The sequence below is a fragment of the Oncorhynchus nerka genome, unplaced genomic scaffold, assembly GCF_034236695.1.
Source record: "Oncorhynchus nerka isolate Pitt River unplaced genomic scaffold, Oner_Uvic_2.0 unplaced_scaffold_1311, whole genome shotgun sequence".
Lineage (NCBI taxonomy): Eukaryota > Metazoa > Chordata > Actinopteri > Salmoniformes > Salmonidae > Oncorhynchus > Oncorhynchus nerka.
Window position 1 is genome coordinate 2,011 of NW_027040032.1, and position 72,089 is coordinate 74,099.

At 44.7% G+C, this 72,089-nt stretch overlaps 2 protein-coding genes and 1 pseudogene across 4 annotated transcripts; 1 reads left to right on the plus strand and 2 right to left on the minus strand.

Moving 5' to 3' along the window:
- Positions 1–826: 826 nt before the first annotated feature.
- LOC135568945 (histone-lysine N-methyltransferase KMT5B-like) lies at positions 827–20,550 on the minus strand. Of its 3 annotated transcripts, none has more exons than XM_065015721.1 (7): positions 19,929–20,550; positions 7,460–7,704; positions 5,171–5,318; positions 2,670–2,835; positions 2,369–2,475; positions 1,612–1,778; positions 827–1,190 (listed from the first exon to the last, which is right to left on the minus strand). In XM_065015721.1, the coding sequence occupies exons 2-7, from the start codon at positions 7,614–7,616 to the stop codon at positions 973–975; spliced, it is 963 nt and encodes a 320-aa protein (XP_064871793.1). In that variant the 5' UTR covers positions 7,617–7,704; positions 19,929–20,550; the 3' UTR covers positions 827–972. The 3 variants fall into 3 exon arrangements, with proteins under 3 accessions (XP_064871793.1, XP_064871791.1, XP_064871792.1); XM_065015719.1 differs by lacking the exon at positions 19,929–20,550 and adding an exon at positions 19,531–19,913; XM_065015720.1 differs by lacking the exon at positions 19,929–20,550 and adding an exon at positions 19,438–19,521.
- A 1,781-nt stretch (positions 20,551–22,331) lies between these two features.
- Positions 22,332–26,630, minus strand: LOC115126561 (heat shock factor-binding protein 1-like). The gene is made up of 4 exons (XM_029656187.2): positions 26,486–26,630; positions 25,900–25,966; positions 25,271–25,395; positions 22,332–22,749 (listed from the first exon to the last, which is right to left on the minus strand). Exons 1-3 carry the CDS (start codon positions 26,531–26,533, stop codon positions 25,274–25,276), a joined length of 237 nt encoding a protein of 78 aa, XP_029512047.1. The 5' UTR covers positions 26,534–26,630; the 3' UTR covers positions 22,332–22,749; positions 25,271–25,273.
- Positions 26,631–71,251: 44,621 nt separating this feature from the next.
- Positions 71,252–72,089, plus strand: part of LOC135568946 (potassium voltage-gated channel subfamily G member 4-like) — a 14,206-nt pseudogene continuing 13,368 nt past the window's right edge.

The window sequence follows — 72,089 nt, forward strand, 5'->3', positions numbered from 1 at the left end:
GGGGGCTTCGTCACTCTCACCAAGGGTAGCAGCCTATTGTATTGAGCCATGGGGGCTTCATCACTCTCACCAAGGGTAGCAGCCTATTGTATTGAGCCCTGGGCTTCGTCACTCTCACCAAGGGTAGCAGCCTATTGTATTGAGCCATGGGCTTAGTCACTCTCACCAAGGGTAGCAGCCTATTGTATTGAGCCATGGGGGCTTCATCACCTCTCACCAAGGGTAGCAGCCTATTGTATTGAGCCCTGGGGGCTTCATCACCTCTCACCAAGGGTAGCAGCCTATAGTATTGAGCCCTGGGCTTCGTCACTCTCACCAAGGGTAGCAGCCTATTGTATTGAGCCCTGGGCTTCGTCACTCTCACCAAGGGTAGCAGCCTATTGTATTGAGCCCTGGGCTTCATCACTCTCACCAAGGGTAGCAGCCTATTGTATTGAGCCCTGGGCTTCGTCACTCTCACCAAGGGTAGCAGCCTATTGTATTGAGCCCTGGGCTTCGTCACTCTCACCAAGGGTAGCAGTATTGAGCCCTGGGCTTCGTCACTCTCACCAAGGGTAGCAGCCTATTGTATTGAGCCCTGGGCTTCATCACTCTCACCAAGGGTAGCAGCCTATTGTATTGAGCCCTGGGCTTCATCACTCTCACCAAGGGTAGCAGCCTATTGTATTGAGCCCTGGGCTTCGTCACACTCACCAAGGGTAGCAGCCTATTGTATTGAGCCCTGGGCTTCGTCACTCTCACCAAGGGTAGCAGCCTATTGCATTGAGCCCTGGGCTTTGTCACTCTCACCAAGGGTAGCAGCCTATTGTATTGAGCCCTGGGCTTCGTCACTCTCACCAAGGGTAGCATTGTATTGAGCCCTGGGCTTCGTCACTCTCACCAAGGGTAGCAGCCTATTGTATTGAGCCCTGGGCTTCGTCACTCTCACCAAGGGTAGCAGCCTATTGTATTGAGCCCTGGGCTTCGTCACTCTCACCAAGGGTAGCAGCCTATTGTATTGAGCCCTGGGGGCTTCGTCACTCTCACCAAGGGTAGCAGCCTATTGTATTGAGCCCTGGGCTTCGTCACACTCACCAAGGGTAGCAGCCTATTGTATTGAGCCCTGGGCTTTGTCACTCTCACCAAGGGTAGCAGCCTATTGTATTGAGCCCTGGGCTTCGTCACACTCACCTTGCAATTTGGCCGGCAATCTGAAAAAACAAAGCAACACAGAAGATTAGGATCCTAGTTTCCTCACAGAGAGAGACTGCAGCATAACTTTAATGGTTCTTCTGGAACACTTGACAAAGGGTCACGCCCCAAACGGCACCCTAGGACTTATTTAGTGAACTACTTTAGACCAGGGTCCGATATTAAACACCTATTATCTGTTTCCGTGTTGGAGACGGACCCAAACATCCATTGTAACTGTCCAGAATAAATCAGTCCATTGTTACTATCCAGAATACATCTATCGGTAAACTCTATTTGGGAGTGCTGGCTGTGTTTTTTTTAATGTAAGTTGTTTTACTTGTTATATTTTGATTCATTTAAAAATGTGGTGTAATTTCTACAGGTAAGTGAATGGTATTTCCAATGACAACCTGTATTGTGTTGGCAGTGGAGACGTACCGTGGTTGATGAAGGCTGCAGGCCCCAGCCACAGCTGAGCACAGTTCTTGCGTGTCGAGTACATGACACTGAAGTCATTCTCCCCGTGACGCAGCAGCATGTTCTCCTCGCTCTCAGACAGCTCGGCGATGCAGCCCACCAAGTACTCAATCTTATCGTTCCTTTTCCTGAAGTACAAGAGAAAGAAAGAGAGAAATAAAGGAAGAGAAAGAAAGGAAGAAAGAAAGAAAAGAGAGAAAGAAAGAAAGAAAGAAAGAAAGAAAGAACGAAAGAGAAATATAGAGAGAGAAATAAAGAGAGAGAAAGAAAGAAAGAGAGAAATAAAGAAAGAGAGAAATAAAGAAATAAAGAGAGAGAAAGAAAGAAAGAAAGAGAGAAATAAAGAAAGAGAGAAATAAAGAAAGAAAGAGAGATAAAGAAATAAAGAAAGAGAGAAAGAAAGAAAGGTCGATCCAAATAAGGGACGTGATCAATACGACACAGAAAATCAAGGACTAAAGAGCATAGTGATTTTAGTGGTTTGAAAGAAGATCGGTCCATTTCAACGACGATGATGTCAGAACAGCAGGAAGTGTGACGGTCGGTCCATTTCAACGACGATGATGTCAGAACAGCAGGAAGTGTGACGGTCGGTCCATTTCAACGACGATGATGTCAGAACAGCAGGAAGTGTGACGGTCGGTCCATTTCAACGACGATGATGTCAGAACAGCAGGAAGTGTGAAGAAGAAGAAGAAGAAAACCCAGCGTTCCTCACCATTCCTTTGTGGCCGCGATCTTGGCTCCGTTCTGCTCCGAGTAGCGGTTACACGGGAGAATCTCAAACCCACTGTCAGCCGCAAACATCCGCAGATACACAAACACCTGGAACAAAATGGAAAACAAAACAAACAAGTTACAAGGAAAAGAAGGGACTGGATCTTGTGGATAACCAACCTAATAAAAGATATGTTGTTAGATCAGTTGATTGGTGCAGACTCTACTTCACTTATTATTATTTGTTGAACCTTTGACCTGGCATAGGTGTCATTTGTGACTCTGTGGTGTTGTAATCTCACGTGCTGTTTGAAGAGCTTCTCCTGGGCTTTAGACTTGTGTAGGAAGTGGTGTCTGGACCAGTCTCCAGAGGTGAGTGCTCTGAAAGCCTTCTCCAGGTTGTCGTGCTTCTTGAACCGCTCGATAATGTCCTTCAGCTCTTCCTGTCTTCCCTTGATTGGTCGAAACCTGTCACGACATCACAGGTGTCGTGCGATAACAACAGAACATTCCGGTTTCCAAATACCATTCATATTATCTAGCAAAAAGTTCTAGAAGGAAGACTATAAAGTGAATAAGAGACAATTAAGAGACAAAGAGACAATTAAGAGACAAATAAGAGACAATTGTATTTCACATACAAAATCATTTCCTGATCATTCTATAGTGCTCATTGTGAGTAACTGCAATTGATTCGATTTCTATACTGCTTTTCCAGAAAGTAGCACTCTGACAGAGATGAGAGAGGAGGTCTAGACCTGGCTCAGTGATGAGAGAGGAGGAAAGAGGAGGTCTAGACCTGGCTCAGTGATGAGAGAGGAGGAAAGAAGAGGTCCAGACCTGGCACAGTGATGAGAGAGGAGGAAAGAGGAGGTCTAGACCTGGCTCAGTGATGAGAGAGGAGGTCTAAACCTGGCTCAGTGATGAGAGAGGAGGAAAGAGGAGGTCTAGACCTGGCTCAGTGATGAGAGAGGAGGTCTAAACCTGGCTCAGTGATGAGAGAGGAGGAAAGAGGTCTAGACCTGGCTCAGTGATGAGAGCGGAGGAAAGAGGTCTAGGCCTGGGTCCATATTCGCAAAGTGTTCCCGAGTGCTGATCTAGGATCAGTTTGGCCTTTTAAATCCTATTGAATAAGAGGGGGAACCTGATCCTAGACCAGCACTCCTACTTTGAGATGCTTTGTAAATACAGTTCGGGATATAGACAGGTTGCCTGGCAACACCACACAAATGATGCAGAGATCTTCTGGGGACTTTTTAAAACGCACATTCCACATTCTACACATTAAAAATGTAATGATGTCGACACCATCTGGAATCTGTGATACGACCCACCGCGAGGCCCACCGCGCTGTCGGGGAGACGAGGCCCGCCGCGCAGTCGGGGAGACGAGGCCCGCCGCGCAGTCGAGGCCCGCCGCGCAGTCGGGGAGACGAGGCCCGCCGCGCAGTCGGGGAGACGAGGCCCGCCGCGCAGTCGGGGAGACGAGGCCCGCCGCTGTCGGGAGACAGGCCCGTCGCGCTGTCGGGAGGAGGCCCGCCGCGCTGTCGGGAGACGAGGCCCGCCGCTGTCGGGAGACGAGGCCCGCCGCGCTGTCGGGAGACGAGGCCCGCCGCGCTGTCGGGAGACGAGGCCCGCCGCGCTGTCGGGAGACGAGGCCCGCCCGCTGTCGGGAGACGAGGCCCGCCCGCTGTCGGGAGACGAGGCCCGCCGCGCTGTCGGGGAGCTGCTGCGGAGAGACGAGGCCCACCGCGCAGTTGGGAGACGAGGAGGAGCATGCGGTGGCTGGATACTAACCTGTCACTCTGATCTTAAAGGGACAGTGTGAGATTTTGGGAAACTTACCCAGATGAACTCATGGACAACAATGTTTATGTCTCTGCGTGCAGCTGGAAGGAAGTGGAAGGCTGTTTCAGGAGCCGTGGCTAACTAGTGTTAGCACAATGACTAGAACTCCATAGACATCCAGTCATTGAGCTAACGCTAGCTAGCAACCTTCAAACTGCACACAGACATAAAAATGATATCCATGAGTTTAATTGCCAAAATCTCACACTCTTTAAAATCAGTCTAGAGTTTAGCAGGGGAAGCCCAGGTATTGGATGAGGATGAGGGTCAGAGTCAGGTTTAAGGTTAGGTTTAAGGCCCCAGACTGACCTGGTGTTCATCTTGTGTGTCTGGAAGCCCAGATAAGGGTCGAGGATGAGGGTCAGAGTCAGGTTTAAGGTTAGGGTTAAGGCCCCAGACTGACCTGGTGTTCATCTTGTGTGTCTGCAAGCCCAGATAAGGGTCGAGGATGAGGGTCAGAGTCAGGTTTAAGGTTAGGGTTAAGGCCCCAGACTGACCTGGTGTTCATCTTGTGTGTCTGGAAGCCCAGGTATTGGATGAGGATGAGGGTCAGAGTCAGGTTTAAGGTTAGGGTTAAGGCCCCAGACTGACCTGGTGTTCATCTTGTGTGTCTGGAAGCCCAGGTATTGGATGAGGATGAGGGTCAGAGTCAGGTTTAAGGTTAGGATTAAGGCCCCAGACTGACCTGGTGTTCATCTTGTGTGTCTGGAAGCCCAGATAAGGGTTGAGGATGAGGGTCAGGTTTAAGGTTAGGGTTAAGGCCCCAGACAGACCTGGTGTTCATCTTGTGTGTCTGGAAGCCCAGGTATTGGATGAGGATGAGAGTCAGGTTTAAGGTTAGGGTTAAGGCCCCAGACTGACCTGGTGTTCATCTTGTGTGTCTGGAAGCCCAGATAAGGGTCGAGGGATGAGGGTGAGAGTCAGGTTTAAGGTTAGGGTTAAGGCCCCAGACTGACCTGGTGTTCATCTTGTGTGTCTGGAAGCCCAGATAAGGGTCAAGGATGAGGCTGGTGGTGAGGTCATCGTGCTCACACAGCTCCTTGGCGGTCATCCCAGAGGACGGGATACAGCGTCGCTCCGCCTCCAGGCTGGCCGCACTGAACCCTGGGAAAAACATGAGAGCAAATGAGTACGGTGAAGTTACCCCTAAGACCAGCGGTTCCCAACCTTTCCCATTCCGGGGAACACACAAATCAATATTTAAAAGCTCGAGGACACCATACTCGGAACCATTTTAACATGTCTTGGCGGTCATATTATGATGAACTATTTGCATTGTGAAGAGTAATGTAATATTGATTAATAATACGATTAAAACTCCCAACTGTAATTAATTTTTTTAAAAACAATAAAAAAACATTTTGTAAAAATAAATAATTTAAATTGTGGACCAACGTGGACGTTCGTCAAATTATTATTATGCTTTATAAATGTTTTCTTCCACAAAATGAATAACAATTGGGAGTATAAAATCATAAGCAATGTTACATTAATTGTTTACTCCATGTGTAACTCTGTGTTGTCTGTTCACACTGCTATGTTTTTATCTTGGCCCGGTCGCAGTTGCAAATGAGAACTTGTTCTCAACTAGCTGGTTAAATAAAAGGTGAAATAAAAAATAAAATAAAAACATTACTTTTCACAATGCGAACTGTTAATAATAATAATAATAATAATAATAATAATAAACCTTTAATTTGTTATATTCACTGCAAAAATGGACAAAATTTGACCGCCAATATATGTTGTTAACTTCTTATGGGCAGGTGAGACGGTAGCGTCCCACCTGGCCAACATCCGGTGAAATTACAGAGGGGCGAAATTCAAACTACAGAATTATAAATATTTAACTTTCATAAAATCACAAGTGTAATACATCAAAATAAAGCTTAACTTCTTGTTAATCCAGCCGCTGTGTCAGATTTCAAAAAGACTTTACGGCGAAAGCACACCATCTGAGGACAGCTCCCCGCGTACAAAAGCATGAAAAACATATTTCAATCAGGCAGGTGCGCCACGAAAGTAAGAAATAGCGATATAATAAATGCCTTACCTTTGATGATCTTCTTCTGTTGGCACTCCAAAAGGTCCCAGATACATCACAAATGGTCCTTTTGTTCGATAATGTCCTTCTTTATATGCATAAAAACTCAGTTTAGCTGGCGCGCTTCAGTCAATAATCCACCCAGTTTCCCTCCATCCATCCATACAAAATGAATCTCAAACGTTACTAATAAACTTTTCCAAACAAGTCAAACAACGTTTATAATCAAACCTTTGGTACCCTAATACGTCAATAAACAATACAAAATTAAGACGGAGAAACGTTATTGTCTTTACCGGAGAAAAATACCAAAGAACGCGCTCTCTTCCACGCGCTTGGAAACACTACAGCCAAAATGGGAGCCACCTAGAAATACTACAATTTCTGGCTCATTTTTCCAAAAACCAGCATGAAACTCTTTCTAAAGACTGCAGTTCCTAGGGCTTCCACTAGATGTCAACAATCTGCGAGGATGTTGCCTTATAATAAAAGTGACATCCATTGAAAACAGTGGTAGGCTGAATTTTTTTTTGGGGGGGTTGTCCTCAGGGTTTCGCCTGCCATATCAGTTCTGTTCTACTCACAGACATCATTTTAACAGTTTTAGAAACTTTAGAGTGTTTTCTATCCAAATCAATTATATGCATATTATATGCATATCCTAGCCTCTGTTTGTGAGTAACAGGCAGTTTACTTTGAGCACGCTTTTCATGCGGACGTGAAAATACTGCCCCCTACGCAAGAGAGGTTAAAATGGTTCCGTGAATGGTGGAGCTTTTGACAGTGATTTGGTGTTCCCCGGGAACGCAAAAAGGTTGGGAACTGCTCCCAAGACGCTAATCTTGTTGCATTTTCCCCACTATTGGTTAAGGTTAGGATAAGTGGGTCATTCCATAGCGAAATATTTTGCAACAGAAAGCTAAAAACCTGTGCTGTTATTGGACAGTATCAAGTACACAGTAGGCCTACGTCTCCGTTTCAAAATGTTGTGTCCTAACTGAACTAGGCCCAGGGTCATTCACGAGGAAACAAACTGAAGCCAACGGACTGAAAATGGGACAGGATTACCTGAACGTGTCCAATAAGAAACTCTTTGTTTTTTGCTGCAAAATGTTTTCCCATTGTAAAATGTTTTGATACGGTGTACACTTATGAATATGACCCACATATGATAGAATATATTCCCAGTCCCAGTACTCACGGCGGCTACATCTCCTGCTGCCAGTCCCTGGTCGGAGAGAGCTCCTCTGTGGGTGTAGCTGCTGCTGGGAGCGGGTCTGGCTCACGGGCTGCTGCTCACTGGTGGAGTATCTGCTGCCATTCAACACCATGCTCTTGGATTGGCCCAGCCACTTCATACCCACAAGCCCCCTGGTCCAGTTGCATTGAGTCTCTGAGTTGAGGGAGCACTCAGAGTGGGGAAGACTGGAAGCTAGGGGCTGTCACCTGGGGTGGGAAGAGGAATGGATGAAGGCCCGGTTAGAGACCACACACACACACACACCATCTCATTACATCATCCAGTCATATTGAAGACATGGTCTCCACCCTGAAGAGATGGGTATGGGCCCGATCAAAGTGCCTGCGTACCCATATTTTCAGTCCGAGCCAGTCCTAGCATTTTGGGGCCCCTACGAGAAATTGTTGCCCCCCCCCACCTTGCGAGCAAATCACTTTAGCCCCCCCCCCCCACCGGACCGCAGAGAAGAAAATGTTTTAGAATTAATTTCCTGCCATTCTACACATTTTGCCATGGGGCGAAGAGAAGATTTAGCAATTTTATAACTTCATGCAATTATACTGATTTTGCCAATAGTGCAGAAACAAAAACATGCAGTTTCACAGCTCATTTCCTGCAAATCTACACATTTTCCCATATGGTGGAGAGAAATGTTTGCAGTTTTTAATATGATATTTGAGTGAGAGAGAGAAACTAAATATCAAAAGTGGTCGGTAATTCAACCATGACTACGACAAGTTTAGATAGCTAGCCGCTAGACTAACTTACTAATATAGTTTTTTTTTTGCTGACAAGGGCTAATTGAGTGACTGTCAGTGAATGATATGAGAGAAACTGCTGATCCACATTTATAAATTGCAACTTGGTGAGGTGACGCTGCAACATGTCCCCTGTGCAACTAGAGGCGACTTGATCTCCTTCACTCCACACAGAAACACATACAAAGCTCTCCCTCAACCACCATTCGGCCAAATATGACCATAACGATATCCTTCTGATTCCTGCTTACAAGGAAAAATTCTAAACAGGAAGTACCAGTGACGGAAGTGGTCCGATGAAGCGGTTGCTAAGATACAGGACAATTCAAAACAGGAAGGACAAGTGACGGAAGTGGTCCGATGAAGCGGTTGCTAAGCTACAGGACAATTCAAAACAGGAAGGACAAGTGACGGAAGTGGTACGATGAAGCGGTTGCTAAGCTACAGGACAATTCAAAACAGGAAGTACCGGTGACGGAAGTGGTACGATGAAGCGGTTGCTAAGCTACAGGACAATTCAAACGGGAAGTACCGGTGACGGAAGTGGTCCGATGAAGCGGTTGCTAAGCTACAGGACAATTCAAAACAGGAAGTACCAGTGACGGAAGTGGTACGATGAAGCGGTTGCTAAGCTACAGGACAATTCAAAACGGGAAGTACCAGTGACGGAAGTGGTACGATGAAGCGGTTGCTAAGCTACAGGACAATTCAAAACAGGAAGTAAATTGAATTAAATTGCCAAAATTACAGACATGAGTAGGCTAATTAGGCTGTACAGAACTAAATCAGATCATTCATATAAGCTACTAAAGCATGATTTGGCCACAGAGGGTCATTAGCTTCCCCTAGCCGTAATTAATATATTTTTTAATCACATTGTCTACAGTTGGAAGGAAAGGCAGCCCGCTTGGTAAATACCCTAATAGATGATTGAGTTGTGACAGTCAGTGTAAAGTAGAAGGCTCAGCCAGGCATATCGCAATATTTATCCATTCAGTGGCGGGAAAACCTAGTTTGGAAAGCAAAATGGCTACTGTTTTAAAAGAGAAGAAAATGAAAAGACAAACCTATCGTTTAGTTCTAAACTGAATAGATGGGAACAACAGTAGGCCTACAGCCCATCTCCTAAGCACCAGCGGAGAGCATCGGCCATATCCCCGGGTGAGCGCTCACCGAGCATTATTCACTACTCATCACTGTCGGCACCAGCGGAGAGCATCGGCCATATCCCCGGGTGAGCGCTCACCGAGCATTATTCACTACTCATCACTGTCGGCACCAGCGGAGAGCATCGGCCATATCCCCGGGTGAGCGCTCACCGAGCATTATTCACTACTCATCACTGTCGGCACCAGCGGAGAGCATCGGCCATATCCCCGGGTGAGCGCTCACCGAGCATTATTCACTACTCATCACTGTCGGCACCAGCGGTGAGGAGAGCATCGGCCATATCCCCGGGTGAGCGCTCACCGAGCATTATTCACTACTCATCACTGTCGGCACCAGCGGAGAGCATCGGCCATATCCCCGGGTGAGCGCTCACCGAGCATTATTCACTACTCATCACTGTCGGGTCGGTGCCATTTAAAACGCTGTTTTATTATATACATTCATTTCCTCCTCCAGTTTAGACGTCATATTCTGTGTGTGTTTCCCCTTCCTCATGGGGCCTTTATATGGACAACGGCATGTTAATTGATCCGTTTGTCAGTGTCTGCGATGTAGGCTACCCTGTCATTTGGCATATTGAAAAAAATAAAAATAAATCAGCAAATGTCTCCAGTCATTAAAGTGTAGTAGAATTGCATGAAATATATCCCCCCCCGTGCAAAAAAAACATATGATATAGCCTATAGCTCAGGCCTCTACGATATACTGCTCAGCCACGCATTGTGAACAGTGATTGAGTTATATTATTAGTCTAAATTACAACTCTCCAATCTACTCATCACATCAGGATTAGTAGGCTATATTACATAGGTCTGCAAACACATGGAATGCTTCATTGTAAAAAGGTGCATTTGTTAAATGGTGAAAGTTACCTTCGCCAAACTTAAAAGACACGCACAGGCTAATGATTTTTCTGTTCGTTACTTGGCTTCAAAGTGCGCGGTAAGGACACGTCATCGCATCCTCAACTTGCATGTTCTGTTCAAATTAAATAGCATCATTTAAAAAAAATGTGATTTGGTGTCATTCTGAGCACCGTGGGTGGATGCCCGAATCAGGTTACACACCCAATGCATATGGGACCCGTAACATTTACAGAAACCCTGCAGCAACACTCACATCTGTAGCCATGAAATGCTTTGACAAGGGCTGGTCATGGCTCACAACACCATCATCCCAGACTCCCTGGACCGACCCAACAGATGACCCAATCTCTATTCCACTCCAAACTGCATCAGCAGTTGGATATATCCAACGTACGCATCAAATTGTACATGTAGATTTGACAGAAATAGTAGCAAAAAAGGTGAAATGTTGAACTTTTTATTGCACACATATTGCAGTAAACATTTTGGGATTACATAATGAAAAGTTGGACAGCAGAATTACGCAGCATTGACGCGTTAGTCCCCTCCTGTACTTCCTGTTCACCCAGGACTGCGTCGCCAGGCACGACTCCAAAAACACCATCATCAAGTTCTCTGACGACACGACGGTGTTAGGCCTGGTCACCAACGACAATAAGACCGCCTGTAGGGGAGGTGGTCAGTGACCTAGCAGTGTGTTGCCAGGACAACAACCTTTCCTTCAACGTGTCAGCAAGACAAAAAGGAGCTGATGGTGGACTACAGGAAACGGAGGGCCTGAGCCACGCCCCCAATCTACATCGACGGGGCTGTAGTGGAGCGGGTTGAAAGTTCCTCTGTGTCCACGTCATTAATCAATTATCACGGTCCCCACACACCAACACGGTCGTTAAGACGGCACGACAACGCCTCTTCCCTCTCAGGAGGCTGCAAAAAGATGTGTCATGGGTCATCAGATCCTCCAAAAGTTCTACAGCTACACCACTGAGAGCATCTTGACTGACTGCTTCACCGCCTGATATGACAACTGCTTGGCATCCGACCGCAGGGTGCTACAGAGGGTAGTGGGTACGGCCCAGTACATCCATGGTGTCGACCACAAGGTGCTACAGAGGGTAGTGGGTACGGCCCAGTACATCCATGGTGTCGACCACAAGGTGCTACAGAGGGTAGTGGGTACGGCCCACTACATCCATGGTGTCGACCACAAGGTGCTACAGAGGGTAGTGCGACCACAAGGTGCCCAGTACATCCATGGTGTCGACCACAAGGTGCTACAGAGGGTAGTGGGTACGGCCCAGTACATCCATGGTGTCGACCACAAGGTGCTACAGAGGGTAGTGCGTACGGCCCAGTACATCCATGGTGTCGACCACAAGGTGCTACAGAGGGTAGTGGGTGCGGCCCAGTACATCCATGGTGTCGACCACAAGGTGCTACAGAGGGTAGTCCGTACGGCCCACTACATCCATGGTGTCGACCACAAGGTGCTACAGAGGGTAGTGCGTACGGCCCAGTACATCCATGGTGTCGACCACAAGGTGCTACAGAGGGTAGTGGGTGCGGCCCAGTACATCCATGGTGTCGACCACAAGGTGCTACAGAGGGTAGTGGGTGCGGCCCAGTACATCCATGGTGTCGACCACAAGGTGCTACAGAGGGTAGTGGGTGCGGCCCAGTACATCCATGGTGTCGACCACAAGGTGCTACAGAGGGTAGTGGGTACGGCCCACTACATCCATGGTGTCGACCACAAGGTGCTACAGAGGGTAGTGGGTACGGCCCAGTACATCCATGGTGTCGACCACAAGGTGCTACAGAGGGTAGTGGGTGCGGCCCAGTACATCCATGGTGTCGACCACAAGGTGCTACAGAGGGTAGTGGGTACGGCCCAGTACATCCATGGTGTCGACCACAAGGTGCTACAGAGGGTAGTGGGTACGGCCCAGTACATCCATGGTGTCGACCACAAGGTGCTACAGAGGGTAGTGGGTGCGGCCCAGTACAGCCATGGTGTCGACCACAAGGTGCTACAGAGGGTAGTGGGTACGGCCCAGTACATCCATGGTGTCGACCTCCCTGCCATCCGGGGCGGCATGCAGAGTTAAAGCCTTGATTCCCATCCTGTCTGTTTGCCAGCATGCAGAGTTAAAGCCCTGATTCCCATCCTGTCTGTTTGTTCGTTTGCCAGCATGCAGAGTTAAAGCCTTGATTCCCATCCTGTCTGTTTGTTCGTTTGCCAGCATGCAGAGTTAAAGCCTTGATTCCCATCCTGTCTGTTTGTTCGCTTGCCAGCATGCAGAGTTAAAGCCTTGTTTCCCATCCTGTCTGTTTGTTCGTTTGCCAGCATGCAGAGTTAAAGCTTTGATTCCCATCCTGTCTGTTTGTTCGTTTGCCAGCATGCAGAGTTAAAGCCTTGATTCCCATCCTGTCTGTTTGTTCGTTTGCCAGCATGCAGAGTTAAAGCCCTGATTCCCACCCTGTCTGTTTGTTCGTTTGCCAGCATGTAGAGTTAAAGCCTTGATTCCCACCCTGTCTGTTTGTTCGTTTGCCAGCATGCAGAGTTAAAGCCTTGATTCCCATCCTGTCTGTTTGTTTGTTTGCCAGCATGCAGAGTTAAAGCCTTGATTCCCATCCTGTCTGTTTGTTCGTTTGCCAGCATGCAGAGTTAAAGCCTTGATTCCCATCCTGTCTGTTTGTTCGTTTGCCAGCATGCAGAGTTAAAGCCTTGATTCCCATCCTGTCTGTTTGTTCGTTTGCCAGCATGCAGAGTTAAAGCCTTGATTCCCATCCTGTCTGTTTGTTCGTTTGCCAGCATGCAGAGTTAAAGCCTTGATTCCCATCCTGTCTGTTTGTTCGTTTGCCAGCATGCAGAGTTAAAGCCTTGATTCCCATCCTGTCTGTTTGTTCGTTTGCCAGCATGCAGAGTTAAAGCCTTGATTCCCATCCTGTCTGTTTGTTCGTTTGCCAGCATGCAGAGTTAAAGCCTTGATTCCCATCCTGTCTGTTTGTTCGTTTGCCAGCATGCAGAGTTAAAGCCTTGATTCCCATCCTGTCTGTTTGTTCGTTTGCCAGCATGCAGAGTTAAAGCCTTGATTCCCATCCTGTCTGTTTGTTCGTTTGCCAGCATGCAGAGTTAAAGCCTTGATTCCCATCCTGTCTGTTTGTTCGTTTGCCAGCATGCAGAGTTAAAGCCTTGATTCCCATCCTGTCTGTTTGTTCGTTTGCCAGCATGCAGAGTTAAAGCCTTGATTCCCATCCTGTCTGTTTGTTCGTTTGCCAGCATGCAGAGTTAAAGCCTTGATTCCCACCCTGTCTGTTTGTTCGTTTGCCAGCATGCAGAGTTAAAGCCTTGATTCCCATCCTGTCTGTGGTCTTCTTGTTTATATAAACATTTGGTAATAGCGTAAACCCAAGGATGGGATGAAGGTATTGGGGAAAAATGGATACCGCCCTATTGTAAAACATCACTGCTCTATAGGAGATCTGCATGGAGGAATGGGCCAAAATACCAGCAACAGTGTGTGAAAACCTTGAAGACTTACAGAAAACGTTTGGCCGCTGTCATTGCCAACATATAACAAAGTATTGAGATAAACTTTTGTTATTGACCAAATACTTATTTTCCACCATAATTTGCAAATAAATTCATATAAACTCATACAATGTGATTTTCAGGATTTTTTTTCTCATTTTGTCTGTCATAGTTGAAGTGTACCTATGATGAAAATTACGGGCCTCTCTCATCTTTTTAAGTGGGAGAACTTGCACAATTGGTGGCTGACTAAATACTTTTTTGCCCCACCGTATACTGTTACACTGGCAATACTAAAGTGCCTATAAGAACTAGAGGTCGACCGATTATGATTTTTCAACGCCGATACCGATTATTGGAGGACCAAAAAAGCCGATACCGATTATTGGAGGACCAAAAAAGCCGATACCGATTAAGCTGCTGATTTGTATTTATTTATTTGTAAATGACAATTACAACAATACTGAATGAACTTATTTTAACTTAATATAATACATCAATAAAATCAATTTAGCCTCAAGTAAATAATGAAACATGTTCAATTTGGTTTAAATAATGCAAAAACTACGTATTGGAGAAGAAAGTAAAAGTGCAATATGTGCCATGTAAGAAAGCTAACGTTTCAGTTCCTTGCTCAGAACATGAGAACATATGAAAGCTGGTGGTTCCTTTTAACATGAGACTTCAATATTCCCAGGTAAGATGTTTTAAGTTGTAGTTATTATAGGAATTATAGGACTATTTCCCTCTATACCATTTGTGCACTTCACAAAATGAATGGCATCATGAGGGAGGAGAATGATGTGGATATATTGAAGCAACATCTCAGGACATCAGTCAGCTTGGTCGCAAATGGGTCTTCCAAATGGACAATGACCCCAAGCATACTTCCAAGGTTGTGGCAAAATGGCTTAAGGACAACAACGTCAAGGTATTGGAGTGGCCATCACAAAGCCCTGACCTCAATCCTATAGAAAATTTGTGGGCAGAACTGAACTGGCCAAAATTCACCCAACTTATTGTGGGAAGCTTGTGGAAGGCTACCCGAAACATTTGACCCAAGTTATACAATTTAAAGGCAACGCTACCAAATACTATTTGAGTGTATGTAAACTTTTGACCCACTGGGAATGTGATGAAAGAAATAAAAAGCTGAAATAAAATCACTCTCTCTACTATTATTCTGACATTTCACATTCTTAAAATAAAAGTGGTGATCCTAAGCGACCTAAGACAGGTTATTTTTACTATAATTAAATGTTAGGAATTGTGAAAAACAGAGTTGAAATGTATTTGGCTAAAAGGTGTATGTAAACATCCAGCTGTACATACCCCAACCAGAAGACATGGATTACAGGCAACATCCACACTGAGCTAAAAGCTAGAGCTGCCGCTTTCAAGGAGCGCGACTCTAACCCGGAAGCTTATAAGAAATCCTGCTATCCCCTCTGATGAACCATCAAACAGGCAAAGCGTCAATACAGGACTAAGATCGAATCGTACAACACCGGCTCTGATGCTCGTCGGATGTGGCAGGGCTTGCAAACCATTACAGACTACAAAGGGAAGCACATCCGAGAGCTGCCCAGTGAAAAGAGCTTACCAGACGAGCTAAACTACTTCTATGCTCGCTTCGAGGCAAATAACATTGAAACATTCATGAGAGCACCAGCTGTTCCGGAAGACTGTGATCATGCTCTCCGCAGTCGATGTGAGTAAGAACTTTAAACAGGTCAAAATTCGCAAGGCCAGGACGTGTACGGCGAACATGCGCTGACCAACTGGCAAGTGTCTTCACTGACCTTTTCAACCTCTCCCTGTCAGAGTCTGTAATACCAACATGTTTTAAGCAGACCACCATAGTCCCTGTGCCCAAGAACACTCAAGTAACCTGCCTAAATGACTACCTACATCTGTAGCCATGAAGTGCTTTGAAAGGCTGGTCATGGCTCAAAGGCTGGTCATGACCATTATCACAGAAACCCTAGACCCACTCCAATTTGCATACCGCCCTAACACATCCACAGATGTATGAGAATGCTATTCCTTGACTACAGCTCAGTGTTCAACACCATAGTGCCCTCAAAGCTCATCACTAAGCTTTGGACCCTGGGACTAAACACCTCCCTCTGCAACTGGATCCCGGACTTCCTGATGGACCACCCCCAGGTGGTAAGGGTCCGCCACGCTGATCCTCAATACGGGGACCCCTCAGGGGTACATGCTCAGTCCCCTCATGTACTCCTTGTTCAGTCATGATTGCACGGCCAGGCACAACTCCAACACCATCATCAAGTTTGCCGATGACACAACAGTGGTAGGCCTGATCACCAACAACGACAGCCTATAGGGAGGTCAGAGACCTGACCGTGTGAAGCCAGGACAACAACCACTCCCTCAACGTTATTAAGACAAAGGAGATGATTGTGGACTACAGGAAAAAGAGGACGGATTCTCATTCTCATTGACGGTGCTGTAGTGGAGCAGGTTGAGCTTCAAGTTCCTTGGTGTCCACATCAACAAGCTAACATGGTCCAAGCACTCCAAGACAGTCGTGAAGAGGGCACAACAAAACCTATTCCCCCCTTTGGAGACTGAAGATATTTGGCATGGGTCCTCAGATCCTCAAAAGGTTCTACAGCTGTACCATTGAGAGCATCCTGCCTTGTTGCATCACCACCTGGTATGGCAACTGTTCGGCCTCCGACCGCAAGGCACTATAGAGGGTAGTGCGTACGGCCCAGTACATCACTGGGGCCAAGGTTACTTCCATCCAGGACCTCTATACCAGGCGGTGTCAGAGGAAGGTCCTAAAAATGGTCAAAGACTCCGGCCAACCTAGTCATAGACTGATCTCTCTACTACCGAGAGGCTTCTACACAGCTTATACCCCCAAGCCATAAGACTCCTAAACATCTAATTTTTCAGTTATGAACATATTCTTATTTTCAATGACGGCCTAGGAACCATGTTCAGGGGCAGAACAACATTTTTTACCTTGTCAGCTTGGGGATTCTATCTGGCAACCTTTCAGTTACTAGTCCAACGCTCTAACCACTAGGCTACCCGCCGACCAATGGACTGGTAGAAATCTGTCCTTTGGTCTGATGATTCCAAATTAGATTTTTGGTTCAACCACTATGTCCTTGTGAGACGCAGAGTAGGGTGAAAGCGTGATCTCTGCATGTGTGGTTCCCACTGCGAAGCATGGAGGTGGTGGTGTGATGGTATGGGGGTGCTTTGCTGTGACACTATCGGTGATTTATTTAGAATTCAAGGTACACTTCACCAGCATGGCTACCACAGCATTTGCGCTTAGTGTGACTATCATTTGTTTTTCAACAGGACAATGACCCAACACACCTCCAGGCTGTGCAAGGGCTATTTTACCAAGAAGGAGAGTGATGGTGTGCTGCATCAGATGACCTGGCCTCCACAATCACCCGACCTCAACCGAATTGAGATGGTTTGGGATGAGATGGACCACAGAGTGAAGGAAAAGCAGCCAACAGGTGCTCAGTATATGTGGGAACTCCTTCAAGACTGTTGGGAAAGCATTCCAGGTTAAGCTGGTTGGCACAATTCTAAGAACGTACAAAGTTGTCATCAAGGCAAAGGGTGGCTACTTTGAAGAATCTCAAATATATTTTGATTTGTTCAACACTTTTTTGGTAACTACATTATTCCATTTGTTATTTCATAGTTGATGTCTTCACTAGTATTCTACAATGTAGAAAATAGTTTTAAAAAACAAATAAAAACCCTTGAATGAGTAGATGTCCAAACTTTTGACTGGTACTGTATATCTTATTGTCCCAGGGAAGACAGGATGGCCTCAATTTCAAGCCCTGGAGGGTATTATTTTAGAAAAAGACCAAAAGTATTTAGGTGTAATTGTAACGTTGCAATATTTCACAGGCTACCGAGGGTGGTGCACCAACCTCCAGGCAAGCCTTAAAGGGACCGTGTTGTATTTTGAGACAGGCCTACATTGTCTGATGCTCTATGGGAAGATAGATAGTAATGCATTTGATTTGTGTTAGACCTGTTTTTTATGTGTGTGTGTGTATGTGTGTGTGTGTGTGTGGGGGGGGGGTCTTGATCTTTCGGACAAGTAAAAAATATATATATGTATATATCATATTTCCTACTTGCTAAAAACGTTAAACCCTGATATATTTCTATAATTATTATATTTTTCTCTCTGCATTGTTGGGAAGGTCCGTAAGTAAGCATTTCACTGTTAGTCTACACCTGTTGTATTTACAAAGCATGTGACAAATAAAAAAGTTATTTATAGTTTAACTCTCAACAGTAAATTGAGACCCAGACTGAGTTCCCCCCCCAAAAAAAATCTATATAATAATCTAAAATATAAATGGTGTAGAATCTTCAGATTCTGATATAGATTATATCTGCAGCGCCACTTAGTGGTCGAATGAGGGAAGCCGCTTTGGCCGACTCAAATTTGGTACGTTTGAGACGTGCGCGATGATGTCTTATTTGGCAGCCAGACACACACACACACATAACAATAAAATATTGATCGGAAGTTAAGCTAAAGGGCAATAGAAGCCATGCATTCATTTTATGGAACAATGGATTTGGTGACACTTCTTTAGCTAGCTACACCCTTGAACACTAGCAACTGAAATACGCCCCGGCGTAACGTCAGTACAAGCTAACAACAACACAAGAGGTTGTACTGACAGGGCCTCGTCAAAAACCAGCTGGCAAATTAGTGCAACACCTCATTCTGAGGGGTATATCAATGTCAGAAACGTTACCACATCATGTGCGAGTTTACGTTCGCTAGTTAGTTGACTGTTTTGAGAAAAGTGTTCAACGAGGAACCCGGAAGGACACCACTGATACATGTTTGCCAACTTTCCATTTCAAACAGAGGCCTGATGATAGCCAACTCGCCGTTAATGTAGTCTATTTGCATGTCAGAGGGTGGACATTACACAATATTTAGCGATGTTACATAGCTATGTAGGTTGGCCCGGTATTAGCTTAACAAATTATGGATGGCTTGAAAACTTGAAAGCGACTAACTATTTACAGAAAGTTGACATACATCTCACTCACCGGCACTGCTAATATTCGTTGCAATGCCTTGGTGTTAACAGGGTTTAGTAATGTTAGTTAGCTAACATTAATCAATAACAGTAGAGTAAAACACCCGTGTTAGCTAGCTAAAGCAGATCATCTGTATAGCTAGCTAATTATCTACCAGTTAGATAGGTACCGAAACAATCTAGCTAGTGATTTTCAACACAAAAGTCGAGCCTAAATACACCTCTAATATACAAACAATGTACGATAAACACGGAGCTAAACGTTAACTATCTGTCTTTGAAAAGCAAAATAGACTAAACACTCGCCCAGGCCCAATAACCGAGGTTAGCTAGCCAGCTAGCATCGCTAACGCTAGTTCAGGAAAACTGACTAGCTTGTCCATATCTCGTTTGTTTTCTTTATTACTAGGTGACTTACTATCATGGCTGAGTTTGGATGTTTAATAGCACTCTAGTTATCTAAATTATCTGACAAATGTTAGTAACTAGCTGGCTACAAAACGGCACAGTTGTTAGCGAGGTAACTTACGTTCTGAAAACATTTTTCCACCCATAGAAAAGTGTCAGGGACGTCTTGCAACGACCATTCACCGATTGAACAAATAACGTAAAAAATACTCACTAAATATTTATTCCAAGATGAGCAGGAACATTAGATAATCCTTCAACAACAACAAAAAAAAATAATCCAGAATTGGTACGACACTGTAATCGGAAAAAAATATCGTCGGAAACAAAACATTTCAGAAATTAAGATTAAAATTCAAGATGGCGGCTATAGTACAGGGAGCGAGGAGAAAGGCGAAGCACTGCCATCCATAAGAAATAGACCCGAGGAATACTCCAGCCATTCGGCATCAATCATGTCCAGTAGTTTAAGATTAAACATATATTAAAGTCGTTTTGACAATTCAATTAAGTTAACTGATGATTTCGAGAAATAAAACACTATTAATTCCTGATTTTGTAAAAAAAATAATAATATCGGATGTACACAAAAGTAGTGCTGCATAAACAAACCTCTAAAGCGCTTCCTAAGAATCCAACGACAGCTGATAGGATCTACGCTCTTCTGCAGTCACACTCCGATAGAAAGCAAGTGAAGAGCAGCAAATATCGTGCAATAAGTCTATCTGCATAAAGATGGCATGTGAGCACAAAGGACTATTCTATACGGCAATACTACATTGACTCTCACCACTACTCTTTTTTTCCCAAGTACAATTTAACCAGTTGTTCAGAAACCGGTTTCCCGTTCGACCTATCTGTGGCATAAATTGACGTGCGGTGGCTATGGTTCTATGGTACTTTTAGTTAAATCCACACACGTCAGCAAACGATATATCTATACATCTGGGCACAGAGGGGTAATACAGAAATCTGCCATTTAAACGACATTATTTGTCTAATCTCAGCTGTAAATACACCTCTGCTGATGTCAAAGCATAATATTCTTAATCATACAAACAATGAAGAAGCTAACGCTGCCAGCTGCAAGACTTTCTCTCACACACACAGCTGGGCCGATTTGGCTACAATGGGTGAATTGCCCTGCCCTGGTGGACTTGCAAGACATTCTGCACCACATTTTCAAACGAAGCAAGATATTTCAGGGTTGTTGTCGTCCTTTCTTATTTGACAGTGTAGATCAGTGCCCAAACCTATGTAATTCAATGGTATTCAGAGTAATGACACATTTGTAACATGTACCAGTAGGAGCTATTAAGCAACCTCTTAACTTGCAATGTGTCATACAATGACTCTCCCGCAATTGAAAATATTAGAATAAATTGCAAGACTAGTCATTCAACTGAGTGCTTTCCATTTCACACTTCCCACTGCTTGCATCTCTCTCTCCTCTTTTATCGGCTGCCTTCGATATGTGAACCATCAGATCCTCCTCTCCACCCTCTCCCTCGGGCCCATTAGTTATCCTACCTGACAGGTCGCTCCTACCAGGTTGCGAAAAATCTTCTCCACACCACGTGCTCTCAACACTGGTGTCCCCCATGGCTCTGGATCTAGGCCCTGTTCATTCTGCTTTTTAAACTGGGCTCTGTCATAACCTCACATGGTCTCTCCTATCATTGCTTGCAGACGACACACAATTAATCTTCTCCTTTCCCCCTTTCTGATGACCAGGTGGCGAATCGCATCTCTGCATGTCTGGCAGACATATCCGTGTGGATGACGGATCACCACCTCAAGCTGAAGTATCGGTGGACGGAGTGCTCTTCACTCCTTTTAAACTGGGCATTATATCTTCCCTCACGGTTACAACTCCATTTTAAAACCCAACTCCTTGATCCTGGACAACACCCTGTGTTCACTAACTTTTAAACTGGGCATTTATTCACACAGCAGGTCCTAATCCAGGCACTTGTCATCTCCCGTAGGATTACTGCAATGTTGGCTGGGCTCCCTGCCTGTGCCATTAAACCCCTACAACTCATCCAGAACGCCGCAGCCCGTCTGGTATTCAACCTTCCCAAGTTCTTAACGTCACAGCTCCTCCGCTCCCTCCACTGGCTTCAAGTTGAAGCCTGCATCCGCTACAAGACCATGGTGCTTGAACGGAGCTAGGGGAACGGCACCTCAGTACCTCCAGGCTCTGATCAGGCCCTACACCCAAACAAGGGCACTGCGTTCATCCACATTTTGGCCAATCGCCTCCCTACCACTGAGGAAGTACAGTTGATTTCAGCCCAGTCAAAACTGTTTCAACCTGGCCCCCCTGGTGGAACAAACTCCCTCACAAAAGTCAATCACCACCTTCCGGAGACACCTGAAACCCCACCCTTTAAGGTTTACCTAGGATGGGATAAAGTAATCCTCTCACCCCCTCCCCTGAAAAGATTTAGTAAACTGTTCCACTGGAGGTCATAAATGCACCAATTTGTAAAAGTCGCTCTGGATAAGAGCGTCTGCTAAATGACTTAAATGTAAATGTAAATGTACAATGACTTTCCAATTGAAAATATTAGAATAAATTGCAGTAGCATACAAGTTGTGCATTTCCATTTCACACTTCCCTCTGTTGCATTTTTAAAACCCAACTCCTTGAGTATGGTGGATGTGGGTGTTCACTGCTTTTTAAACTGGGCATTATATCCTTCCCTCTGTTGCATTTTTAAAACCCAACTCCTTGAGTATGGTGGATGTGGGTGTTCACTGCTTTTTAAACTGGGCATTATATCCTTCCCTGTTACATTTTTAAAACCCAACTCCTTGAGTATGGTGGATGTGGGTGTTCACTGCTTTTTAAACTGGGCATTTATTCAGAGATATTGACAGCTTCTTTGAAAATAGGAACATATACAGTGCCTTGCAAAAAAAAAAAAAAAAAAAAAAAACATTTTGTGCACAACTCATGTCCTCGAGGCACTGCCCTTTTCAACCTGTATGAGAGAAGAGGAACAAAAGTGTATGCAAGCCCTGGTTTATTGTGAAAAAGACAAAGTAAAGACATCTTAACACACAACATGTTTTTAGAACATTTGAATAGCAGTAAATGTTTTGTGTTGAAATATTGTTAAAAAATGTTCAATTGGCTAGTTGACATAATCAGTTACTGGCCCAGCGAGTCACCTGAGTGAGCCTGAGTCACCTGAGTGAGCCATTATTCAGGATAGTGTCTCAAGTTAAGTTAAATATCAATTGAAAAAAAAAAAAAAAAAAAAAAAAAAGTCAAGAGTGAACATTATTACAAGAGTTAATATAAAACATGTTACACAGTCAATTAAAATACTAATAATTAAAACAAAAACACTTAAATATACAATTCTCCTGAAAAATGGTTCTGTTTCCCCATTTAGTCTCCACCATCCTGTTACTTGGAAACCTGAGGGTGGAAAGAGAAGAGGCCATGTTAAATAAACCAAAAAGATCTTTCAAATCACAAAAAAAAGTAGTTACTGGAGCCTGACCGATACAGTGCCAATCAGAAAATATTCAACATTTGGTTGTGTTACAAGCCTGAATTCAAAATGGATTACATGACCCCTCCCCCTCTCATCGACACACAATAGCCCATGGTGACAAAGTGAAAACACGTTTAGAAGTTTTTGCTCATTTATTTAACATGAAATACAGAAATCTAATTTACATACATATTAACAGCTGAGTCAATACTTTGTGGAAGCACGTTTGGAGGGAAATACAGCCTTGAGTCGTGTCGGGTGTGTCTGTATCAGCTTTGAGTCGTCTTGGGTGTGTCTGTATCAGCTTAGAGTCGTGTCTTGGGTGTGTCTGTATCAGCTTAGAGTCGTGTCTTGGGTGTGTCTGTATCAGCTTAGAGTCGTGTCTTGGGTGTGTCTGTATCAGCTTTGAGTCGTCTTGGGTGTGTCTGTATCAGCTTAGAGTCGTGTCTTGGGTGTGTCTGTATCAGCTTTGAGTCGTGTCTTGGGTGTGTCTGTATCAGCTTTGAGTCGTGTCTTGGGTGTGTCTGTATCAGCTTAGAGTCGTCTTGGGTGTGTCTGTATCAGCTTAGAGTCGTGTCGGGTGTGTCTGTATCAGCTTTGAGTCGTGTCGGGTGTGTCTATATCGGCTTAGAGTCGTGTCCTTGCAGATTTTCTCAAGTTTTCTTAAGTTAGATGGGGAGTGGCGGTGAACAGCAATCTTCAAGTTTTTCCACAGATTTTAAATGGGACTCAAGTCTACGCCACTCAAGGACTTTCACATTCTTGTTCTGAAGCCATTCAAGCGTTGCTTTGGCTGTATGCTTGGGGTCCTTGTCCTGTTGAAACGTAAATCTTTGCTCCCAGTCTAAGGTTGTTTGCGCTCTGAAGCAGGTTCTTATCACAGATTTTCCTGTATTTGGCTCCATTCATTGTTCCCTCTATCCTTACCAGTCTCTGCTGCTGAAAAGCATCCCCATAGCATGACACTGCCACCACCATGCTTCACAGTAGGGAATGTGTTAAGACAGGTGATGAGCTGTGCCTGTTTTATTCCAGACACTGATTTACATTCACGCCAAAGAGTTATATATTTTATCTCATCAGACCACAGGATATTTTGCCTTATGCTCTGTCTTTTACATGCCTTTTGCAAACACCAGGTCATGTACCTTTTCCTCAGGAGTGGCTTCCGTCTGGCCACTCTCCCATAAAGCCCAGATTGGTGAAGTGCTGTAAAGACTGTTGTCCTTCTGACAGGTTCTCCCATCTCAGCCAAGAAACTCTGTAGATCTGTTAAGAGTGGTCATTGGGTTCTTTCCCAATTGCTCAGTTAGGTCAGACAGCCAGCTCTAAGCAGTCTGGGTAGTTCCATATTTTTTCAATTTCCTATGATGGAGACCACTTGGCTCATGGAAACTTCTTCAACACTCTAAACATGTTTTATACCCTTTCCCCCAGATAGAATTGTGATTAAGCATACAGTATATCTCAGAGCACTACGGACAGTTCTTTGGACTTCATGCTATAGTTTCTGCTCTGTCAACAGTGGGACTTTATGTACACACACACACAGCTGTGTTTCTTTCTCAATCATGTCCACATGTAGACTTCAAATCAAGTTGTAGTGACAAACCCAAGGATGATCAAAGGACATTGGATGCAATTTGTAGCGTCATCGCAAAGAGGTGTGAATACTTATGTAAATGAGATATTTCATCTTTCAATATATTTTCAACATTTAAAAAAAAAAAAAAAAACATGTTTTCACTTTGTTATCATAGGGTATTGTGTGTAGATAAATGGATTAGAAAAAAAATACATTAAATCCATTTTAAATTCAGACTGGAACGCAAAATGTGTAATTAAGTCAAGGGGTACCAGTACCTTCACCGATATTGTCCTTTTTAACCGCTAAATCGGTACGGGCGGATGTTCACCGATATTGTCCTTTTTAACCGCTAAATCGGTACGGGCGGATGTTCACCGATATTGTCCTTTTTAACCGCTAAATCGGTACGGGCGGATGTTCACCGATATTGAATAAATAGAATGAGACGAGGGAATCTCATGCTGATCTGAACACCTGCAGCCATCTTTTGCATGCCATTATTATCGTCACAAAGTATGAAATCAACATTTGAAGTTATTGGACAATTGGTCTTTTGGATCGAAATGTCTGAGAATTCAGAGTAGAAAGATGACACGTTTTCATTTCCCACTCTAAAAAAAACACTATATATCAGCATCGGGAACTTTTGACACCCCAAAATCGTAATCGGACCCCCCCCCCCCCCCCCAAAAAAAAACATATGGATCTGGTTCTAGTAGTTACAACCTGAAAACATACACAGTGTTGTTGACAAATATTGAACAGTTTAATTGGAAAAACCCTTCGAACACACACACACCTATAGGAGATGACAAAAACAAGCGAGAACGCTCAGTGGACTCCATGTTGATTACCTTTTAAGCAGAGCCCTGTTCCTCCTTGACCTTGTTCTCCGCCTCCATCTCCTCCACGCCAGCCTGGGTCATCAGGTCACCAATGTTCTTCTCCAGGTCATCGATGCGGCCACTCATCTCATCGAGTACTCTTGTCAAGGAAGTGGGAACAACATTCAGGTACCATGCCTACTATACAAAATATCCCAAACTCCTATCCATAGAACTATGTAGTACCAATCCCTTTGGCCCAATCTGTCTGCTTGTTACAGCGGTCCATCAGTAATACAACGCCGATATTAATGTTCTATATTTGGAAATGTTAGCAAAAAGTTGAACATTTCACTGTTAGTCTACAACTGTTGTTTATTAAGAAGCATGTGACAAATACAAGGGATTGATTTACACAATTGCTTCAAACCCGGGCTGACAAAACCTCCAGGATTGAGTGCATTACATGTATCTGAATGATCAAGTCATTGATATCATTAGACTACGCTATGAGCAATCCAATTCAATTGTAACATTGTAATAATAATAATAATTGTAAACGGTGTCATTCTAAAAGTCTGTCTTTGATAGCATTGGAATTGTGAAAAATAGCATTGAAATTGTGAAAAATAGCATTGAAATGGTAAAAAGCAGGATATTTCTTCCAATGATCTGGTCTGACATGGTCTGGAATTTATCCTGCATCTGCTGCAGCAATGTCTGGACCTGTAAGAGAGGAGGACAGAACATGTAATCACTGTTTGTTGCAATGTGTGGGTGGACACGTTTATATCCTGTAGCATAGCAGAATCGTATTGCATGCATGCATACTATTGAACTTTGTGGGCGTTGAAGCTGCCTCTGATGCCTACACCGCTGATACCATGGAAACCATGGGGATTTGCAGTTTTGTCGTCAAAAAAAAAAAAAAAGTCAAGCTTTACAAGCCGGGAACACAATTACGTTTAGCCATCTATCACCCATCTATCAGTTACATTTCAATAATAATAGCTGTAGCTAGCTAGCTAAACAGGACTAAAACAAAAGGTAATGTAGCTAAACAGAATTTGACTGCAACTATTTCATTGAGATAAAAAAAAAAAGTTAATGTTCCTGCAAAAACGATTGGGGGAGAAAACAGTAACTTTAGCCAGTTAGTTAACCTGCTAGCTAACGCTAGCTAGTTCTCAGGTTTTCAAATGGGACAGGATATGGCAAGGATTTGGGACTAATAATAAGACTCACCACCCCAGTCAGGTCCTGTACAGATTTCGGATCCTGGATCTCTGACATTGCACTAAATTCGTGGCGCTGCTGTACTTATAAACCACTGGCTCGTCCGAGACGTCTTCTTCCTTCTCTGCAGTCGAAGCGAAACAACCTTGAATGATTGAGGGAATTATTTTACACTGGCCTGGGTTGAACCGGGCAATGGCCGTTTACCTCATCGGGCAAAAACGGAGAGGGAGGAGCGCACTTCTCAAATAGGACAGTAATCTGCACCGCTTTGTCCTGTTGTCAACAAGGCAGCATGGTGCATCGTCTAGAAACAGATAAAGCGTTTTTCTTTAAATCAAAAGCAATCACATGGAAAAATACATACTCTAACTAATTACTACACGTGCTTGATTACCAAACTTTTGTCTTGAGCCGATTTCGCAACCGGGCGGTCAGAGCATGGCACCTGGCTCATGCCCATAAAGCCCGGTTCCAAATGCATTCAACTTTGAGCCGGTGTAAAACACGCTAACACGGGCGCCAGAACGAGATAAAACGAATCCCTCACTGACGAGCTACAGACCCCCCAACGAGTAAACAGTGAAGCATGCGCATGATAAATCTCGCGAGTTTACCAAAACGGGAAACGAGCAAAAGGTATTGATCAGAAGCGTTTATAATATAATGCAACACCATTAGTGAGTATTTGGAAGAAATAGAGCAGAACCTGGAACATGATGCATGGCGAACAAGCATTTCGTAGGAAATATATATTTCAAAGGAAATTGCATCCTCCTCGATTTGGTTTATGAAACCAAATTTATTTAATCGCCATTCATTTTCTGTCGGTTGAATTCACTCAACTCTTGACTTTTTCTTCTCCAGGCTTTGATTAACAAAAGCCTCCCTGTCATATAGGTAGGTTGGCTACAGTCCGTTTTTATTTCTCACCTCGTGTTGATTTTGTAATTCGTGCCAGAATACGGGCTCAGCAGAAGTTTCAGCTTTGAAATAGGTTACAGTTTACCGTCTGACTGATTGGCAGTTAAAAAAGTAAATAAACAAAACTACAACAACATCTTACAGATTCTGTTTAGGGCCTACCTATATGCGCTATTGAACTAACGGAACTAAAGTCTGACGTTATGTTCGGTGCATTGGATCAGAGCCTACTGGTGGAAAGCTGTGCTGTGGTGTCCTATTCGTTGTGAGAGACATGGACAACAGACTGGGTCTGGGTGATGAAGAGGAGGGAGATGTGGGGACCCTGTGGCACTCTTTGGACTGGCTGACGTCCTGTGTGATGGTGGCTGGAGGGGCTCTGCCCTACGCCTCACAGTACCAGCAGATCCTTCGGACCAAGAACACAGACGGCTTCTCTACACGCGTCTGCCTGGTTCTGCTGGTCGCTAACATCCTCCGCATCCTCTTCTGGCGAGTGGGTTTGGGGGTAAGGTTTACCTGGAGGTAATGCAGTGTCAGGTTTTCCGCTAATGTGTGTGTATGTGTGTCTGTTTGTTTGTTTGTGTGTATGTGTGTGCGTCTGCCTGTTTGTTTGTGTGTGTGTGTGTGTATGTGTGTGCGTCTGCCTGTTTGTTTGTGTGTGTGTGCGCATCTGCCTGTTTGTTTGTGTGTGTGTGTGTATGTTTGTGTGTGCATCTGCCTGTTTGTGTGTGTGTGTGCGCGTCTGCCTGTTTGTTTGTGTGTGTGTATGTTTGTGTGAGCGTCTGCCTGTTTGTGTGTGTGTGTGTGTATGTTTGTGTGCGTCTGCCTGTTTGTGTGTGTGTGCGTCTGCCTGTTTGTTTGTGCGTGTGTGTGTGTGTGTGTGTGTGTGTGTGTGTGTGTATGTTTGTGTGTGTTTTCACACCTGCAGGTTTGGGAAGCAGTTTGAGGTGACTCTGCTCCTGCAGAGTGTGGTGATGATTCTCACCATGCTGGTGATGCTCAACCTCTGCTGCTCTGTACAGAACACCAACCGTATCAGCACCAAACAGCACCACATCACAGGTAACAGCAACCATATAGCACCCGTAGAATAACTATCTAACAGCCATCTGACTTCGGCTCCAGGCGTTTGGTTACGTTGAAAGATGATAGCAAAGGCTAACAACATCCTTTTAAAAACCATAAGACCGCCATCTATCACCCATCTATGCACCATTTAATAACAATCCAGCCACATCTGCAGCTGTTCTATTGGTTTACCACTAGAGGGAGATATTGGGGAGGAAAGAGGAAACAAAAACCTTCCATTATTTACCTTCTGTCTGTGTCTCTGTCTGTCTGTCTCTCTCTTTCTCTCTGTCTGTATCTATGTCTCTCTGTCTGTATCTCTGTCTCTCTGTCTGTATCTCTGTCTGTGTCTGTCTCTCTGTCTGTATCTCTGTCTGTATCTCTGTCTCTGTGTCTATGTCTCTCTGTCTGTGTCTCTGTCTGTCTCTCTCTTTCTCTCTGTCTGTATCTATGTCTCTCGTCTGTCTGTCTCTATGTCTCTCTGTCTGTCTCTATGTCTCTCTGTCTGTATCTATGTCTCTCTGTCTGTATCTCTGTCTCTCTGTCTATTTCTCTCTGTCTGTGTCTATGTCTCTCTGTCTGTATCCCTGTCTCTGTCTGTGTCTGTCTCTCTCTCTCTCTCCCTGTCTGTATCTCTGTCTGTGTCTCTGTCTGTCTCTGTCTGTGTTTCTCTGTGTCTCTCTCTGTCTGTACCTCTGTGTATGTGTCTCTGTCTGTCTGTCTGTCTCTCTCTCTCTCTCTGTCTGTATCTCTGTGTCTCTGTCTGTCTGTGTCTCTGTCTGTGTTTCTCTGTGTCTCTGTCTCTCTGTCTGTATCTCTGTGTCTCGGTCTGTCTGTGTCTCGCTCTCTCTCTCCATCCACCCCATCTCTCTCTCTATCAGATCTGGAACCCCGGTTCTTTTGGAGCTGGGATGGCTTTGAGGACTACCTCATCTTCCTGTTGGCCTTCACGCTGCCCTGTGCCTTCGCCACCCTTCTCCTCCTGGACTCCTCTCTGTTTGTGGAGTCCCTGGGCTTCCTGGCCGTGCTGACGGAGGCCATGCTGGGGCTACCACAGCTGCTCCAGAACCAACGCAACCACTCCACCACCGGCATGAGGTGAGGCTGAGGAAACAAACACATTTTCTTCAGGAAATTGACCCGCTCTACTCAGATAAAGGTTACCAGCCGTCACTCACCTGCTTCTCTCAGCATCACCCTATCAGCCGTCACTCACCTGCTTCTCTCAGCATCCCCTACCAGCCCTCACTCACCTGCTTCTCTCAGCATCCCCTACCAGCCCTCACTCACCTGCTTCTCTCAGCATCCCCTACCAGCCCTCACTCACCTGCTTCTCTCAGCATCCCCTACCAGCCATTACTCACCTGCTTCTCTCAGCATCCCCTACCAGTCATCACTCACCTGCTTCTCTCAGCATCCCCTACCAGTCATCACTCACCTGCTTCTCTCAGCATCCCCTACCAGCTCTCACTCACCTGCTTCTCTCAGCATCGCCTACCAGCCCTCACTCACCTGCTTCTCTCAGCATCGCCTACCAGCCCTCACTCACCTGCTTCTCTCAGCATCCGCTACCAGCCCTCACTCACCTGCGTCTCTCAGCATCCCCTACCAGCCCTCACTCACCTGCTTCTCTCAGCATCCGCTACCAGCCCTCACTCACCTGCTTCTCTTCTCTCAGCATCCGCTACCGGCCCTCACTCACCTGCTTCTCTCAGCATCCCCTACCAGCCCTCACTCACCTGCTTCTCTCTGCATCCACTACCAGCCGTCACTCACCTGCTTCTCTTCTCTCAGCATCCCCTACCAGCCCTCACTCACCTGCTTCTCTCAGCATCCGCTACCAGCCCTCACTCACCTGCTTCTCTCAGCATCCCCTACCAGCCCTCACTCACCTGCTTCTCTTCTCTCAGCATCCCCTACCAGCCCTCACTCACCTGCTTCTCTCAGCATCCCCTACCAGCCCTCACTCACCTGCTTCTCTTCTCTCAGCATCCCCTACCAGCCCTCACTCACCTTCTTCTCTCAGCATCGCCTACCGGCCCTCACTCACCTGCTTCTCTCAGCATCGCCTACCAGCCCTCACTCACCTGCTTCTCTCAGCATCGCCTACCAGCCCTCACTCACCTGCTTCTCTCAGCATCGCCTACCAGCCCTCACTCACCTGCTTCTCTTCTCTCAGCATCCCCTACCAGCCCTCACTCACCTGCTTCTCTTCTCTCAGCATCCCCTACCAGCCCTCACTCACCTGCTTCTCTTCTCTCAGCATCCCCTACCAGCCCTCACTCACCTGCTTCTCTTCTCTCAGCATCCCCTACCAGCCCTCACTCACCTGCTTCTCTTCTCTCAGCATCCCCTACCAGCCCTCACTCACCTGCTTCTCTTCTCTCAGCATCCCCTACCAGTCATCACTCACCTGCTTCTCTCAGCATCCGCTACCAGCCCTCACTCACCTGCTTCTCTCAGCATCCGCTACCAGCCCTCACTCACCTGCTTCTCTCAGCATCCGCTACCAGCCCTCACTCACCTGCGTCTCTCTGTCCGCTCTTCATACCCATCTATTCCTCTCTGTTTTATATTATAATGCAGCCGTGATGGCGAGTGGGGATGCTGACCCTGATGAGTGTTTTGTTGTTACATTTGAACATGTTATACATTGGAGCAGAGCGCAGAGCGAGCCAGCTTGACACATTGTATAATTTAATTGCCTGGTATAACCAAGAGCACGGGCCAGTCTGAGTAGGCTTTGCAATTACACGTTTGCTAGCCTGTCACACAGTCTCTTGAGTGCCAGAGGAAAAATGGAGCACAGCTTCGCGACAGGCATGTCTTCAGCGTTACAGATAGGAAAACGCCTTGTCTCAAAAAACACGAGACATTTTACCAGAACCACCTTTTTTTCTGCACGATTTCATGCGCATTTGATATAATTTCACAGAACCACGTCGCGGGCCGTTTTAAACTAATCCCGGGTCGCTAATTATTGGTTTGATAACAAACAACGTCATGTTACCTAGCTATAGGCCTAATGGGAGACTAAACTATATAGGCCTAATGGGAGACTAAACTGTATAGGATTCATATAGGCCTAATGGGAGATTCATATAGGCCTAATGGGAGACTACACTATATAGGATTCATATAGGCCTAATGGGAGACTACACTATATAGGATTCATATAGGCCTAATGGGAGACTAAACTATATAGGATTCATATAGGCCTAATGGGAGACTAAACTATATAGGATTCATATAGGCCTAATGGGAGACTAAACTATATAGGATTCATATAGGCCTAATGGGAGACTACACTATATAGGATTCATATAGGCCTAATGGGAGACTAAACTATATAGGATTCATATAGGCCGAATGGGAGACTAAACTATATAGGATTCATATAGGCCTAATGGGAGACTACACTATATAGGATTCATATAGGCCTAATGGGAGACTATACTATATAGGATTCATATAGGACTGCCTAATGGGAGACTAAACTATATAGGATTCATATAGGCCTAATGGGAGACTAAACTATATAGGATTCATATAGGCCTAATGGGAGACTACACTATATAGGATTCATATAGGCCTAATGGGAGACTACACTATATAGGATTCATATAGGCCTAATGGGAGACTAAACTATATAGGATTCATATAGGTCTAATGGGAGACTAAATTCTATAGGATTCATATAAGCCTAATGGGAGACTAAACTATATAGGATTCATATAGGCCTACCTAATGGGAGACTAAACTATATGCGCTCTATTAGGATTCATATAGGCCTAATGGGAGACTATACTATAAAACAACTCTTTTTCTTGGGCTACTTAAATTCTGTTTGGTGCCTAAGGTTTAAAAAAAAAAAATTTGGGAGCAGTTTGTTTGTGGGTGTTGTAACTTTAATGTGTTAAAAAGTTAATGTTTAAGTTTATTCTTTGAGCTGTATCTGAAGATATTTCTTTAGATTTATTTGCATATGTAAGTCCAACGCTCTAACCACTAGGCTACCCTGCCGCCACTCCACTCTAACCACTAGGCTACCCTGCCGCCACTCCACTCTAACCACTAGGCTACCCTGCCGCCCCATATCATTATGCATGTTTCCTTCCTGCCATATCTCCAGACCAATCACAGCTAGGCCTTTGGATATAAGCCAATCAGCCAATCAATGCAGCATTCTAGTGTACAGTGAACAATGTGTTGTATTGACTGGAAGGGTCAAGTTAAATTCAATGTGTTGTATTGACTAGAAGGGTGAATATCAGTGACAGGTTTTTGTGTCATGCATAGGCAGAACATTTAGAAAATGAGAACAAGCTCTTCTAAATTTCATTTAAAAATAAATTATATTTCCTAGCAACAACCGATTTTAAATGAATTTGCCCATGGAGTTTAGAGGATGAAATATATATTTATTTATTTTATTTCACCTCTATTTAACCAGGTAGGCTAGTTGAGAACACCTTTATTTAACCAGGTAGGCTAGTTGAGAACACCTTTATTTAACCAGGTAGGCTAGTTGAGAACACCTTTATTTAACCAGGTAGACTAGTTGAGAACACCTCTATTTAACCAGGTAGACTAGTTGAGAACACCTTTATTTAACCAGGTAGGCTAGTTGAGAACACCTTTATTTAACCAGGTAGACTAGTTGAGAACACCTCTATTTAACCAGGTAGACTAGTTGAGAACACCTTTATTTAACCAGGTAGGCTAGTTGAGAACACCTTTATTTAACCAGGTAGGCTAGTTGAGAACACCTTTATTTAACCAGGTAGGCTAGTTGAGAACACCTTTATTTAACCAGGTAGGCTAGTTGAGAACACCTTTATTTAACCAGGTAGGCTAGTTGAGAACACCTTTATTTAACCAGGTAGGCTAGTTGAGAACACCTTTATTTAACCAGGTAGACTAGTTGAGAACACCTCTATTTAACCAGGTAGACTAGTTGAGAACACCTTTATTTAACCAGGTAGGCTAGTTGAGAACACCTTTATTTAACCAGGTAGACTCTATTTAAGTTGAGAACACCTTTATTTAACCAGGTAGGCTAGTTGAGAACACCTTTATTTAACCAGGTAGGCTAGTTGAGAACACCTTTATTTAACCAGGTAGGCTAGTTGAGAACACCTTTATTTAACCAGGTAGGCTAGTTGAGAACACCTTTATTTAACCAGGTAGGCTAGTTGAGAACACCTTTATTTAACCAGGTAGGCTAGTTGAGAACACCTTTATTTAACCAGGTAGGCTAGTTGAGAACACCTTTATTTAACCAGGTAGGCTAGTTGAGAACAAGTTTATTTAACAAGATAAGGCAAAGCAGTGTGACACAGAACAACACAGAGTTACACACGGAGTAAACAATAAACAAGCCAATTAGAAAAAAGAGTCTATATACAGTGTGTGCAAAAGGCATGATGAGGTAGGCATTAAAGAAGGCCATAGGAGTGAATAATTACAATTTGGCAATATAATACAATGATATAATATAGGTTACCCCACGGGGCCTGGGAGGCTCACAGGTCCACAGTGAGATCCAGTTTTCAATGCATTACTTCTTTTATCCCCCCCAAAAAATGGTTTAGCACTGTAATTTAAGTTTTAAAACTGCAAAATTATCTTTACGCCATGGAAACATTTGTACTGTTACAGAAAATTAGCTTTAAAACTGCAAAAATTAGCTTTAAAACTGCAAAAATTAGCTTTAAAACTGTTCTCTCTGTCCCATGGCAAAATGTGTAGAAGTGTAGGAAATTAACATGAAATCTACAACATTTTCTCTCCAATTTGAAGGGGGGGGGTGCTTTGAAATGTCCTTTCCCAGAACCCAGACTTTAAAATGTCCTTTCCCAGAACCCACACTTTAAAATGTCCTTTCCCAGAACCCACACTTTAAAATGTCCTTTCCCAGAACCCACACTTTAAAATGTCCTTTCCCAGAACCCACACTTTAAAATGTCCTTTCCCAGAACCCACACTTTAAAATGTCCTTTCCCAGAACCTTTAAAATGGACACAGGCTTTAAAATGTCCTTTCCCAGAACCCACACTTTAAAATGTCCTTTCCCAGAACCAGACTTTAAAACAGAACAGACTTTAAAATGTCCTTTCCCAGTTCCCCAGAACCCAGGCTTTAAAATGTCATTTGTTCCCAGGCCCCAGAACCCAGGCTTTAAAATGTCCTTTCCCAGGTTCCCAGAGTTCCCAGAGACTTTAAAATGTCCTTTAGACATTAAAATGTCCTTTCCCAGAACCCAGACTTTAAAATGTCCTTTCCCAGAACCCAGACTTTAAAATGTCCTTTCCCAGAACCCAGACTTTAAAATGTCCTTTCCCAGAACCCAACTTTAAAACCTTTCCCAGGCCCCAGACTTTAAAATGTCCTTTCCCAGGCCTGGACTTTAACCAATCAGACCTTCTGGGTGACATAGGGCTATAGGGCCATGTTGGGCTGCCTCAGACACCAGATAAGGGGCCTTTATTCAGACACCAGTCACCAGGTACATGAGAAGCCTAGAGTTCTCATGGGCTGGCACCAGTCAGCCTAGCTAACAAGACACCATCAAAGATAACCCAAAGCCAGTGTGACACAGACATAGGCCCATAATTTGGAACACAGCTCAAAACACATGGCACCAGTAAACAGTGATTAACAAGCCAATGACACAGTCAAGAGAAAAGAGCCCCCTCCAGCTATATACAGTGTGTCTCTACAGCCAAGCTGGGAAAAGGCATGATGAGTAACCCTCAGTAGGCATTAAATAGGCCACCCTAGTTTAACTAACCCTAACCTAACTAACCCTAGCTAACTCTAACCCTAGCTAACTCTAACCCTAGCTAACTCTAACCCTAGCTAACTCTAACCCTAGCTAACACTAGCTAACTCTAACCCTAGCTAACTCTAACTAAACTAACTAAGTCCTAACCCTAACTAGTCCTAACTAACTAACTAGCCCTAACTAACCCTAACTAACTCTAACCCTAACTAACCCTAGCTTGGAGAGGAGTAGAAGGTGCTCAACTAAAGTGACATGAGGTTCAACCTGGCCACATCTACATCATGTTTATGATGGTACACTGGAAACCAAAACAAACTGTTTCTGTCAGTTTGGTAGCAGTTTGTTGCATTTCCTGTCTACTGACAACAGCTACAGGGTCAACAACACAGGAACAGCCACCCGTAGGAGTCAGACATAACAGTCGTATACTACAATACCAAGCACAGATATACTGAGTGGACAAGACATTAGGAACACCTACTCTTTCCACGACATAGACTGACCAGGTGAATCCAGGTGAAAGCTATGATCCCTTATTGATGTCTCTTGTTAAATCCACTTCAAATCAGTGTAGATGAAGGGGAGGAGTCAGGTTAAAGGTCTTTTTAAGAGTTGAGACAATTGAGACATGGATTGTGTTCGTGTGCCATTGAGGGTGAATAGGCAAGAAATCAATATTTAAGTGCTTTTTAAACGGGGTATGTCAAGAACTGCAACGCTGCTGGAGTTTTCATGCTGAACAGTTTCCTGTGTGTTTCAAGAACGGTCCATCACCCAAAGGACATCCAGCCAACTGGACACAACTGTGGGAAGTATTGGAGTCAACATGGGTCAGCATCCCTGTGGAACACTTTCAACACCTTGTAGAGTCCCTGTGGAAGGCTTTCAACACCTTGTCAACAGAGTCCCTGTGGAAGGCTTTCAACACCTTGTAGAGTCCCTGTGGAAGGCTTTCAACACCCTGTAGAGTCCCTGTGGAAGGCTTTCAACACCTTGTAGAGTCCACGACCTGACAAGTTGAGGCTGTTCTGAGGGCTAAAGTGGAGGAGGGGTGTTCCTAATGTTTTGTACACTCACTGTAGCTCACAGGCGTGAACAACATTACTTTTCAAGCTAATTTTGATTGATCTTCATGAGAAGACTAGTATTTATGGAGTTGCCAGGTTTCTCATTTTAATGTATTCATGTATTTATTTGGGTCGTTTTTAGTTTTTCTATTCAAGTTATTTTGACTTGAAGACTTCATGTCTTCATATTAATGTTGATACAGTTATTTATTGGTCGGCCAGTCCTCGGGTCACTCTTCTGAAACACTTCATGTCTTCATATTAATGTTGATACAGTTATTTATTGGTCGGCCAGTCCTCGGGTCACTCTTCTGAAACACTTCATGTCTTCATATTAATTTGATACAGTTATTTATTGGTCGGCCAGTCCTCGGGTCACTCTTCTGAAACACTTCATGTCTTCATAATAATGTTGATACAGTTATTTATTGGTCGGCCAGTCCTCGGGTCACTCTTCTGAAACACTTCATGTCTTCATATTAATGTTGATACAGTTATTTATTGGTCGGCCAGTCCTCGGGTCACTTCATTCTTCTGAAACACTTCATGTCTTCATATTAATGTTGATACAGTTATTTATTGGTCGGCCAGTCCTCGGGTCACTCTTCTGAAACACTTCATGTCTTCATATTAATGTTGATACAGTTATTTATTGGTCGGCCAGTCCTCCTGGCACTCATGTCTTCATAGGTCACTCTTCTGAAACACTTCATGTCTTCATATTAATGTTGATACAGTTATTTATTGGTCGGCCAGTCCTCGGGTCACTCTTCTGAAACACTTCATGTCTTCATATTAATGCAGACTACCTGCTTCAAGTATACTTCCAGGATAACAACACAATTTGTGTTTTTAAAAGTGTTGTTCATGAAAATAAACGTGACATCATAATGTTTCTTGTTTCCTTATTATTGTCCTCTGCCTCAGAGTCAGATATAAATATCCTGTTGTGACAGCGACACTGGGGGACATCTATCTAGATGTTGTATTGAATACACTGTTACCTATGGAGGTTCCTGTCAGGGGGACGTTGTTCCAATGTCCTCAATGTCCTGGCCTGCTGCTGGAGAATCTCACACACACACACACACACACGGAGAGATTCACACACACACACACACACACACACGGAGAGATTCACACACACAGAGAGAGTCACACACACACACACAGAGATTCACACACACACACGGAGAGATTCACACACACACACGGAGAGATTCACACACACACACGGAGAGAGTCTCACACACACACACACACAGAGATTCACATACACACACAGAGAGTCACACACACAGAGAGAGTCACACACACACAGAGAGTCACACACACACAGAGGGAGTCACACACACACACACACACAGAGAGGGGAGAAGCTATAGATTATACTATAGATTAGATTAATTCGGAGTACTATTTTCAAAATGTCACATACTATAAAAGTACAAAATGTTGCATACTATTTAGTACTATAGTGGGAGTTTCTAAACACGGCCAGTGTGTTTCAGGGCTTCCGGGCTGATATCACTTTATCCTAGTTTCCAGTGGTCTGTTGCTCCTGTCAGCATGTAGAGGGTTAATGTGACTGGATGACAACACAGGGGGAGTGGTCTGTTACTCTGGTCTATAGTAGTGCCACTATTTAGGGAATAGGGCTCTGGTCTATAGTAGTACCACTATATAGGGAATAGGGTGCCATTTGGTACACAATCCAAGTTGTGTGATTTCCAATTTACTCACTAAAAACAAATGTTTAAAAAACTCACTGTTGCACGAAAAGAGTTGTGAGGAAACCACGCCCCTAACATATAGGCCGCCGCCCCGATTATTTAAATGTTCACTAAAAGAGTTGTGAGGAAACCACGCCCCTAACATATAATAATAGGCCGCCGCCCCGATTATTTAAATGTTCACTAAAAGAGTTGTGAGGAAACCACGCCCCTAACATAGGCCGCCGCCCCGATTATTTAAATGTTCACTATAAGAGGAAAGAACACCTTTGTGAACTGAAAAGAACCATCGAAGAGCTCAAATGGTTCTTTTAGTCATTATGGTTCCACATAGAACCCTCACCCTTCCCAAAGAACCCTTGAGGAACCCTCTTTTCTTAGTTTGTGGTAGTTTAGCGGCTACAGACTAAACACAGCCGGTTGTGTAGTATTGTGTTTTTAACACGTCGCAGCTCTCATCACTTGTAACTAAGCCTGTAAACATGTACACAACAACATCCGTGTTTTCCAGGGTTACTGGGGATTAGAATCAGACAGAGCACAAGGGATCAGGGAGTTGTGTTTCATTCCCACAGGAGAAGAGGAGGGAGCTTGTGATGTAATGACATTTCCATTCTGTCTCTGTCTCTCTCTCTCTTTGTCTCTCTCTCTCTCTCTCTCTTTGTTTCTCTCTGCCTTTCTCTCTCTCTCTCTCGTTGTCTCTCTCTGCCTTTCTCTCTCTCTCTCTCTCTCTTTGTCTCTCTCTACCTTTGACTCTCTCTCTCTCTGACTCTCTCTCTCTCTGACTCTCTCTCTCTTTGACTCTCTCTCTCTCTGACTCTCTCTCTCTGACTCTCTCTCTCTTTGACTCTCTCTCTCTCTCTGACTCTCTCTCTCTGACTCTCTCTCTCTCTGACTCTCTCTCTCTCTGACTCTCTCTCTCTGTCTGTCCGTCTGTCCGCCCGCCCACCTGTCCGTCCGTCTGTCTTCCTCTGCATCCTCTCCACTGTGTATCTTCCTGTAGCTCCCTGATCTGTGTGTGGCACTCCTCCGTGTGTGTGTCAGGGCGTGCCTCTCTCTCTCTCTCTCTCTACCGTGTGTTTGCGTGCTAAGGCAGAGAGAGGGGAGACGGACTGCCAGCTGATCCTGTCAGCAGAAAGACAGACCAGTGCAACAATGCAAGTCTGACAGCCACCATCTTCCCTCCTCCCCCCACCTCCTCCACTATGGCCCCTGACCTCAGCTCGGATACAGGGACCAATCCGCATCCCAAATATCACCCTATTCTCTTTATAGTCCACTGCTTTTGACCAGGGCCCATAGAGAATAGGTTAACAAGTAGTGCACTACATATGGAATAGGGTATTTGTATTGTATTGTGGATCTCCGTTAGCTTCTGCCAAGGCTGTCCTCTTGGGATGTATACCGTGTTGTTTTCTATTGGTCAACAAATCATTGTACAGGAAGCAGGAACAAGGTGAATTGCTACAACACATGACCTCCTCACAGGACCTCCTCACAGGACCTCATCACATGACCTCCTCACAGGACCTCATTACAGGACCTCCTCACAGGAACACCTCACAGGACCTCATTACAGGACCTCATTACAGGACCTCCTCACAGGACCTCCTCATAGGACCTCCTCACAGGACCTCCTCATAGGACCTCCTCACAGGACCCCCTCACAGGACCTCCTCACAGGACCTCCTCATAGGACCTCCTCACAGGACCTCCTCACAGGACCCCCTCACAGGACCCCCTCACAGGACCTCCTCACAGGACCTCCTCACAGGACCTCCTCATAGGACCTCCTCACAGGACCTCCTCACAGGACCCCCTCACAGGACCTCCTCACAGGACCTCCTCATAGGACCAACTCACTGGACCAACTCACAGGACCAACTCACAGGACCAACTCATAGGACCAACTCACAGGACCTCCTCGCTGGACCAACTCACAGGACCTCCTCGCTGGACCAACTCACAGGACCTCCTCGCTGGACCAACTCACCCCATTGTGTTTCAGGAAGTCAGAAGGAAACATTGAGGGACATTGTGACAGGAATGGAAAATCATTATGTAGTTTGGTTCAACTTTGACCTGTCTTGTTGGGATCCCAGTGTTACAGATCAGGTACTCCCTCACATGTTGACTGATTGAATAAACACTGAACAAAAATGTCCCAGTTCTTCCATTGCCTGCACACTCACCAGATATATCACCCATTGAGCATGTTTGGAATGCTCTGGATCGACGTGTACCAACAGCGTGTTCCAGTTCCCGCCAATATCCAGCAACTTCGCACAGCCATTGAAGAGGAGTGGGACAACATTCCACAGTCAACAGCCGGATAAACTCTATGTGAAGGAGATGTGTCGCACTGCATGAGGCAAATGGTGGTCACACCAGATACTGACTGGTTTTCTGATCCACACCCCTACACCCCTTTTAAGGTATCTGTGACCAACAGATGCACATCTGTATTCCCAGTTATGTGAAATCCATAGATTAGGGCTGAATTTATTTATTTCAATTGACTGATTGCCTTATATGAACTATAACTCAGTAAAATGATGAAACTGGAACTCATGAGGACCGCCACAGGAAAGGAAGACCCAGAGTCACCTCTGCTGCGCCATGATGAAACTGGCTCTCATGAGGACCGCCACAGGAAAGGAAGACCCAGAGTCATCTCTGCTGCGCCATTATGAAACTGTCTCTCATGAGGACCGCCACAGGAAAGGAAGACCAGGAGTCACCTCTGCTGCGCCATGATGAAACTGTCTCTCATGAGGACCGCCACAGGAAAGGAAGACCCAGAGTTACCTCTGCTGCGCCATGATGAAACTGTCTCTCATGAAGACCGCCACAGGAAAGGAAGACCCAGAGTGACCTCTGCAGCAGAGGATAAGTTCATTAGAGTTAACTGTCTCTCATGAAGACCGCCACAGGAAAGGAAGACCCAGAGTGACCTCTGCTGCGCCATGATGAAACTGTCTCTCATGAAGACCGCCACAGGAAAGGAAGACCCAGAGTTACCTCTGCTGCGCCATGATGAAACTGTCTCTCATGAAGACCGCCACAGGAAAGGAAGACCCAGAGTGACCTCTGCAGCAGAGGATAAGTTCATTAGAGTTACCTGTCTCAGAAATTGCAGCCCAAATAAATGCTTCACAGAGTTCAAGTAACATACAAAAATCTCAACATCAACTGTTCAGAGGAGACTGTGTGAATCAGGTCTTCATGGTCAAATTGCTGCAAAGAAACCACTACTAAAGGACACCAATAATAAGAAGAGACTTGCTTGGGCCAAGAAACACGAGCAGTGGACATTAGACTGGTGAAAATCTGTCCTTTGGTCTGACGAGTCCAAATTTGAGATTTTTGGTTCCAATCACTGTGTCTTTGTGAAATGCAGAGTAGGTGAACGGATGATCTCCGCATGTGTGGTTCCCACCGTGAAGCATGGAGGAGGAGGTGTGATGGTGTGGGGGTGCTTTGCTGGTGACATTGTCGGTGGTCTATTTAGAATTCAAGGCACACTTAACCAGCATGGCTACCACAGCATTCTGCAGCGATACACCATCCCATCTGGTTTGCGCTTAGTGGGACTATCATTTATTTTTCAACAGGACAATGACCCAACATACCTCCAGGCTGTAAGGGCTATTTGACCAAGAAGGAGAGTGATGGTATTTTACCAAATAGGGCTATCTTCTGAATACCACTCCTACCTTGTCACAACACAACTGATTGGCTCAAATGCATTAAGAAGGAAAGAAATTCCACAAATTATTGGACACCTGTTAAATGAAATGGTTCCCACCGTAAAGCATGGAGGAGGAGGAGGTGTGATGGTGTGGGGGTGCTTTGGTGGTGACACTGTCAGTGATTTATTTAGAATTCAAGTCACACTTAACCAGCATGGCTATCACAGCATTCTGCAGCGAGTCTCACATTCTCTGCTTTCTCTTTGCTGGATGTATGTATTAATGTGTGTGTGTGTGTGTGTGTGTGTGTGTGTGTGTGTGTGTGTGTGTGTGTGTGTGTGTGTGTGTGTGTGTGTGTGTGTGTGTGTGTGAGTCAGATGTCCTCTCCTGTGACTGGATTAACAGTAATCCTTGATATTCATCATCCAGGGATCACAGGCCAACTCATTAATAATCACTATCATCACACTCCTCCCCTGTCCTCACCCTCCCTCCCTGCCTCCCTCCCCTGTCTGTCTGTCTGTCTGTCTGTCTGTCTGTCTGTCTGTCTGTCTGTCTGTCTGTCTGTCTGTCTGTCTGTCTGTCTGTTCTGATCTCTCTCTCTATGTGTGTCTGTGTGTGTGTGTATTTATCTCTCTCTCTCTGTGTGTGTGTGTTCTCTTCTCTTGCCTACACACCACGATCACACTAATCTACTGTTTTCAGCTTTTCACTAAGATCTCAAAGAACTTTGGTTTATATGTCAGTAACCTGGCTGATGAAACCATGTCAGTAACCATGTCAGTAACCTGGCTGATGAAACCATGTCAGTAACCATGTCAGTAACCTGGCTGATGAAACCATGTCAGTAACCTGGCTGATGAAACCATGTCAGTAACCAGGCTGATGAAACCATGTCAGTAACCTGGCTGATGAAACCATGTCAGTAACCTGGCTGATGAAACCATGTCAGTAACCTGACTGATGAAACCATGTCAGTAACCTGGCTGATGAAACCATGTCAGTAACCAGGCTGATGAAACCATGTCAGTAACCATGTCAGTAACCTGGCTGATGAAACCATGTCAGTAACCATGTCAGTAACCTGACTGATGAAACCATGTCAGTAACCATGTCAGTAACCTGGCTGATGAAACCATGTCAGTAACCATGTCAGTAACCTGGCTGATGAAACCATGTCAGTAACCATGTCAGTAACCTGACTGATGAAACCATGTCAGTAACCATGTCAGTAACCTGGCTGATGAAACCATGTCAGTAACCTGGCTGATGAAACCATGTCAGTAACCTGGCTGATGAAACCATGTCAGTAACCTGACTGATGAAACCATGTCAGTAACCTGACTGATGAAACCATGTCAGTAACCTGGCTGATGAAACCATGTCAGTAACCATGTCAGTAACCTGGTTGATGAAACCATGTCAGTAACCTGGCTGATGAAACCATGTCAGTAACCTGATGAAACCATGTCAGTAACCTGGCTGATGAAACCATGTCAGTAATCTGACTGATGAAACCATGTCAGTAACCTGGCTGATGAAACCATGTCAGTAACCTGGCTGATGAAACCATGTCAGTAACCTGACTGATGAAACCATGTCAGTAACCTGACTGATGAAACCATGTCAGTAACCTGGCTGATGAAACCATGTCAGTAACCATATCAGTAACCTGGCTGATGAAACCATGTCAGTAACCATGTCAGTAACCTGGCTGATGAAACCATGTCAGTAACCATGTCAGTAACCATGTCAGTAACCTGGCTGATGAAACCATGTCAGTAACCATGTCATGTAACCATGTCAGTAACCATGTCAGTAACCTGGCTGATTGAAACCATGTCAGTAACCTGGCTGATGAAACCATGTCAGTAACCTGGCTGATGAAACCATGTCAGTAACCTGACTGATGAAACCATGTCAGTAACCTGACTGATGAAACCATGTCAGTAACCTGACTGATGAAACCATGTCAGTAACCATGTCAGTAACCTGACTGATGAAACCATGTCAGTAACCATGTTAGTAACCATGTCAGTAACCTGGCTGATGAAACCATGTCAGTAACCTGACTGATGAAACCATGTCAGTAACCTGGCTGATGAAACCATGTCAGTAACCATGTCAGTAACCTGGCTGATGAAACCATGTCAGTAACCTGGCTGATGAAACCATGTCAGTAACCTGGCTGATGAAACCATGTCAGTAACCTGACTGATGAAACCATGTCAGTAACCATGTCAGTAACCTGACTGATGAAACCATGTCAGTAACCTGACTGATGAAACCATGTCAGTAACCATGTCAGTAACCTGACTGATGAAACCATGTCAGTAACCTGACTGATGAAACCATGTCAGTAACCTGACTGATGAAACCATGTCAGTAACCTGACTGATGAAACCATGTCAGTAACCATGTCAGTAACCTGGCTGATGAAACCATGTCAGTAACCTGACTGATGAAACCATGTCAGTAACCTGACTGATGAAACCATGTCAGTAACCATGTCAGTAACCATGTCAGTAACCTGGCTGATGAAACCATGTCAGTAACCTGACTGATGAAACCATGTCAGTAACCTGGCTGATGAAACCATGTCAGTAACCTGGCTGATGAAACCATGTCAGTAACCTGGCTGATGAAACCATGTCAGTAACCTGGCTGATGAAACCATGTCAGTAACCATGTCAGTAACCATGTCAGTAACCTGATGAAACCATGTCAGTAACCTGATGAAACCATGTCAGTAACCTGATGAAACCATGTCAGTAACCTGGCTGATGAAACCATGTCAGTAACCTGGCTGATGAAACCATGTCAGTAACCATGTCAGTAACCTGGCTGATGAAACCATGTCAGTAACCATGTCAGTAACCATGTCAGTAACCTGGCTGATGAAACCATGTCAGTAACCTGGCTGATGAAACCATGTCAGTAACCTGACTGATGAAACCATGTCAGTAACCTGGTTGATGAAACCATGTCAGTAACCTGGCTGATTGAAACCATGTCAGTAACCTGGTTGATGAAACCATGTCAGTAACCTGGCTGATGAAACCATGTCAGTAACCTGGCTGATGAAACCATGTCAGTAACCATGTCAGTAACCTGGCTGATGAAACCATGTCAGTAACCTGACTGATGAAACCATGTCAGTAACCTGACTGATGAAACCATGTCAGTAACCTGGCTGATGAAACCATGTCAGTAACCTGACTGATGAAACCATGTCAGTAACCTGACTGATGAAACCATGTCAGTAACCTGGCTGATGAAACCATGTCAGTAACCTGGCTGATGAAACCATGTCAGTAACCAGGCTGATGAAACCATGTCAGTAACCTGGTTGATGAAACCATGTCAGTAACCTGGCTGATGAAACCATGTCAGTAACCTGGCTGATGAAACCATGTCAGTAACCTGGCTGATGAAACCATGTCAGTAACCTGGCTGATGAAACCATGTCAGTAACCTGACTGATGAAACCATGTCAGTAACCTGGCTGATGAAACCATGTCAGTAACCTGGCTGATGAAACCATGTCAGTAACCTGACTGATGAAACCATGTCAGTAACCTGGTTGATGAAACCATGTCAGTAACCTGGCTGATTGAAACCATGTCAGTAACCTGGTTGATGAAACCATGTCAGTAACCTGGCTGATGAAACCATGTCAGTAACCTGGCTGATGAAACCATGTCAGTAACCATGTCAGTAACCTGGCTGATTGAAACCATGTCAGTAACCTGGCTGATGAAACCATGTCAGTAACCTGATGAAACCATGTCAGTAACCATGTCAGTAACCTGGCTGATTGAAACCATGTCAGTAACCTGGCTGATGAAACCATGTAGTTGTAGAATGCCAGAACATTGCCCTCACATCAGATAGCATCAGAGGTGAAACAAGATGTAATGTTTTACTGGTACGGGACGCCCAAGTGCGTGCACGTATTTTTTAAAATGATACTACAACAATTTCAGGGTAGCCTACTCTGCTGACAAACAGATCAATAAATCCGACGTGGTCTGATCCATATAATCGGCCTACGAAAAGGAGAGCCTGAAATACAATATAACGTCCATCTAACCTGAAAGGGAAATGATTGTCCAAAAACAAACGAAAGTGGCAGTGACCCGAATGATAAAGACAGTGAATATGACACTCAACTGGAGATGTGGCCCATGTTCTCTGCCAACTCTCCGCTGGTGCCAATAAGATACACTCTAACAAATGAAGGGTTTTTAACAAGGGTTCTTTGAAAAGATCCTAAAAGTTATTTGAAGAACTTAGAGTTCTTGGCACTGAAAATGGCCCCCAAAAGGATCTTCCAAGAACCCCATAGGAGGTGGGGTTCATCGAGGAACCTCCTTAGTTGTTGGGGGTTCATGCAGGAACCTAATTGCCCAACTGAAACATTTGAATTTGAATGTGAAAGGACAGCAGGTGCAGGTGCCCAACTGAAACATTTGTATTTGAATGTGAAAGGACAGCAGGTGCAGGTGCTCAACTGAAACATTTAAAGATCTCCTCAGTTTAAGGGTTGTCTCTTGTATGATCTAAATTCACATTGTTTTATGATGATACCATCACATCTTTTCATGTTCGTGCAAATCTTTCTAAAACAGAAAATGGACACAATTCAACAGATATTGATGGGGTCAAATTGGGGTCATGATAGGAGCTTCACCAAATGTTTTATGTGTTATAATAATGGATTATTCTTATGTTGTATTAATAAAAGGGGAGGGGTTATAAAACACCTCCCCCACTACATTTATAGGGTCCTAGACTACAGATTAACAAACCGAAAATATGCATTATAAGGCTTAATATTGTTCCACTGTAAGAGACTAGTCAGACATACCACTATAAATCAACTAGAGGACATTTACTGCCGAGCCTTTAGATAACACCGAATCTCTTGTTTGTATAGCTGTGTATGCATGGGCTTGGTCTCATGAGTAGAAGGTAATGACATAGGCAGTTACATCACAGGGGGTTGACTGCGGCATAAGAAAAGCAACTTGGACTTTTCCTATTTTGCATAACTCAGGTGTGGTGACAGGTGTGCGCCATAACGAGTAGCCTGGTGACCTAGAAGCCCGGAGAGGGAGCACACATGACAATAAAGACGAGGAGACATACAAAAGTATGTCAGTAGGTATTGGTATGTTATGCAGATCACATTTATCAACCTCCCTTAGCCTTTACCATCCTCACTTAGCCTTTACCATCCTCCCTTGGCCTGTACCATCCTCCCTTAACCTTTACCATCCTCCCTTGGCCTTTACCATCCTCCCTTAGCCTTTACAATCCTCCCTTAGCCTTTACCATCCTCCCTTAGCCTTTACCATCCTCCCTTAGCCTTTACCATCCTCCCTTGGCCTTTACCATCCTCCCTTAGTCTTTACCATCCTCCCTTGGTCTTTACCATCCTCCCTTAGCATATACCATCCTCCCTTAGTCTTTACCATCCTCCCTTGGTCTTTACCATCCTCCCTTAGTCTTTACCATCCTCCCTTAGCCTTTACCATTCTCCCTTAGTCTTTACCATCCTCCCTTAACCATCCTCCCTTAGCCTTTACCATTCTCCCTTGGTCTTTACCATCCTCCCTTAGTCTTTACCATCCTCCCTTGGCCTTTACCATCCTCCCTTAGCCTTTACCATCCTCCCTTAGCCTTTACCATCCTCCCTTAGCCTTTACCATCCTCCCTTGGCCTTTACCATCCTCCCTTAGCCTTTACCATCCTCCCTTGGCCTTTACCATCCTCCCTTAGCCTTTACCATCCTCCCTTAGTCTTTACCATCCTCCCTTAGTCTTTACCATCCCCCTTAGCCTTTATCATCCTCCCTTAGCCTTTACCATCCTCCCTTAGTCTTTACCATCCTCCCTTAGTCTTTACCATCCTCCCTTAGCCATTTACCATCCTCCCTTAGTCTTTACCATCCTCCCTTAGCCATTTACCATCCTCCCTTAGCCTTTACCATCCTCCCTTAGCCTTTACCATCCTCCCTTAGTCTTTACCATCCTCCCTTAGCCATCCTCCCTTAGCCTTTACCATCCTCCCTTAGCCATTTACCATCCTCCCTTAGTCTTTACCATCCTCCCTTAGCCAACCTCCCTTAGCCTTTACCATCCTCCCTTAGCCTTTACCATCCTCCCTTAGTCTTTACCATCCTCCCTTAGCCATCCTCCCTTAGCCTTTACCATCCTCCCTTAGCCATCCTCCCTTAGTCTTTATCATCCTCCCTTAGCCATCCTCCCTTAGCCTTTACCATCCTCCCTTAGCCATCCTCCCTTAGTCTTTATCATCCTCCCTTAGCCATCCTCCCTTAGCCTTTACCATCCTCCCTTAGTCTTTACCATCCTCCCTTAGTCTTTACCATCCTCCCTTAGCCTATACCATCCCCCCTTAGCCTTTATCATCCTCCCTTAGCCTATACCATCCCCCCTTAGCCTTTATCATCCTCCCTTAGCCTTTACCATCCTCCCTTAGCCTTTACCATCCTCCCTTAGCCTTTACCATCCTCCCTTAGTCTTTACCATCCTCCCTTACCTCTACAATGAAAATCCCATAGACCTCTATATTATGAACAAGGTATGTGAATCAAAACAGGTTTTTTCATTCACATTTACTACAAAAACCAAGGTATGAATATGGTCGTGTGCATGTTTTGCTAATCATTTGTATAATGAAAACATTTAGGGGATTTACAGACGTCACCCTCTCTACCCCTCTGATGAATATAACAGGAAACCTGCTCCGATCACCATGCACTGAAATATCACTCTGTCGGATACAGAGAACATCAACACATGAACATCAACACTGACAGAGGATCTACCCATTGGACTTGGAAGTCTGCTGGGAGTTCACCTCATATTTGGATTTCTGAATTCTGCTTTGCCACTAAAATCCTAATAAACACTGAGAACTGAAATATTGTTATTATTGTTATGCATATTATTATTTTTAATAATGTCACGAGTCCGACCGAGGGTGGCTTCCCTTCCCGGGCGGGTGGCGCTCGGCGGTCGTCGTCACCGGCCTATTAGCTGCCACTGATTGTCTTTCCTCCCCCTCCTTGTATGTTTATTGGTAGCACCTGTTCATGTTTAATTAGTTTGTCTTTATTAGACAGCCGGCCCGCCTGGTTGTTGTGCGGGATTATTTCAGTGTAACCTTCGGCTCTGTTGTAGAGGTACGTGTTAGTGCCTGGTCGTGATTTTTCCGTTGTACATTTTCATTCCCTGTGTTTGGGGCCGTTACTATTGGGAGCGCCCTGTGGTGCGTTGGTGCTATTAAAGACGCACAGCATTGCACTCTCTGTCTCCTGCGTTTGACTCCACACCCACGACACCCGCAGCATTACACTCTCTGTCTCCTGCGTTTGACTCCACACCCACGACACCCGCAGCATTACACTCTCTGTCTCCTGCGTTTGACTCCACACCCACGACACCCGGAGCATTACACTCTCTGTCTCCTGCGTTTGACTCCACACCCACGACACCCGCAGCATTACACTCTCTGTCTCCTGCGTCTGACTCCACACCCACGACACCCGCAGCATTACACTCTCTGTCTCCTGCGTTTGACTCCACACCCACGACACCCGCAGCATTACACTCTCTGTCTCCTGCGTCTGACTCCACACCCACGACACCCGCAGCATTACACTCTCTGTCTCCTGCGTTTGACTCCACACCCACGACACCCGCAGCATTACACTCTCTGTCTCCTGCGTCTGACTCCACACCCACGACACCCGCAGCATTACACTCTCTGTCTCCTGCGTCTGACTCCACACCCACGACACCCGCAGCATTACACTCTCTGTCTCCTGCGTCTGACTCCACACCCACGACACCCGCAGCATTACACTCTCTGTCTCCTGCGTCTGACTCCACACCCACGACACCCGCAGCATTACACTCTCTGTCTCCTGCGTCTGACTCCACACCCACGACACCCGGAGCATTACACTCTCTGTCTCCTGCGTCTGACTCCACACCCACGACACCCGCAGCATTACACTCTCTGTCTCCTGCGTCTGACTCCACACCCACGACACCCGCAGCATTACACTCTCTGTCTCCTGCGTCTGACTCCACACCCACGACACCCGCAGCATTACACTCTCTGTCTCCTGCGTCTGACTCCACACCCACGACACCCGCAGCATTACACTCTCTGTCTCCTGCTTCTGACTCCACACCCACGACACCCGCAGCATTACACTCTCTGTCTCCTGCGTCTGACTCCACACCCACGACACCCGGAGCATTACACTCTCTGTCTCCTGCGTCTGACTCCACACCCACGACACCCGGAGCATTACAGATAATAGGAGGAGCAGTTAAAAAATGAACCCCAAAGGGTTCTTCAAAAGGTTCTTAGAGGATCCATTAAAAGGGATTGTTTGAAGAACCCTTATAGGGGTTCCTCCCACACTTTCAATTTGAAGAAATCCTAAAGGATGCTTCATGAATCTTTTCTTTTTGTAGAGAGAGCACATTCGTTTCACTCACAAAATCATTTCAGCATCCAAACCCCAACAGTGCACTGTGGCGTCGCAATGTGATGAATGGTAAGAGACATACTGTTCTACAACACCTAGGCACAGTGTAATAACTGGGATTGTCATTAAACCTTCACTTGTAGCCTGAATTCATACATCCACTGTTGTCCACGTGCGCCTCGGTCTCGGGCCACTCATCTCTGCCTTGACAAAATGTGTTCTCCTCAAACCACAATGCAATTTTTGGAGCCATTTTTACCACCCGGTTTCCAGTCAATTCACACATGTTTCATGTGTCTGACTTGCAGTCATGTTAAATAGTTGTGTAGTAGCCTATAGTTTATTGGGCATGTTTTCTTCATTGTCTTACTCCCACTATTTATTTTACAAGGGACGATGTGCCGGACCATACCGTCTTGCTCTCACCCCTGGATAGCATAATGGAGAGCTGTTGACAGTGGAAGGAGTGATGGTGTGAAAATGGAGTCTTGGTAATAAGGTGATTGTGACACTACAATAGGTGTGATGGTTTATGGTGGTGACAGACAGACGTGAAGCGGGAGGCTGGGAATTGAGCCAGAACAACTAGGATTACCAGCCAGCAGCTACTGAGGCGTGTCATCATGGTCCTGGCAGCTGAACAGAGAGTCAGGACCTCGGTTTAATGTCTATCTACCCTCTGTATTTCTATAGTCCCTGTCCCATGTCCTGGGGTGTTGAGTGTCACGGTCTGTCACTGTCCCCTGTCCTGGGGTGTTGAGTGTCTTTGGCCTGTCACTGTCCCTGTCCTGGGGTGTTGAGTGTCTTGGCCTGTCACTGTCCCTGTCCTGGGGTGTTGAGTGTCTTGGCCTGTCACTGTCCCCTGTCCTGGGGTGTTGAGTGTCTTGGCCTGTCACTGCCCCTGTCCTGGGGTTTTGAGTGTCTTGGCCTGTCACTGTCCCCTGTCCTGGGGTGTTGAGTGTCTTGGCCTGTCACTGTCCCCTGTCCTGGGGTGTTGAGTGTCTTGGCCTGTCACTGTCCCCTGTCCTGCAGTATTGAGTGTCTTGGCCTGTCACTGTCCCCTGTCCTGGGGTGTTGAGTGTCACGGCCTGTCACTGTCCCCTGTCCTGGGGTGTTGAGTGTCACGGCCTGTCACTGTCCCCTGTCCTGGGGTGTGGAGTGTCACGGCCTGTCACTGTCCCCTGTCCTGGGGTGTTGAGTGTCTTGGCCTGTCACTGTCCCCTGTCCTGGGGTGTTGAGTGTCTTGGCCTGTCAATGTCCCCTGTCCTGGGGTGTTGAGTGTCTCGGCCTGTCACTGTCCCCTGTCCTGGGGTGTTGAGTGTCTTGGCCTGTCACTGTCCCCTGTCCTGGGGTGTTGAGTGTCTTGGCCTGTCACTGTCCCCTGTCCTGGGGTGTTGAGTGTCACGGCCTGTCACTGTCCCCTGTCCTGGGGTGTTGAGTGTCTTGGCCTGTCACTGTCCCCTGTCCTGGGGTGTTGAGTGTCTTGGCCTGTCACTGTCCCCTGTCCTGGGGTGTTGAGTGTCTTGGCCTGTCACTGTCCCCTGTCCTGGGGTGTTGAGTGTCTTGGCCTGTCACTGTCCCCTGTCCTGGGGTGTTGAGTGTCTTGGCCTGTCACTGTCCCCTGTCCTGGGGTGTTGAGTGTCTTGGCCTGTCACTGTCCCCTGTCCTGGGGTGTTGAGTGTCTTGGCCTGTCACTGTCCCCTGTCCTGGGGTGTTGAGTGTCTTGGCCTGTCACTGTCCCCTGTCCCTGTCCCATGTCCTGGGGTGTTGAGTGTCTTGGCCTGTCACTGTCCCCTGTCCTGGGGTGTTGAGTGTCTTGGCCTGTCACTGTCCCTGTCCTGGGGTGTTGAGTGTCTTGGCCTGTCACTGTCCCCTGTCCTGGGGTGTTGAGTGTCTTGGCCTGTCACTGTCCCCTGTCCTGGGGTGTTGAGTGTCACGGCCTGTCACTGTCCCTGTCCTGGGGTGTTGAGTGTCACGGCCTGTCACTGTCCCCTGTCCTGCAGTATTGAGTGTCACGGCCTGTCTGGGATAGTAACAACAGAGAATTAGGATCTGCATGTAACATCTCATCAGATGGACGCCACTCCACCCTCCCTCCGCCACGTCATTATCCACACTACCGACCTAGACTTAACCCACTGTTCCTAGGCCGCCATTGTAAATAAGAATGTGTTCTTAACTGACTTAAAATAGAGTGTTTGTCACAGAGTAGCTGTATTTGTCTGTGAGGTTGTCCACAATACTAGCCAACCGTCCTGCTATTTCAAAGCGTGTGCATAGCCAACCGTCCTGCTATTTCAAAGCGTGTGCATAGCAGACCGTCCTGCTACTTCAAAGCGTGTGCATAGCCAACCGTCCTGCTACTTCAAAGCGTGTGCATAGCCAACCGTCCTGCTACTTCAAAGCGTGTGCATAGCCAACCGTCCTGCTATTTCAAAGCGTGTGCATAGCAGACCGTCCTGCTACTTCAAAGTGTGTGCATAGCCAACCGTCCTACTACTTCAAAGCGTGTGCATAGCGGACCGTCCTGCTACTTCAAAGCGTATGCATAGCCAACCGTCCTGCTACTTCAAAGCGTGTGCATAGCCAACCGTCCTGCTACTTCAAAGCGTGTGCATAGCAGACCGTCCTGCTACTTCAAAGCGTGTGCATAGCGGACCGTCCTGCTACTTCAAAGCGTGTGCATAGCCAACCGTCCTGCTACTTCAAAGCGTGTGCATAGCCAACCGTCCTGCTATTTCAAAGCGTGTGCATAGCAGACCGTCCTGCTACTTCAAAGCGTGTGCATAGCCAACCGTCCTGCTACTTCAAAGCGTGTGCATAGCCAACCGTCCTGCTATTTCAAAGCGTGTGCATAGCAGACCATCCTGCTACTTCAAAGTGTGTGCATAGCCAACCGTCCTACTACTTCAAAGCGTGTGCATAGCGGACCGTCCTGCTACTTCAAAGCGTGTGCATAGCCAACCGTCCTGCTACTTCAAAGCGTGTGCATAGCGGACCATCCTGCTACTTCAAAGCGTGTGCATAGCCAACCGTCCTGCTACTTCAAAGCGTGTGCATAGCCAACCGTCCTGCTATTTCAAAGCGTGTGCATAGCCAACCGTCCCGCTACTTCAAAGCGTGTGCATAGCGGACCGTCCTGCTACTTCAAAGCGTGTGCATAGCGGACCGTCATTCTACTTCAAAGCGTGTGCATAGCGGACCGTCCTGCTACTTCAAAGCGTGTGCATAGCGGACCGTCCTGCTACTTCAAAGCGTGTGCATAGCCAACCGTCCTGCTACTTCAAAGCGTGTGCATAACGGACCGTCCTGCTACTTCAAAGCGTGTGCATAGCAGACCGTCCTGCTACTTCAAAGCGTGTGCATAGCCAACCGTCCTGCTACTTCAAAGCGTGTGCATAGCCAACCGTCCTGCTACTTCAAAGCGTGTGCATAGTGGACCTTGACATTCCTTATCTGTTGTGTTACTACAATGCAATACCCATCTCCCATCTGCATCGCTGGCATACAGTGGCATTACGCAACAGGTGGGAGAGATAAGGTGTGTGTGTGTGTGTGTGTGTGTGTGTGTCAGATGTCCTCTCCTGTGGCTGGATTAACAGTAAGTATACTTGTTCACCTACATTATCAGGACCTCAATGTCCTAACTGTTCTGGGTGTTGAGTGTCTTCACCCCAATGTCCTAACAATTCACTCCAATGTCCTAACAATTCACCCCAATGTCCTAACAATTCACTCCAATGTCCTAACAATTCACCCCAATGTCCTAACAATTCACCCCAATGTCCTAACAATTCACTCCAATGTCCTAACAATTCACCCCAATGTCCTAACAATTCACTCCAATGTCCTAACAATTCACTCCAATGTCCTAACAATTCACCCCAATGTCCTGACAATTCACCCCAATGTCCTGACAATTCACCCCAATGTCCTAACAATTCACTACAATGTCCTAACAATTCACCCCAATGTCCTGACAATTCACCCCAATGTCCTAACAATTCACCCCAATGTCCTAACAATTCACCCCAATGTCCTAACAATTCACCCCAATGTCCTGACAATTCACTCCAATGTCCTAACAATTCACCCCAATGTCCTAACAATTCACTCCAATGTCCTAACAATTCACCCCAATGTCCTAACAATTCACTCCAATGTCCTAACAATTCACTCCAATGTCCTAACAATTCACTCCAATGTCCTAACAATTCATCCCAATGTCCTGACAATTCACTCCGATGTCCTAACAATTCACCCCAATGTCCTGACAATTCACTCCAATGTCCTAACAATTCACTCCAATGTCCTGACAATTCACCCCAATGTCCTAACAATTCACTCCAATGTCCTAACAATTCACTCCAATGTCCTAACAATTCACTCCAATGTCCTAACAATTCACTCCAATGTCCTAACAATTCACTCCAATGTCCTAACAATTCACCCCAATGTCCTAACAATTCACTCCAATGTCCTAACAATTCACCCCAATGTCCTAACAATTCACTCCAATGTCCTGACAATTCACTCCAATGTCCTGACAATTCACCCCAATGTCCTGACAATTCACCCCAATGTCCTAACAATTCACTCCAATGTCCTGACAATTCACCCCAATGTCCTAACAATTCACCTCAATGTCCTAACAATTCACTCCAATGTCCTAACAATTCACCCCAATGTCCTAACAATTCACTCCAATGTCCTAACAATTCACTCCAATGTCCTAACAATTCACCCCAATGTCCTAACAATTCACTCCAATGTCCTAACAATTCACCCCAATGTCCTAACAATTCACCCCAATGTCCTGACAATTCACCCCAATGTCCTGACAATTCACTCCGATGTCCTAACAATTCACCCCAATGTCCTGACAATTCACTCCAATGTCCTGACAATTCACCCCAATGTCCTGACAATTCACTCCGATGTCCTAACAATTCACCCCAATGTCCTAACACTTCACTCCAATGTCCTAACACTTCACCCCAATGTCCTGACAATTCACTCCAATGTCCTAACAATTCACCCCAATGTCCTAACAATTCACTCCAATGTCCTAACACTTCACTCCAATGTCCTAACACTTCACTCCAATGTCCTAACACTTCACTCCAATGTCCTAACACTTCACTCCAATGTCCTAACACTTCACTCCAATGTCCTAACACTTCACTCCAATGTCCTAACAATTCACCCCAATGTCCTAACAATTCACCCCAATGTCCTAACACTTCACTCCAATGTCCTAACACTTCACCCCAATGTCCTGACAATTCACTCCAATGTCCTAACAATTCACCCCAATGTCCTAACAATTCACCCCAATGTCCTGACAATTCACTCCGATGTCCTAACAATTCACCCCAATGTCCTGACAATTCACTCCAATGTCCTGACAATTCACCCCAATGTCCTGACAATTCACTCCGATGTCCTAACAATTCACCCCAATGTCCTAACACTTCACTCCAATGTCCTAACAATTCACCCCAATGTCCTGACAATTCACTCCAATGTCTAACAATTCACTCCAATGTCCTAACAATTCACTCCAATGTCCTGACAATTCACCCCAATGTCCTGACAATTCACCCCAATGTCCTAACACTTCACTCCAATGTCCTGACAATTCACCCCAATGTCCTGACAATTCACCTCAATGTCCTGACACTTCACTCCAATATCCTGACAATTCACCCCAATGTCCTGACAATTCACCCCAATGTCCTGACAATTCACTCCAATATCCTAACAATTCACCCCAATGTCCTGACAATTCACCCCAATGTCCTAACAATTCACTCCAATATCCTAACAATTCACCCCAATGTCCTGACAATTCACTCCAATGTCCTAACAATTCACTCCAATGTCCTGACAATTCACCCCAATGTCCTAACAATTCACTCCAATGTCCTAACAATTCACCCCAATGTCCTGACAATTCACCCCAATGTCCTAACAATTCACCCCAATGTCCTAACAATTCACTCCAATGTCCTAACAATTCACCCCAATGTCCTAACAATTCACTCCAATGTCCTGACAATTCACCCCAATGTCCTGACAATTCACCCCAATGTCCTAACAATTCACTCCAATATCCTGACACTTCACTCCAATATCCTGACACTTCACTCCAATGTCCTAACAATTCACCCCAATGTCCTAACACTTCACTCCAATATCCTGACACTTCACTCCAATGTCCTGACAATTCACCCCAATGTCCTAACAATTCACTCCAATATCCTGACACTTCACTCCAATATCCTAACAATTCACCCCAATGTCCTAACAATTCACCCCAATGTCCTAACAATTCACCCCAATGTCCTAACAATTCACCCCAATGTCCTAACAATTCACTCCAATGTCCTAACAATTCACTCCAATGTCCTAACACTTCACTCCAATGTCCTAACAATTCACCCCAATGTCCTAACAATTCACCCCAATGTCCTGACAATTCACCTCAATGTCCTAACAATTCACCCCAATGTCCTGACAATTCACCCCAATGTCCTAACAATTCACCCCAATGTCCTAACAATTCACCCCAATGTCCTGACAATTCACCCCAATGTCCTAACAATTCACTCCAATGTCCTGACAATTTACCCCAATGTCCTAACAATTCACCCAATGTCCTGACAATTCACCCCAATGTCCTGACAATTCACCCCAATGTCCTGACAATTCACCCCAATGTCCTGACAATTCACCCCAATGTCCTGACAATTCACCCCAATGTCCTAACAATTCACCCCAATGTCCTAACACTTCACCCCAATGTCCTAACAATTCACTCCAATGTCCTAACAATTCACCCCAATGTCCTAACAATTCACTCCAATGTCCTAACAATTCACCCCAATGTCCTAACAATTCACCCCAATGTCCTAACAATTCACCCCAATGTCCTGACAATTCACCCCAATGTCCTAACAATTCACTCCAATGTCCTAACAATTCACCCCAATGTCCTAACAATTCACCCAATGTCCTAACAATTCACCCCAATGTCCTAACAATTCACCCCAATGTCCTAACAATTCACCCCAATGTCCTGACAATTCACCCCAATGTCCTAACAATTCACTCCAATGTCCTAACAATTCACCCCAATGTCCTAACAATTCACCCCAATGTCCTGACAATTCACTCCAATGTCCTAACACTTCACTCCAATGTCCTGACAATTCACTCCAATGTCCTAACACTTCACTCCAATGTCCTAACAATTCACCCCAATGTCCTAACAATTCACCCCAATGTCCTGACAATTCACTCCAATGTCCTGACAATTCACTCCAATGTCCTGACAATTCACTCCAATGTCCTAACACTTCACTCCAATGTCCTAACAATTCACTCCAATGTCCTAACACTTCACTCCAATGTCCTAACAATTCACTCCAATGTCCTAACACTTCACTCCAATGTCCTAACACTTCACTCCAATGTCCTAACACTTCACTCCAATGTCCTAACAATTCACTCCAATGTCCTAACACTTCACTCCAATGTCCTAACAATTCACTCCAATGTCCTAACAATTCACTCCAATGTCCTGACAATTCACCCCAATGTCCTAACAATTCACCCCAATGTCCTGACAATTCACTCCAATGTCCTAACACTTCACTCCAATGTCCTGACAATTCACTCCAATGTCCTAACACTTCACTCCAATGTCCTAACAATTCACCCCAATGTCCTAACAATTCACCCCAATGTCCTGACAATTCACTCCAATGTCCTGACAATTCACTCCAATGTCCTGACAATTCACTCCAATGTCCTAACACTTCACTCCAATGTCCTAACAATTCACTCCAATGTCCTAACACTTCACTCCAATGTCCTAACAATTCACTCCAATGTCCTAACACTTCACTCCAATGTCCTAACACTTCACTCCAATGTCCTAACACTTCACTCCAATGTCCTAACACTTCACTCCAATGTCCTAACACTTCACTCCAATGTCCTAACACTTCACTCCAATGTCCTAACAATTCACCCCAATGTCCTAACACTTCACTCCAATGTCCTAACAATTCACTCCAATGTCCTAACACTTCACTCCAATGTCCTAACAATTCACTCCAATGTCCTAACACTTCACTCCAATGTCCTAACAATTCACTCCAATGTCCTAACACTTCACTCCAATGTCCTAACAATTCACTCCAATGTCCTAACACTTCACTCCAATGTCCTAACACTTCACTCCAATGTCCTAACACTTCACTCCAATGTCCTAACACTTCACTCCAATGTCCTAACACTTCACTCCAATGTCCTAACACTTCACTCCAATGTCCTAACACTTCACTCCAATGTCCTAACAATTCACCCCAATGTCCTAACACTTCACTCCAATGTCCTAACAATTCACTCCAATGTCCTAACACTTCACTCCAATGTCCTAACAATTCACCCCAATGTCCTAACAATTCACCCCAATGTCCTGACAATTCACCCCAATGTCCTAACAATTCACTCCAATGTCCTAACAATTCACCCCAATGTCCTAACAATTCACTCCAATGTCCTAACAATTCACCCCAATGTCCTAACAATTCACCCCAATGTCCTAACAATTCACCCCAATGTCCTGACAATTCACCCCAATGTCCTAACAATTCACTCCAATGTCCTAACAATTCACCCCAATGTCCTAACAATTCACCCCAATGTCCTGACAATTCACTCCAATGTCCTAACACTTCACTCCAATGTCCTGACAATTCACTCCAATGTCCTAACACTTCACTCCAATGTCTAACAATTCACCCCAATGTCCTAACAATTCACCCCAATGTCCTGACAATTCACTCCAATGTCCTGACAATTCACTCCAATGTCCTGACAATTCACTCCAATGTCCTAACACTTCACTCCAATGTCCTAACAATTCACTCCAATGTCCTAACACTTCACTCCAATGTCCTAACAATTCACTCCAATGTCCTAACACTTCACTCCAATGTCCTAACACTTCACTCCAATGTCCTAACACTTCACTCCAATGTCCTAACAATTCACTCCAATGTCCTAACACTTCACTCCAATGTCCTAACAATTCACTCCAATGTCCTAACAATTCACTCCAATGTCCTGACAATTCACCCCAATGTCCTAACAATTCACCCCAATGTCCTGACAATTCACTCCAATGTCCTAACACTTCACTCCAATGTCCTGACAATTCACTCCAATGTCCTAACACTTCACTCCAATGTCCTAACAATTCACCCCAATGTCCTAACAATTCACCCCAATGTCCTGACAATTCACTCCAATGTCCTAACAATTCACTCCAATGTCCTAACACTTCACTCCAATGTCCTAACACTTCACTCCAATGTCCTAACACTTCACTCCAATGTCCTAACAATTCACCCCAATGTCCTGACACTTCACCCCAATGTCCTAACAATTCACTCCAATGTCCTAACACTTCACTCCAATGTCCTAACACTTCACTCCAATGTCCTGACAATTCACCCCAATGTCCTAACAATTCACCCCAATGTCCTGACAATTCACTCCAATGTCCTAACAATTCACTCCAATGTCCTAACACTTCACTCCAATGTCCTAACACTTCACTCCAATGTCCTAACAATTCACTCCAATGTCCTAACAATTCACCCCAATGTCCTAACAATTCACTCCAATGTCCTAACACTTCACTCCAATGTCCTAACACTTCACTCCAATGTCCTAACAATTCACCCCAATGTCCTGACACTTCACCCCAATGTCCTAACAATTCACTCCAATGTCCTAACACTTCACTCCAATGTCCTAACACTTCACTCCAATGTCCTGACAATTCACCCCAATGTCCTAACAATTCACCCCAATGTCCTGACAATTCACTCCAATGTCCTAACAATTCACTCCAATGTCCTAACACTTCACTCCAATGTCCTAACACTTCACTCCAATGTCCTAACACTTCACTCCAATGTCCTAACAATTCACTCCAATGTCCTAACACTTCACTCCAATGTCCTAACAATTCACTCCAATGTCCTAACAATTCACTCCAATGTCCTGACAATTCACCCCAATGTCCTAACAATTCACCCCAATGTCCTGACAATTCACTCCAATGTCCTAACACTTCACTCCAATGTCCTGACAATTCACTCCAATGTCCTAACACTTCACTCCAATGTCCTAACAATTCACCCCAATGTCCTAACAATTCACCCCAATGTCCTGACAATTCACTCCAATGTCCTAACAATTCACTCCAATGTCCTAACACTTCACTCCAATGTCCTAACACTTCACTCCAATGTCCTAACAATTCACTCCAATGTCCTAACAATTCACCCCAATGTCCTAACAATTCACTCCAATGTCCTAACACTTCACTCCAATGTCCTAACACTTCACTCCAATGTCCTGACAATTCACTCCAATGTCCTAACAATTCACTCCAATGTCCTAACACTTCACTCCAATGTCCTAACACTTCACTCCAATGTCCTAACAATTCACCCCAATGTCCTGACACTTCACCCCAATGTCCTAACAATTCACTCCAATGTCCTAACACTTCACTCCAATGTCCTAACACTTCACTCCAATGTCCTGACAATTCACCCCAATGTCCTAACAATTCACCCCAATGTCCTGACAATTCACTCCAATGTCCTAACAATTCACTCCAATGTCCTAACACTTCACTCCAATGTCCTAACACTTCACTCCAATGTCCTAACAATTCACTCCAATGTCCTAACAATTCACCCCAATGTCCTAACAATTCACTCCAATGTCCTAACACTTCACTCCAATGTCCTAACACTTCACTCCAATGTCCTGACAATTCACTCCAATGTCCTAACAATTCACTCCAATGTCCTAACACTTCACTCCAATGTCCTAACAATTCACTCCAATGTCCTAACACTTCACTCCAATGTCCTAACACTTCACTCCAATGTCCTAACACTTCACTCCAATGTCCTAACACTTCACTCCAATGTCCTAACACTTCACTCCAATGTCCTAACAATTCACCCCAATGTCCTAACAATTCACCCCAATGTCCTGACAATTCACCCCAATGTCCTAACAATTCACTCCAATGTCCTAACAATTCACCCCAATGTCCTAACAATTCACTCCAATGTCCTAACAATTCACCCCAATGTCCTGACAATTCACCCCAATGTCCTAACAATTCACTCCAATGTCCTAACAATTCACCCCAATGTCCTAACAATTCACCCCAATGTCCTGACAATTCACTCCAATGTCCTAACACTTCACTCCAATGTCCTGACAATTCACTCCAATGTCCTAACACTTCACTCCAATGTCCTAACAATTCACCCCAATGTCCTAACAATTCACCCCAATGTCCTGACAATTCACTCCAATGTCCTGACAATTCACTCCAATGTCCTGACAATTCACTCCAATGTCCTAACACTTCACTCCAATGTCCTAACAATTCACTCCAATGTCCTAACACTTCACTCCAATGTCCTAACAATTCACTCCAATGTCCTAACACTTCACTCCAATGTCCTAACACTTCACTCCAATGTCCTAACACTTCACTCCAATGTCCTAACAATTCACTCCAATGTCCTAACACTTCACTCCAATGTCCTAACAATTCACTCCAATGTCCTAACAATTCACTCCAATGTCCTGACAATTCACCCCAATGTCCTAACAATTCACCCCAATGTCCTGACAATTCACTCCAATGTCCTAACACTTCACTCCAATGTCCTGACAATTCACTCCAATGTCCTAACACTTCACTCCAATGTCCTAACAATTCACCCCAATGTCCTAACAATTCACCCCAATGTCCTGACAATTCACTCCAATGTCTAACAATTCACTCCAATGTCCTAACACTTCACTCCAATGTCCTAACACTTCACTCCAATGTCCTAACAATTCACTCCAATGTCCTAACAATTCACCCCAATGTCCTAACAATTCACTCCAATGTCCTAACACTTCACTCCAATGTCCTAACACTTCACTCCAATGTCCTGACAATTCACTCCAATGTCCTAACAATTCACTCCAATGTCCTAACACTTCACTCCAATGTCCTAACACTTCACTCCAATGTCCTAACAATTCACCCCAATGTCCTGACACTTCACCCCAATGTCCTAACAATTCACTCCAATGTCCTAACACTTCACTCCAATGTCCTAACAATTCACCCCAATGTCCTAACAATTCACCCCAATGTCCTAACACTTCACTCCAATGTCCTAACACTTCACCCCAATGTCCTGACAATTCACTCCAATGTCCTAACAATTCACCCCAATGTCCTAACAATTCACCCCAATGTCCTGACAATTCACTCCGATGTCCTAACAATTCACCCCAATGTCCTGACAATTCACTCCAATGTCCTGACAATTCACCCCAATGTCCTGACAATTCACTCCGATGTCCTAACAATTCACCCCAATGTCCTAACACTTCACTCCAATGTCCTAACAATTCACCCCAATGTCCTGACAATTCACTCCAATGTCCTAACAATTCACTCCAATGTCCTAACAATTCACTCCAATGTCCTGACAATTCACCCCAATGTCCTGACAATTCACCCCAATGTCCTAACACTTCACTCCAATGTCCTGACAATTCACCCCAATGTCCTGACAATTCACCTCAATGTCCTGACACTTCACTCCAATATCCTGACAATTCACCCCAATGTCCTGACAATTCACCCCAATGTCCTGACAATTCACTCCAATATCCTAACAATTCACCCCAATGTCCTGACAATTCACCCCAATGTCCTAACAATTCACTCCAATATCCTAACAATTCACCCCAATGTCCTGACAATTCACTCCAATGTCTAACAATTCACTCCAATGTCCTGACAATTCACCCCAATGTCCTAACAATTCACTCCAATGTCCTAACAATTCACCCCAATGTCCTGACAATTCACCCCAATGTCCTAACAATTCACCCCAATGTCCTAACAATTCACTCCAATGTCCTAACAATTCACCCCAATGTCCTAACAATTCACTCCAATGTCCTGACAATTCACCCCAATGTCCTGACAATTCACCCCAATGTCCTAACAATTCACTCCAATATCCTGACACTTCACTCCAATATCCTGACACTTCACTCCAATGTCCTAACAATTCACCCCAATGTCCTAACACTTCACTCCAATATCCTGACACTTCACTCCAATGTCCTGACAATTCACCCCAATGTCCTAACAATTCACTCCAATATCCTGACACTTCACTCCAATATCCTAACAATTCACCCCAATGTCCTAACAATTCACCCCAATGTCCTAACAATTCACCCCAATGTCCTAACAATTCACCCCAATGTCCTAACAATTCACTCCAATGTCCTAACAATTCACTCCAATGTCCTAACACTTCACTCCAATGTCCTAACAATTCACCCCAATGTCCTAACAATTCACCCCAATGTCCTGACAATTCACCTCAATGTCCTAACAATTCACCCCAATGTCCTGACAATTCACCCCAATGTCCTAACAATTCACCCCAATGTCCTAACAATTCACCCCAATGTCCTGACAATTCACCCCAATGTCCTAACAATTCACTCCAATGTCCTGACAATTTACCCCAATGTCCTAACAATTCACCCCAATGTCCTGACAATTCACCCCAATGTCCTGACAATTCACCCCAATGTCCTGACAATTCACCCCAATGTCCTGACAATTCACCCCAATGTCCTGACAATTCACCCCAATGTCCTAACAATTCACCCCAATGTCCTAACACTTCACCCCAATGTCCTAACAATTCACTCCAATGTCCTAACAATTCACCCCAATGTCCTAACAATTCACTCCAATGTCCTAACAATTCACCCCAATGTCCTAACAATTCACCCCAATGTCCTAACAATTCACCCCAATGTCCTGACAATTCACCCCAATGTCCTAACAATTCACCCCAATGTCCTAACAATTCACCCCAATGTCCTAACAATTCACTCCAATGTCCTAACAATTCACCCCAATGTCCTAACAATTCACCCCAATGTCCTAACAATTCACCCCAATGTCCTGACAATTCACCCCAATGTCCTAACAATTCACTCCAATGTCCTAACAATTCACCCCAATGTCCTAACAATTCACCCCAATGTCCTGACAATTCACTCCAATGTCCTAACACTTCACTCCAATGTCCTGACAATTCACTCCAATGTCCTAACACTTCACTCCAATGTCCTAACAATTCACCCCAATGTCCTAACAATTCACCCCAATGTCCTGACAATTCACTCCAATGTCCTGACAATTCACTCCAATGTCCTGACAATTCACTCCAATGTCCTAACACTTCACTCCAATGTCCTAACAATTCACTCCAATGTCCTAACACTTCACTCCAATGTCCTAACAATTCACTCCAATGTCCTAACACTTCACTCCAATGTCCTAACACTTCACTCCAATGTCCTAACACTTCACTCCAATGTCCTAACAATTCACTCCAATGTCCTAACACTTCACTCCAATGTCCTAACAATTCACTCCAATGTCCTAACAATTCACTCCAATGTCCTGACAATTCACCCCAATGTCTAACAATTCACCCCAATGTCCTGACAATTCACTCCAATGTCCTAACACTTCACTCCAATGTCCTGACAATTCACTCCAATGTCCTAACACTTCACTCCAATGTCCTAACAATTCACCCCAATGTCCTAACAATTCACCCCAATGTCTGACAATTCACTCCAATGTCCTGACAATTCACTCCAATGTCCTGACAATTCACTCCAATGTCCTAACACTTCACTCCAATGTCCTAACAATTCACTCCAATGTCCTAACACTTCACTCCAATGTCCTAACAATTCACTCCAATGTCCTAACACTTCACTCCAATGTCCTAACACTTCACTCCAATGTCCTAACACTTCACTCCAATGTCCTAACACTTCACTCCAATGTCCTAACACTTCACTCCAATGTCCTAACACTTCACTCCAATGTCCTAACAATTCACCCCAATGTCCTAACACTTCACTCCAATGTCCTAACAATTCACTCCAATGTCCTAACACTTCACTCCAATGTCCTAACAATTCACTCCAATGTCCTAACACTTCACTCCAATGTCCTAACAATTCACTCCAATGTCCTAACACTTCACTCCAATGTCCTAACAATTCACTCCAATGTCCTAACACTTCACTCCAATGTCCTAACACTTCACTCCAATGTCCTAACACTTCACTCCAATGTCCTAACACTTCACTCCAATGTCCTAACACTTCACTCCAATGTCCTAACACTTCACTCCAATGTCCTAACACTTCACTCCAATGTCCTAACAATTCACCCCAATGTCCTAACACTTCACTCCAATGTCCTAACAATTCACTCCAATGTCCTAACACTTCACTCCAATGTCCTAACAATTCACCCCAATGTCCTAACAATTCACCCCAATGTCCTGACAATTCACCCCAATGTCCTAACAATTCACTCCAATGTCCTAACAATTCACCCCAATGTCCTAACAATTCACTCCAATGTCCTAACAATTCACCCCAATGTCCTAACAATTCACCCCAATGTCCTAACAATTCACCCCAATGTCCTGACAATTCACCCCAATGTCCTAACAATTCACTCCAATGTCCTAACAATTCACCCCAATGTCCTAACAATTCACCCCAATGTCCTGACAATTCACTCCAATGTCCTAACACTTCACTCCAATGTCCTGACAATTCACTCCAATGTCCTAACACTTCACTCCAATGTCCTAACAATTCACCCCAATGTCCTAACAATTCACCCCAATGTCCTGACAATTCACTCCAATGTCCTGACAATTCACTCCAATGTCCTGACAATTCACTCCAATGTCCTAACACTTCACTCCAATGTCCTAACAATTCACTCCAATGTCCTAACACTTCACTCCAATGTCCTAACAATTCACTCCAATGTCCTAACACTTCACTCCAATGTCCTAACACTTCACTCCAATGTCCTAACACTTCACTCCAATGTCCTAACACTTCACTCCAATGTCCTAACACTTCACTCCAATGTCCTAACAATTCACTCCAATGTCCTAACAATTCACTCCAATGTCCTGACAATTCACCCCAATGTCCTAACAATTCACCCCAATGTCCTGACAATTCACTCCAATGTCCTAACACTTCACTCCAATGTCCTGACAATTCACTCCAATGTCCTAACACTTCACTCCAATGTCCTAACAATTCACCCCAATGTCCTAACAATTCACCCCAATGTCCTGACAATTCACTCCAATGTCCTAACAATTCACTCCAATGTCCTAACACTTCACTCCAATGTCCTAACACTTCACTCCAATGTCCTAACACTTCACTCCAATGTCCTAACAATTCACCCCAATGTCCTGACACTTCACCCCAATGTCCTAACAATTCACTCCAATGTCCTAACACTTCACTCCAATGTCCTAACACTTCACTCCAATGTCCTGACAATTCACCCCAATGTCCTAACAATTCACCCCAATGTCCTGACAATTCACTCCAATGTCCTAACAATTCACTCCAATGTCCTAACACTTCACTCCAATGTCCTAACACTTCACTCCAATGTCCTAACAATTCACTCCAATGTCCTAACAATTCACCCCAATGTCCTAACAATTCACTCCAATGTCCTAACACTTCACTCCAATGTCCTAACACTTCACTCCAATGTCCTAACAATTCACCCCAATGTCCTGACACTTCACCCCAATGTCCTAACAATTCACTCCAATGTCCTAACACTTCACTCCAATGTCCTAACACTTCACTCCAATGTCCTGACAATTCACCCCAATGTCCTAACAATTCACCCCAATGTCCTGACAATTCACTCCAATGTCCTAACAATTCACTCCAATGTCCTAACACTTCACTCCAATGTCCTAACACTTCACTCCAATGTCCTAACACTTCACTCCAATGTCCTAACAATTCACTCCAATGTCCTAACACTTCACTCCAATGTCCTAACAATTCACTCCAATGTCCTAACAATTCACTCCAATGTCCTGACAATTCACCCCAATGTCCTAACAATTCACCCCAATGTCCTGACAATTCACTCCAATGTCCTAACACTTCACTCCAATGTCCTGACAATTCACTCCAATGTCCTAACACTTCACTCCAATGTCCTAACAATTCACCCCAATGTCCTAACAATTCACCCCAATGTCCTGACAATTCACTCCAATGTCCTAACAATTCACTCCAATGTCCTAACACTTCACTCCAATGTCCTAACACTTCACTCCAATGTCCTAACAATTCACTCCAATGTCCTAACAATTCACCCCAATGTCCTAACAATTCACTCCAATGTCCTAACACTTCACTCCAATGTCCTAACACTTCACTCCAATGTCCTGACAATTCACTCCAATGTCCTAACAATTCACTCCAATGTCCTAACACTTCACTCCAATGTCCTAACACTTCACTCCAATGTCCTAACAATTCACCCCAATGTCCTGACACTTCACCCCAATGTCCTAACAATTCACTCCAATGTCCTAACACTTCACTCCAATGTCCTAACACTTCACTCCAATGTCCTGACAATTCACCCCAATGTCCTAACAATTCACCCCAATGTCCTGACAATTCACTCCAATGTCCTAACAATTCACTCCAATGTCCTAACACTTCACTCCAATGTCCTAACACTTCACTCCAATGTCCTAACAATTCACTCCAATGTCCTAACAATTCACCCCAATGTCCTAACAATTCACTCCAATGTCCTAACACTTCACTCCAATGTCCTAACACTTCACTCCAATGTCCTGACAATTCACTCCAATGTCCTAACAATTCACTCCAATGTCCTAACACTTCACTCCAATGTCCTAACAATTCACTCCAATGTCCTAACACTTCACTCCAATGTCCTAACACTTCACTCCAATGTCCTAACACTTCACTCCAATGTCCTAACACTTCACTCCAATGTCCTAACACTTCACTCCAATGTCCTAACAATTCACCCCAATGTCCTAACAATTCACCCCAATGTCCTGACAATTCACCCCAATGTCCTAACAATTCACTCCAATGTCCTAACAATTCACCCCAATGTCCTAACAATTCACTCCAATGTCCTAACAATTCACCCCAATGTCCTAACAATTCACCCCAATGTCCTAACAATTCACCCCAATGTCCTGACAATTCACCCCAATGTCCTAACAATTCACTCCAATGTCCTAACAATTCACCCCAATGTCCTAACAATTCACCCCAATGTCCTGACAATTCACTCCAATGTCCTAACACTTCACTCCAATGTCCTGACAATTCACTCCAATGTCCTAACACTTCACTCCAATGTCCTAACAATTCACCCCAATGTCCTAACAATTCACCCCAATGTCCTGACAATTCACTCCAATGTCCTGACAATTCACTCCAATGTCCTGACAATTCACTCCAATGTCCTAACACTTCACTCCAATGTCCTAACAATTCACTCCAATGTCCTAACACTTCACTCCAATGTCCTAACAATTCACTCCAATGTCCTAACACTTCACTCCAATGTCCTAACACTTCACTCCAATGTCCTAACACTTCACTCCAATGTCCTAACAATTCACTCCAATGTCCTAACACTTCACTCCAATGTCCTAACAATTCACTCCAATGTCCTAACAATTCACTCCAATGTCCTGACAATTCACCCCAATGTCCTAACAATTCACCCCAATGTCCTGACAATTCACTCCAATGTCCTAACACTTCACTCCAATGTCCTGACAATTCACTCCAATGTCCTAACACTTCACTCCAATGTCCTAACAATTCACCCCAATGTCCTAACAATTCACCCCAATGTCCTGACAATTCACTCCAATGTCCTAACAATTCACTCCAATGTCCTAACACTTCACTCCAATGTCCTAACACTTCACTCCAATGTCCTAACAATTCACTCCAATGTCCTAACAATTCACCCCAATGTCCTAACAATTCACTCCAATGTCCTAACACTTCACTCCAATGTCCTAACACTTCACTCCAATGTCCTGACAATTCACTCCAATGTCCTAACAATTCACTCCAATGTCCTAACACTTCACTCCAATGTCCTAACACTTCACTCCAATGTCCTAACAATTCACCCCAATGTCCTGACACTTCACCCCAATGTCCTAACAATTCACTCCAATGTCCTAACACTTCACTCCAATGTCCTAACACTTCACTCCAATGTCCTGACAATTCACCCCAATGTCCTAACAATTCACCCCAATGTCCTGACAATTCACTCCAATGTCCTAACAATTCACTCCAATGTCCTAACACTTCACTCCAATGTCCTAACACTTCACTCCAATGTCCTAACAATTCACTCCAATGTCCTAACAATTCACCCCAATGTCCTAACAATTCACTCCAATGTCCTAACACTTCACTCCAATGTCCTAACACTTCACTCCAATGTCCTGACAATTCACTCCAATGTCCTAACAATTCACTCCAATGTCCTAACACTTCACTCCAATGTCCTAACAATTCACTCCAATGTCCTAACACTTCACTCCAATGTCCTAACACTTCACTCCAATGTCCTAACACTTCACTCCAATGTCCTAACACTTCACTCCAATGTCCTAACAATTCACCCCAATGTCCTAACACTTCACTCCAATGTCCTAACACTTCACTCCAATGTCCTAACACTTCACTCCAATGTCCTAACACTTCACTCCAATGTCCTAACACTTCACTCCAATGTCCTAACAATTCACCCCAATGTCCTAACACTTCACTCCAATGTCCTAACACTTCACTCCAATGTCCTAACACTTCACTCCAATGTCCTAACACTTCACTCCAATGTCCTAACAATTCACCCCAATGTCCTAACACTTCACTCCAATGTCCTAACAATTCACCCCAATGTCCTAACAATTCACTCCAATGTCCTAACACTTCACTCCAATGTCCTAACAATTCACTCCAATGTCCTAACACTTCACTCCACTGTCCTAACACTTCACTCCAATGTCCTAACACTTCACTCCAATGTCCTAACACTTCACTCCAATGTCCTAACACTTCACTCCAATGTCCTAACACTTCACCCCAATGTCCTAACACTTCACTCCAATGTCCTAACAATTCACTCCAATGTCCTGAAAAAGTAGGAAAACAATCACTTTTTTTCAGGTCCTGAATTTGTTCAAGTGTTATTTTAAGCTTAAGGGTAAAGTTTGGGGTTAAGGTTAAGGTTAGGGTTAGATTTATGGTTAGGGTTAGGGTTTTTGTGGTTAAGGTTAGCTTAGGCTAAGGGTTAGGGTTAGGGAAAATATAATTTATGTTGGTCAAACATTTTTCCATTCCAAAAAGTCCTAGAATTTCACAAAAACAAAGCTGTGTGTGTGTGTGTGAGAGATTGTGCGTGGCTGCCTGCATGTGTTTGTGCATGTGTGTGAAGTTCATCTGTTCAAGGCAGAAGTCTGCTGACATAAATGAAATGGAGGCTGGGGACCTCATCTTTCTCTGTCCTGCACTAATCCTCTCTGTGTTTGGAATTCTAATTCTGCAGCCTATAAAAACGTTAGATAAAAGGCTTTACAGTACGTGTCCAATGGTAAACGAGCGGTCATGCAGTACACTAAAGGGGAAAAATAGTTCACACACACAGAGAGAGAGAGAGAGAGAGAGAGAGAGAGAGAGGGAGAGAGAGAGAGAGAGAGAGGGAGAGAGAGAGAGAGAGAGAGAGAGAGAGAGAGAGAGAGAGAGAGAGAGAGAGAGAGAGAGAGAGAGATAAAGAGTCATAGCAAGAAAGGGAGAGAGAGACACGAGAGGGAGAGAGAGGGAGAGAGAGAGAGAGAAAGAGAGGGAGAGAGAGGGAGAGAGATAAAGAGTCATAGCAAGAAAGGGAGAGAGAGACACGAGAGGGAGAGAGAGGTTTTTCGGAGGACAGAACCGTTGGATAATCGCTTTTATTCTCAAATCTGACAATGCGCTTCCAGTTGCCGCCTGTCCCCAACCACCTGCTGGACCAATGTAGATGATGTGGAATTAATACGGATAGGAGAAAAACACTCCAGATTAGTTCCCGAAAGTGAACGCGCTGTACCTACTCTGTAGGGACGGACCTGTGTTGCGGGGAGACGAGCAGTTCCCACTGGGCACAGACGTCAATTCAAAGTATATTCCACGTGAAACAACGCACAACCAGTGTGTGCCCAGTGGGTTGTGTTTGGAACAAGACAAGAGCTCTCGGGGTAGCCTAAACATGGACAGACATCACTCCCATTTCGTTTCGTACTTTGTTTTCGCTCCCGGTCAGTTTTTGAATAGGCCTATCATAGTTCCGTAAAGTTGTCTGCGTGCAGCGGAGCGCACATATGGCTGGTCAATTTGAAGGATGTTGACGCGAAATAATTCGCCTATGATGGAAGTCAATTCACCATAAAGTAAGAGAGGATAAAACGAGTTGTCAGCGACGGTAAGTAACGTTCTGTCTTTGTGAAGTAATTATTTTGCCACGCATACATGCATTAAAAAAAAACGAATTTGCAATGAGAGCCAAATTGAGGTTAAAAACATACAAAAAACTAGTGTAATCATTTGTTTTCCCTATAAAGCTATTCACAAATTATTGTTATATATATAGCCCTATAAATATATCTCTAATGGATTTATTTCTACGTCATCATATATATCCATATTCATATTATATTTCAGCCCCA

Bases quoted from the DNA above. Each gene is read 5' to 3' on its own strand.
- LOC135568945 (XM_065015721.1), bottom strand. From the start codon at position 7,616: ATGAAGTGGCTGGGCCAATCCAAGAGCATGGTGTTGAATGGCAGCAGA. The intron at 2,476-2,669 runs GTGAGATTACAA...ATTTTGTTCCAG, and splicing joins AGAAGCTCTTCAAACAGCAC to GTGTTTGTGTATCTGCGGAT. The intron at 1,191-1,611 runs GTACGTCTCCAC...TTGTTTTTTCAG, and splicing joins TGCAGCCTTCATCAACCACG to ATTGCCGGCCAAATTGCAAG.
- LOC115126561 (XM_029656187.2), bottom strand. From the start codon at position 26,533: ATGTCAGAGATCCAGGATCCGAAATCTGTACAGGACCTGACTGGGGTG. The intron at 25,967-26,485 runs GTGAGTCTTATT...CCTCTCTTACAG, and splicing joins TACAGGACCTGACTGGGGTG to GTCCAGACATTGCTGCAGCA. The intron at 25,396-25,899 runs ATATCCTGCTTT...TGACAAGAGTAC, and splicing joins AGACCAGATCATTGGAAGAA to TCGATGAGATGAGTGGCCGC.